At 43.8% G+C, this 60948-nt stretch overlaps 2 pseudogenes; both read right to left on the reverse strand.

Moving 5' to 3' along the window:
- Positions 1-28695: 28695 nt before the first annotated feature.
- LOC139011616 (acyl carrier protein, mitochondrial pseudogene) lies at positions 28696-29147 on the reverse strand (annotated as a pseudogene).
- Positions 29148-55419: 26272 nt separating this feature from the next.
- Positions 55420-55563, reverse strand: LOC139011935 (small nucleolar RNA SNORA48; annotated as a pseudogene).
- Between the last annotated feature and the right edge of the window lie 5385 nt (positions 55564-60948).

The raw sequence follows: 60948 nt of genomic DNA on the forward strand, positions 1-60948 counted from the left end.
AGACAGAGATAATCCCTATATTTTCCAGGTGAGTTTTTTCCAGCTGGGAAGGAGCTAGGCACGTAAGTCACCTTACAGGAAAAGGAATTTCTATATATAAAAGCCTAATATGCAAAGTGTTCCCTCGGGAGTTCGACCAGGAGACCGGGAGTTCAATCACTCACTATGACGTGCGCTGACCACCAGGGGTCGGCGCAGAACAAAAGAAGCTGAGGAAGGAAGGCCCGGGCCGGCAGCCAGCAGCTGGAAGGACTCAATGGGCCCTGATTGCTGGCCAGGCCTAGTCCCCGTGCACGAATTTCTTGCACTGGGCCTCTAGTCTTGTAATAAGCTTGAGAAAGGCCAATGTTTGTTGTGACGGAAACTCCTTTAAAGTCTTTCTAGTTAAGGTTCAAGTCCAACATCTGGAGCAAAAATCCTGTCTCCACCACTTAGCTATGTAACCTTGGTCAAGTTATTTCAACTCTTTGAAAGCAGATCTTCTCATCTGTAAAACATAAAGGCTTTAGAATAGTAGCAGGAACAGAGTAAAGGTTTAATAACTCTAAGTGGTTATTATTGTTGTTGTTATTATTATTATTATTGGTGTTGTTTATTTTATTATTAGAAGTTGGTACCCAGAGAGAAGAGGGGGCGAGTCCAGGGCCAAACAGGGAGGTTTACACTATGAAGGGAATGCAAGTTTTTTTTTGTTTGTTTTGCCCTTGCAGGTTAGTTCTCTTTTCATTACAGCCCCTCTGGTTTCCAGTGCGCAACCTGTGTTCATAGATTCAGCTTGTGAAAGCCATCAAGATACTGATCAGATTTCATACCTCTAACCCTCACTTCTACCAGCTTCCACTTAGTCCCACCCCTTCCATGAAACCTTCCCGTATATTGCCCAGAGAAATATTGACCACTTCCTCCCCCCTTAGAAATAGTGATCATAAAAACAAGTCCAAGGCATTTCGCAAGACTTGTCACTTCTCAGCCCTGGACTTTTATTTCCCCATTTGTAAATGAGAAGAATGTCAGAGAGTAAATAAACAATTGACTGTTGACTGGGAGCTGGGCAATGTGCTAGACAGAACAAAAGATGACGTAGACCAGCTCCCTGCTCCCAAAGATTTTATAATTTTACTGCAAGAAACAGGAGAGGCTACAGATAGTTAAATGTGAAGTTAGAAGGACTGTTATAAAAACATCTGCTCCCCAAGAAAGAGATTCTCAATGGAGATTTGAATGAATAGGTAGAAAAATGATTGTATCAAGGGTGTGGGGAGTTAGCAAAAGTGAAATTTGATTTAGGTCTTCTTAACAGAAAGGGAAGAAGGAAAGGAAAGAGGAGTAAACAGCATGCCCAAAGGCTCAGAGGTATCAAGAAATAGAATAAAGTGGTTAGTAATGGCAAAGTAATTCTGTGTGCTGGAGGAACTTGAGGGAGGGCAGTGAGGGCAGAGGAGGCAGTAGAGGAAGATGAAGTTGAAGATGGTCTCTGCCTCCCTCATTAGACTATTGGCAAAGGGAGGACAGATCTTGGTCACCATTTCCTCCTTTTTTGTCCAGCCAGTAAGAGGTCCATTTGCTGAAAAATAAAAGGAAAGAGTCACATGGCTAAGCATTACATGCCATGCTATGGGATTTGGGTTTTCTCTCGTACCAAATCGGGGCACTGAAAAACTGTTGAATAGAAATGACCTCAGTAGACTGTATCTTTGGAAAAGATGGGCCTGGAAGCAGAGACAAAGACAGATAGAGACGACTGAGACTGGAAATAGGAGTGTCTGTCAGGAGGCTATTTTACTCATTTAGGTGAAAAAGGATAAGGCGCTGCAATCAGTGGTAGTAGTGAAAAGGAAATCTTAAGGGAAGAATTGCTGGAACTTAGCAAGTAGTTGACTGTTGAGAGTGAAAAGCAGGAAGCATCAGGCATTACTGAGATTTCTCTCATTGGAGGTTGGTGAATGGCATTCTATTTGGCCTGTTGGGTCAAAAGTACCAGTGGATCATCCAGAAAAAGATGCCCCTATGGGCAGCCGATGTCCAAGTCCCTTCCAGGTCTCTCATTGCAACCTGCTCTACTTAATTCCAACATGCACTGGCATCTTTCTAGTAACTGTTAATAATATACCTTTCCTGGACTTCTGAAGCAGCCTTCCACATCCACTCCGTTCTCCATGCAGTAACCAGCACACTTTCTTCTGAGACAAAGATAGGAGTATCACATCTCTTTCCTTAAAGCACTTCAATGGCTGCTCATTATAATGTTTCATTCACAGTGTCCTAGATACAATCTAAATTACTCTCATACAAAGAATCAGGGAAATGTGGCTCATACTTGAGAGAAAAGGCAATCAAAGGAAACTGACTCTGAGATGACCCAGATGTTGGAGTTAACAGATAAAAAGTTCAAAGCAGCTATTATAACCATGTTCAGGAATGCAAAGTAAAATAATTATTGTAATACATAAACAAATAAGGAATCTAAAAAAAAAAGACTACTAAAAACTGGAAATTCTAGAGCAGAAAGATACAACATCTATATATATAAAAGGCTAAGTGTCTGACCAGCCTACCAGTTGCACTGACCACCGGGGGCAGATGCTCAACATAGGAGGTGCTGAGCTGCAGTGACTTGGCAGCAGCGGTTCTCGGGTGATGCACCCCAAAACCAGAGAGGAGGGAGCCCGATTTCTTGTGGGGCCATGCAATTTCACCTTCGGCCATGGGTTATGTTGTTGCTGGGATACTGTTGGACCCAAATCTGGTTTACTGCACATTTGTGTTTGCATTCCACACCCCGTAAGACAGCAACTTTGCAGAGTGCCCTCTTGCACTCCAGGACCTCTTGGGGGATGTCAGAGAGCCAGTTCCGGCCCAATCCCCACAGGCCAGGCCGAGGGACCCCACCTGCTGAAGGGACCCCACTCACTCCACAGACATGGGGGAGGGACCACAGGAAGTTGGCTCCAGAGCGTGTCCGGTCCATCTTGCCCAGTCCCACCTGCCGGCCACCTTCTAATTAATTTCCTTTCAATGTGCATGAATCCATGCACCAGGTCACTAGTCTGAAATAAAAAATGTACTGGATTAGTTTAACAGCTGATGAGAGATTACAGAAAGAAGATTCCATGAACTTGGAGATAGAGCAATAGAAATAATCCAATCTAAAGAAAAGAGAAAAAGGACTAAAAATAATGTAATATATTTTTTGTGCTTTGTGGGGCCATATAAAAAAAAGGATGAACAAAAATATAAGGAATATGAGAAAGAAAGAATTAAGAGACTAGAACAGAAAAAAATCTTTGAAGGAACAAATTTACAGATTCAAGGAGAACAGTAATCTCAAACTATTTAAAATAAATACAAAGAAAAACATACCTAGGTATATCATAGTCAAACTGCTGAAAACAAAAAATAAATTTTGAAACGGCACATTCCACCAGGGAACAACACTAGAAACCACCTCTGACTCCTCATTGGTGATGATGGATTCCAGAGGAGAAAGAGGCTTTGCCTTGAAAATGATAAAAATAAAAGAGAGAGAGAGAGAAGGAGACAGCAAAGCTAAACTTGTCAACTTGGAATTCTACATCAGTAAAAGCATCCATCCTTCAAGAATTAAGATGAAATAAAGATATTTTCAGGTAAAAGTAAACTAGAGAATTTATTATCCACTAACCTATGCTACAAGGAAAACCAAAAGAAGTTCTCCAGGCCAAAGGGAAATCACACCAGATTGAAATGTGGCTCTCCAGTAAGAAAAGAATTCCAGATATGATATAACAGGACAGTTTTTTTTTTAAAGCATCTTTTCCTCTTAACATCTTTCAAGTACATATGACTATTTAAAGCAAATAATTTAACTTTGAATTGTGGGGCTTATAATATTTACATATAAAAATCTCTGACAACTAAAGCATAAAGGCCCAGTGTTGGGAGGGGGCACAGTAAATGGACTTATGTGGTTGCAAGTTTCTTTTATTTAACATAAAGTGGCACAATATTAATGCTAAGGAGACTGAAATGTTAAAAATATAGGTTGCAATACCCTAATGCTACCCTGAATAATAGTAATAATAACAACAACAACAACAACAACACAAAGGGATATAGCTAAAAAGTCAATAGATAAAATGGAATTCCAAAATAATTAAATTATCCTTAAAAAAAGCAGGAAAGGAAAAACAGAACAAAAACTAATGGAACAAATTGAAAATAAATAGTAAAACATAGGCCTAGCTCGCCATCAGAATGTAGGCGCTATAAAGACAAAGACCATATTTACCTATGATTGACCTGAATGAGTGGGTGAGTGGGTGACTAAATGCATGCTCCCTGGGCACCAGCTCCTCCAAGTCCTGGGGGTCTCCTCGTGACTTCTTGTGATAAACAGGACTGTATTTTGTATTTGTTTATGTTCTGCTCACCAGAAAGTTTTCAGCATTTTGGGTTTGTAATTTCTTTGTAACTCCTTCGAATGTGTGGAAAGACATGGGCTAAAAGTTGAGTTAGATCATTCTTTATGTTGAAATTACACAAATCTACTCGTCAAGAAAATAAGTTCCTTTTCTGTACATGGAAACTTGGCTGTGTACAGAGTGTTGCCTAAGGAAGTCCCCTGGGATTTTCTGGGTTACTTTGGCTTTTTCTGTGAGACATGGATGCAGAAATAGTAATAATAAGCATTTGGATCACATTGTCAATTTTGAATTCAAAAAGATTCCAACTGTAGGGAGAAGTAGAAGGTCTCCAACCAAGGTCAAAGGTTTTTGTGTCATGGAGAATGAGAGGTAGAGGATACTTTTGAGGACCAAAACATTACAGATTTTTCTGAAACGACATTTAAATATTAATAGTTGGACACTTTTTTGGAACCCCGAAGGCCTCTTCTTTTGAAGTCGACTTCTAATGGACGTTTCCACTGAGAATATAGTTTTTCCATTAACAATGAGAGGTGGACTGAATGGCTACTATATTTAGCAACTATTTATTGATTATTGATTGTGACCAGTCAAGATTTTTATTTTTTCTCAGTTGGAAAAAAAAAAAAAAAGATGCCTAATTGAGGAACTCACTTTATTAGTCATCTATAGTAGAAAGAGGAACACATTGGGAAATCCTCATTCACCCCTTATTTATCATATGTCTGTGCAAAGCAGGTATGTCGGGCCAGGCTCAAAACTTGAATGTTAGGGAGACCTGTTAGACTTACACATGATAGCCAGGCAGGGGTTATTGGGAGTTTGAGTCTAAAACCAACATGAGGAAAGTAGATTAGGACCAATAGCTCTGTGCTTGGTAGGTCAGAAGAGTTAGAGGCCAGAGGCAGGAAGGACCACCAGGAGGGCACTGTGTGGCTAAAACCACAAGGAAGGAGGCAGGAACACTGCCTTGATGGTTTTCAAGCTTGAGATGCTGACCAACACCTTTAAAGGGAAACAGACACTTCTCACAGTTCCCAGTGTTGACCTGTTTCTTTTATTTCAATGTTATCTGCATACACACAAACACAAAAGAGTAGGAATAAATGGCTCATTTGATAGCGTGTGCACTACGGAAACAATAAAAACAAAGTTATAAACTAAATGCAACTGAAATGACAAAACAACTACAATTTACATGGACAAGATTTATTATGCTGGTTAATTCTGTTTGGCTGGAAGGAATTCTCTGCTGGCACTTACTCTGACGCAGTCCTGGAGGGTTTGCCTCGTCTCCACTCCCTTGAACCTCAGCTTGACCATCAGAGGTTTTCTATTTGCATTGTTGCAAAAACAGTTGTTCCCTAAAGTTCTGTGGTGTCAGTTGGCTGTCACTTGATGTGCACACATCACTTATTAAGACTGCCTCTTTTTTTTTTTCATTAGCCTTAACAATTAAGTGTTATTACTCGAGGCCAATTTGCTTATAAACTCAAACTCAACGAATACAGGCACCAAAATCTCATAAGGCAGTAATGGGGGTGATGCAATTACTAAAAATGTTTGAAGGACCTCAAATTTCCAATTTATAGCTTTATCCTAAGATGCTCAAGAACGTATGGGTCTCTGAGACTCCACGGGGAAGCGCTGGTGCTACAGGAAGGTTTACTGAGGTGCCTACAGCCTCTTTCCAAGGGAGCTGCCCTTTGAAAGCTTCTGCTGCTTAAGTGGCCATGTCCTGTGCCTTATTGCCCATCGGCCTTTCGCCCACCCTCTGGCCACTGTGGGGTGGGTCAGGAAGGAAGGGTGCACTTGAGCCAAGGGTATGCAATCCACTAGCTGGTCAGTAGCCACATAAAGAGGAGTGAGCTATATTTCCTCCCTCTCACTGCTCTCCCTGAAATTTGGAGGGAAGTTGCCATGACAACACACTTGAATACAGACAGAAGGGTGATGCCCGAAGCAGGGGGTGGGTGGGCGGGGAGGGCTAGAGAGCTATGTGGCCCACCAGCAAAGTGAAGTTATGGGGAAATAGACATCATGAGTATTTTGAATCACACGTCAGTTCCAAGTATGCAAACCCAACTCAGCATAAGTTAGTTTTAAGCAATAAAAAGGAAAGGTTATTGCTCCAAGATGGGAAAGCCAGTCATGTCACCTGGACCAAGTCTTTCACCTTCGGGTGGTTCTGCTGTCCTCTGTGTTTGCTTCTTTCCCAGATCTCACAGGAAGGTAAGAAGGAAAGTGGACACCTCTCTCCATCACCAGTGAAAGTGCTCTTCCCTCTCATTCACTCTGGCCAAGTCTACATGCCCATCGCTGAAGCCACTGATGGGACCTAAAGAATCGAATGCCCTGATTCACACGCCCCATCCTGGGAGTGATGAATGGTGTTGTCAGAGCCTCCCGAAGTACAGCGACAGAGAACAGGGGAGGGTGTCCCCAAGGGAGAACTAGGAAAAGGGTAAAGGGACATTTGGCAGCCACACAACTTATCCACTGCAATCCTTTCTCTGCTCCCGAGTTTCTTTGTAAAATGAGTATAATAATTCTGCTTTGCCCGCTGCTCAAGATTGCAGTGAAATGAAAGGAGGCAGTGGGTATAAACAGATTTCTAAACTATAAACTACAAAATACATGAGACACAAAGTAATGGTGTTTAAAGGGCTTGTTATCCTTTGTCAAGTGCACCAGGGCGTGATCAAGCTGACTGGGCATCTCCAGCCTACCGACAACTTCCCGTTTCCTGGGGGCAGTTCCTCTGGCAGGAATCAAGGGTATTCCCCTCATCTTATTTTGGGCAGCACATGTAGTTTGCAACTATTTCTATTTTAAAGACAGCTGCTAGTGATCTGTGGAGTCACTATTTTTTTTTTAAACATATGTCTTTATTTATTTCAGAGAGAGGAAGGGAGAGGGAGAAAGAAATAGAAACATCAATGATGAGAGAGAATCATTGATTGGCTGCCTCCAGCATGCCCCCCAGTCGGGATCAAGCCTGCAACCCTAGGCATGTGCCCTGACCTGGAATATAACCATGACCTCCTGACGCTCAACCATGGAGCCACACCAGCTGGGCCTCACTCATTTTTAATAGTACAGGGCTTCTCCATTGTCCCAAGTCTTTTCCACTTCACGGCTTAGAAGGCATGTAGGACTCACATTTTTTCCTGGGATCTGGAAGGGAAAGAAGAGGAGGGGCACCCTGGGGAAGCCGGCACCCTCTGCATGTGAAAAGCCTCCTTGACGCTGAAATGTATGTGATTCAAACCACGGAGGAGCACCACATTCTTTGCGTGTCTTCTTTGGGAAGGTGCACAGTTTGAAGCCTGGGTTGTTAGGGTAAATGGGTGTTTAGATAAGCAACCCCTTAGGAGGGATGATCTGTGTGTGGGGGGAGAGGGGCAGCAGGTTCCGAGCCCAGAAAAACCTCTCACGTGGCAACAATAACAGTGAAACCATGGGGCCTGCTCGCTGGGTTTCTTTGATGTGAAAACTGGAAGAAGAATGCCTGAAAGAAGCTGAAAAACTGAGGCATCGATGGGAAGATTCTGGTAGGACTTGGAGTTATAAGTTGGAAAAATGTAGGTGAACTTGAATTTACATCATGGTGTTGAATAGAAAGCCCGTCTTCCATTTCAAGCAAATTCAATATATGCTTTTGGCTGCATTTTCTGATAACCTGTGTCACGGTAAGAGTTACAGAATTTGTTCTTAGATAATGTTTAGAGGCAGATGGCTTGGAAATACAGCAATCCCTATGCTACAAACACAGGACGCCTTTGTGTGAGTAACAAAATGTGGCTGTCCAACTGGACCTGAATAAGAAGGTGCCTTCTCTTGTGGGCGGATACAGTGCTTTCCCAAAGCCCAGAGCTGGGGTCCCATGTGCAGGTGCGGACTATACACTCCAGGGATCCTAGTCAGTTTGAATGTAAGGGAACAGGAAGGGAAAAAGAGTCACATTTGTTGTTTTAGTTAGCATTTGGGGGGGCACCTCCTTAAAGCAGAGGTCCTTAGGGAAGGGTCCTAACGAGAATGAACTGAAGAGACATTTTTTAGATTTCGGTGCACAATTCTCAACCCAAGAAATTCCTACTTGGGAGGTCTGGGGTAAGGGCTAGGCACGGACATCTTGAAAATGCTCCCTGGGATACAGTGATGCTCAGGCCTGGCCTCATTAGCTATTTTCCTGACCTGACCATTGAGCTCATGGGATGCCCCCCTTTCCTTCCTCATTGACTTTGGTGGATTTCTTGATACCTGGCCAGAAAGAGCTGTAGGAGAGAAGCCTACTCCCCACATAGGGCTTTGCTCCTCCATCACACCTCCCTCCTCTGAATTCTTAGACTGTGTCTTGCTCACACGACACTTATCACCACCTTCTCTATTGGAGTTATTTATGAACACGGCTTATCTCCTCACACACAAGCCCCAAAAAGGCTGAGACTGTCACACCCAAAGGTCACCCACTGGCCCCTGGATTGCATCCATCTGTAGATGTATTTTTCTTGGCTCTCGGAGTGCTTTAAACTTTTTAAATTTATTTGCCAGCTTTTAAAATTCAAAAGGTATTCCTCCCACTCCCAACTTTCCCCCTAAATATAATGACCATTGTGCAATGCTTTTTTTTTTTTTTTTTCTGTTGAAATATCTGACGTTCCTGCATAGCTAGGATTGACCGGAGCTGAGCAGCAAGTTCCCCTTTCACATGGGAGTTGTCTTCTCCAAGTCCCCACAGTCCCCACCACTCCCTATTGTCTCACACAGGGCCACGTCTCTCATTAATATTTCTCTCCTGACACCTGCTAGGCATTCGAATCTGTCACCCTTTTGATTTCTGCACAGTATCTGACTTTCTTAAGTGCTGCCTAAATATTTGTGAAAATGGGAAAGTAAAAGGCTAACGTGCTCCCGGCGATGGGTGGGTCAGTGGAACCCCTCTCTAAGCTTCCAGGTATGAGTCTGAATGAAGAACCAAAGAGTCTTTTAGATGTTGTATTGTGGCTTTCCTCAGTCAGGAATTATGAGCTAGTTCCTCATTTTCAGGAGCTTTATCTCAATCTCTTCATTCGCCATCTGCCAAGTAGCTAAGCAACCTGAAGCTGGAGGAAATGACAGTCAACATGGGAATTTCGGTGAGTGGGTTGTCCTTACCCAGCGGCTCTCTGAGTTCTTACAGAGCAGCCTGCTGGTCACCAGGGCTCTCATATAACTCTCCACTGGAAAGCCCCTCCAAGGGCGGGGGAGAGTTTTTGTCCGGGAAGATCCCTTTTTACCGCTGCCAGGATCATCCTCCCATATTTTGTAGGAGACATAACTGGAATAATACCTTCAGCACTCATTGCTGAAATGCAACCTCCTCTCCTAAGTTTTCTCATTAAAATCCCCCCAAGTCTTCCATTGCCGCCTCCTAAAGTATAGGACGTGGACCACATGGGACATTTGTACATTTTCTTGGTCTTGTATTCATTTTTCTGGTTGCCTGCTCTTAACGGTCAATGATACTGTGTGTTTTTTTAATATACAGTAATAGCAATAATATTGTTTTCTTTAAAGTATTTTAGGTAAAATATTATGTTTATTGAAAGAAAAATAAGGAAATAATAGTTCTGATGGAATGAGGATCCAGCAGGAATGGTGGAGTTGTAATGGGTGTGACACTGTTTGGGAAAGACTGGGTTTTAAGATAAAGTCTGGGCTCCTCTGCCAGTGGGCCACAGCCCATCTCTTTGGGCCATTCAGTCTTCCCTTTCACACACACACACACACACACACACACACACACCAGATAGGCTTCTGGCTTCTCTGGGAAAATCAGGCAACAGTGCCCTGCATTCTTGCCTTTCTGGAGCTGAGAAGAGCTTCTCCTTCTAGCTGTTCAGTTCTAGTTTATTCAGTCCTCCCTTTCCCACTGTATATCCTAATAGGACAGAAACTTTTTCCGCTTCCTCCAATATACTGGGAGGGCTCCCCACCTTTCACCAATGGTTTCACCACGGCTATGTCTTCTTCCCAGAGAGCATTTGTTATTCTACTAGGAGCATCCCCTCTGCTCTGCCCCCCAGCCCCCACATTGCTTGTATGACAGGTGCTTTTCATAAGTGCTTCCTAAATATTTGTGAAACGGAAATGTAAAAGGCTAAAGTGCTCTTGGAGATGGGACTCCATTGCAGCTGCAATGTCACCTCTGAGGAGAGGCCTCTCGACCATTCTGAATCATAGAGATCTTACTTCCTATCTTCTATCTCAGCATCTGACCACTTTCCTTCCTAATTTTTTCCACAAACTGTAATTTTAAAAACAATAACTTCCTCCCTTGATTAATAAATATCTCTCCTACTGCACTGTGAGCTCCTTAAGGATAGAGCCCTGGTGTCCTGTTCACCGCTGAACCGATGCCTGCAGAGTGCTGAGCACACATAGATGCTCGTGGCTAGTAGATGAATGAGAGCATATCCTTCCAGCCTTGGTACCTTGGTGAATTCCTTCTCATCCTTCAAGGTCCATCCAGCCCAGGAGCTAGCTATTCCTCTGAAGACTTCCCGCACCCTCCTCAGCCAAGATGGGGGCGTGGCTCTCTCCTCTGGGTCCACAAAGCATCATATAAACACAGAGTGATAGTATCAAATACATGGTATTGTAACTGGGTTAAGGGTCTATGTACCCAAAAAGACTGCGAGTGAATACCCAACCTCTCCCCTCTCCACCATGTAGTGATCATTCTCTGTTTCTAATGCCAAAGGAAACAACAACTTCTCATGACTGTTTGTAACCCGAGCCCACGGGGTGGAAAGTGAGTGGGATAACAAAGACAATGAGAAAACAGTTGTTGGTATTTGTGGGATGTTCAACTTAATTGGCATGGCTTGCAGACATACCCATAAAACTATCTTAACAAAAGATGTTACTTCTCTAGAGAACTGTTTGGTTCTATCATAAATCCTCCTATTCAGGAATTTCCAACAAAACAAAGCTTTCAGCAGCAGAAATTAAAAAAACAAAAAAAACAAAAAAAACCTCCCCCATCTAGTGGTAGCAATCTTGAACTGCAAGACATACCTTCATTATTAATTTATTCTCTCTCCCACTCAGGGGCTATTTATTGGCCAGCTGTTATGTACCAATAATTGATACAGACAAGTCTCTGTTCTCATTTAGTCACTCATGTATTGATCACTCTCTACGGGTGACTCACGCTGTTTGGAGCTTTGGCGTCGGGTTTAGATAAACAGACCCATGTGAGGCCAGGTTTCTTGGTGCAAAGGTCAAACCCTGGCATCTCTGGGCTACATACAAGATGTTTTTCTGGCCTGGTCAGTGACTATAAAAAATATAAACAATTTGGGGAAATTTAAGGACATACACACAACACACCCCAGATGGACTTCTGGCTTCTCTGGGAAAATCAGGCAACAGTGCCCTGCATTCTTGCCTTTCTGGAGCTGAGAAGAGCTTCTCCTTCTAGTCGGGCTATTCTGTCCGCCTCATCGGCGACCTATTCACTCACTCATGTCAGTGTGGCCTCTATTCAGGCACATGCAGACATGTGGTGGGTTTTTATTCACTACTTTCATTCCTATGGAAGGACATCTCCACATCTCTCCATCACTCCCAAGGAAGCCCCTCTTTCCCATAGAGATCATCACGTGGCAGGTGATATGCTTCTTGGCAACCCCTGGGTTACGGGTCATTTATTTCTCTGGCTCTCTGTGCTTAAACTCTTTGCTTAAATACCCTACTTGGTCATTTCCCTTTCCCTCCTTGCTTGATGAGCTAGAAGGTTCTTCTAGAGATATTGCCTCTTCCTCTCTCTTATTTGTCCATGGTTCCATGGGAACGTATAGAATGAACACTGGGACTAACATGGGGTAGAAATGGGGTCCCTGGAGAGAGTAACACTGAGGCGCAAACCTCAGGATAACTAGGAGTTAGCCAATGAGGGACACCTGCACAAACGCCCAGATTTAAGAACCTTGTTGGCAATGGCAGCTGGGATTCAGGAGCGCCTGTGAGCTCTGTGAGGAAGCACAGACTTCATCCTGCCGGTGGTGGAAGCCAGGAAAGCTTCTGAGCAGGCGAGTGAACATCCACATCCACCTTTGCGATTGCTCCACCAAGAAGTTCATTTTAAGAGATCTGGCTGAGAGCTGGGTCCTTTGGGCCCCTCCTAGTGTGGTGTGACCAGGGACAATTGGGCGGTGAGGGACACCGGGAGAGGGACCCTTGGCATCCTGAAGGCACAGTACAAATGCCCGTTGTACCGGTTCTTGTTGTGCCCTTTAATTCTTGTTGTTCTGTCTCTGCTTTTCCCGGAGTGCTCTCTGTTTTCTCTGTAGTTCCCTCCACTTTCTGCGCAATTCAGGCATCATCCTGGCGCAGCTCTGGGCTTGCAGTTGCCCAGAGAACCGCAAGCAACAAGGCTGTGAACTCCCCACCCGCCCCAGGGAGCCCTTCTATCAAAAAAGTTAGCTTCAAAGCCCAGTTGGAAGTGGTGGATATGAAGCAAAAAGTCAACAAACATTTCCCTGGAGTCTTGGCACCGAGATGTCTTTTTCTTTTTCTTTTTGCTCAATTCCCAGCTGGTCAGCAGCCTGAACTTCTGCCTACCCACCCCCCACGCCTGGCAGCTTCCAAACCTGCCGTAGTAGTAGTGCCTGCTGAGGACGGTGGCACGCGACCCGACCTCTGACCCGAACCAGGAGCTCTGTCCCCTTCGGACAGGGGGCCACACTCCTCTCAAAATAAACTGGCTTCGGGCCTGGAACACCTGGGTTCTGGGTGGAGCTGCTCTCGGCGTCAGCCTTGTGGTCTCAGGAGACTTATTCCACTACCTTGGGCACTTGTATCCCTTTCTGTAGAGTGGGGATGGTAACCCCTCTTCTCAGGTGATTCTGAGGAGGAGAAAATGACTCTACAGAGTCACTCAATCATTTACAAAACATGTATTGATTATAGCTATGTGCCAGGCACTGGGGGATGAAAGCCCTTGTTAAACTGTAACGCGCTGCACAAATGCGGCATTCTCAGGTGCGGGAAATTCACTACTAACTGGGTCCGGTTGGGTGCAGTGACTCCGTTTCCCTCACCTGTCTCGCCTCCAGGTAGGATCAACTGCTAGCTACCTGAATACTGTCCTCCCATAAGCGTTCAAGGCAAAGCTTTAGTAAGACTTAATACACAGAAAATACCAACTAGCCTGCGAAAGATCTATGGTGACAAAGCCTCTGTGTGTTTGGAGCTTTATCCTGCACCAGAAGGTTGTCTATAAAAGGATGGTCACGTTTTCGCTACTGCTCCGGCATTGACAAGTAGGGTCCCACCCAATGGCTAAAGAGAAGCTAGTTTCACATTCTGAAGAGCTAGCAATAGCCTGACCAGTGCGGCTCAGTTGGTTGGGCATCATTCCATGCACCAAGAGGTCGCCAGTTCGATTCTCAGTCAGGGCACATGTCCAGGTTGCAGGCTTGGTCCCCAGTAGCCAATAGATATTTCTCTCTCTCATCAGTGTTTTTAATTCTCTCTCCTGCTCCCTTCCTCTCTCGATTTAAAAAACACACGACATATTTAAGAGTTGGCAACAGTTGGTGCCAGAACACTCCTCTCTCCACAAATCCTCAGGGCTTCCTAACAGTCAAGACTGGCCCTGCCACCGGGGGCCTCTCGGCTTCCTCCTCCTTCTTCCTCTCTGGCCTACATGATCAGAGGTCTAGGAGAGGGTGAGCAGACAGGAGAGGGAGTCATCGCAGGGGTCAGCTTGTGGGCGGTGAAGAGCTCCATGGGAAGAGCATAAGGGCTAGAAAACAGATGATACCCTCCCATTAGGATGATCTTAACAAAGAGGCCCACACAGGGTCATGTGGTCATCCAGGGGTAGGAGCAGCAGAATTATCACCACTTCTAGGCCCAAAGGGATGAAGGGAGGGGGCTGAAACCAGAACCCAGAAAGAGAGAGCCATCTCTAGACCGGTTAGAAATTTTTTTCAGTGGTTGGGCAAGATATTGGTGCGCCCTACGTATAGCAGTGGCAGGAGGGTTGGAGAGAAAGGTGAAAATATGAGAGCTATTTCGAAGGCAGACTTCTGAGGCCTGCACGTGGAAAGCATTGTGAAGGAAGAGAGGGAGGAGAGGGCAACTTATAGGTTCAGGCTTGGGCAACTGGGTGAATGGTGGTTTTGTTAATTTTGATTGGAAACACAAGAGGATTGGAGGATCCACGTTCAGTTTGGGACCCGCCGGGTTGAGAGGACTGTAAAACATCTAGGTCAGTGGTTCTCAACCTTCTGGCCCTTTAAATACAGTTCCTCATGTTGTGACCCAACCATAAAATTATTTTCATTGCTACTTCATAACTGTAATATTGCTACTGTTATGAATCGTAATGTAAATATCTGATATGCAGGATGGTCTTAGGCGACCCCTGTGAAAGGGTCATTCGACCGCCACAGGGGTCGTGACCCACAGGTTGAGAACCGCTGATCTAGGTGGAAATATCCCGTATTCCTTCCGTCAGAAATGACATCTGAGGCTCAGAAGAGAGACCTTAGCTAGAAATACAGAATGACATTGTACGCAAACAATTACGGACGATTATTACTGCATATGCTAACGTCTGTCATGTAACATGCACACAATGCATGAGATCTGACACTGGATTTAAAGAAATGAGTCCTCGGTATTTTGAAAAATTGTCTGTGTTACCAACCTAGCTTATGGCCACTCCTGAAAACAGAATATCAGTTTGCTGGCCCATGCTAATTACTGTCCACAGAATAGCCATTTAACAGAAGAGAAAATTGAGGTCCAAAGAGATAAAGTGTAGCAGTTGGGATTATTGTTCTTCCAAGTGACCACAATCTCAGTTTACACGATCTTAAATAAGCAAAGGGATTTATTAGCTCAAATCTAAGAGTGGTTTTGGCCTCAGGCACAGTTGGATCCAGAGGCTCAGAAAATGTCATTGAGACACAGTGTCTCTACTCATCTGTTCATTCTGCTTTTCTTCAAACATTCACTGGCTTCACTCTCTGACTGGCCCAGGTTCACGAGAGCAAGATGGCTGCAGTCACTGTGAGCCTCGCAGGCTCACGCCTTCAAATCTAGTGAAAAGATAAAGAACGTTTCTCTCCCAGAAGCCCTTGTATAGATCTCAAGTCTTCTCATTGGCCCTAAACCAGTGGTTCTCAACCTTCCTAATGTCTCGACCCTTTAATACAGTTCCTCATGTTGTGGTGACCCCCAACCATAAAATTATTTTTGTTGCTACTTCATAACTGTAATTTTGCTACTATTATGAATCTTAAATGTCTGATATGCAGGATGTATTTTCATTGTTACAAATTGAACATAATTAAAGCATAATGATCAATCACAAAAACAATATGTAATTATATATGTATTTTCTGATGGTCTTAGGCGACCCCTGTGAAAGGGTCGTTCGGCCCCCAAAGGGGTCGCGACCCACAGGTTGAGAACCGCTGCCCTAAACAGTCCTGTCTTAGCCCTGACCCATCTCTGTGGCCAGAAAAGCGAGATGTGCCCATTGGATCGGGGCAGTGAGAGCCTACTCATAGAATGGGGGAAGGGTCGAGTCCACTTAAAATTAGGATTTCATGCCAGGCCGGTATGGCTCAGCGGTTGAGCGTCAACCCAGGAACCAAGAAGTCATGGGTTTGATTCTCCAGTCAGGGCACATGCCTGGTTTTGGAAGCTCAATGTTTCCATCCCTTTATGCCTCACCCTTCCTCTCTCTCTAAAAATCAATAAAAACATATTTTAAAAAAATAGTGTTGAATGCAAACTGTAATAGAAAAATAAAAATTAAAAAGAAAATTAGGATTTCATAAAGAGGAGGAGTGTTCCCATGTGCATACGTGAAAAACGGGGTGCTGCCACCCGAGAAGAGATGCTGGGGAGGGAAAAACACACAGTGACCACAGGAAGAAGGCACCTGATTAGGGTCACCCAGCTCGTCAGCATCAGCGCTAGATCTCAGGTGATCAGCCCCCGGTGATTTCTTCCTAACCTTATTGCCACCTGAGGCTTTGCTTCCAGCAATGTTCCTGGGGACATCAGGTGGTCAGAAGCCAGAAGTGGGTTAGGAAGAAACAGGAGTGAAAAAAGTTAGAGAGGTCACAAGTTCTTAGGATCTTCCGGTGGCCCAGGGTCACAAACTAGGCCAAAGGTGGAGTAGAGGGTAACAGGGCAAAAGGCACGGCGCCAGGTGGGGAGGCGGGGGAACAAGCTGCCGGGACCGCTGGCCCAGCCCACATTCCCGTGTCCTGGAACAAGTCAGACCACAGAAGCCAGGGAACTTTCAAGACCTGTGAAGAGCCGGTCAGGAGCAGCCCACCGTGGTTTCTAAAAGCGTCTCCAGTTCATCTGCACGGTCAAGTTATTGCATGTGACTCTGTCACTCTTTCCTCTCTGCCTTCTCTGTCCCACAGTTTTGCTGGTTCTGGTTATTTTTAGCTCAGTCTGGGCCCTTGGGGAAGCATCACATCCAACTCTCTTGTTTTGCAAAAGACAGAAATGAGATTCTGAGTTGACTAAGGTCACATGCTTACTATCAGAGCTGATCTCTGATGGGGGTCTCCAGGTGTCCAGCTCAGGATTCCACGCACCTGGCTGTCTCCAGCCACCTCTTTGTGGTCTCAGCAAGGCACCCATCCGGGCTCTGCCTTGTTAAAGCGATGATGTTCTCCTGGGACTCACGGGTCCAGATACTTCTTACCTTAGAAACAGGGTGAGTTCCCAAAGAAGATTGGGAACAGTTCCCGGGTTTTGTGTTTTGTAGGTTCTCAGTCTCTCTCACGAAGCTCACTAGACCTGGGGGACTATACACCAAGAGTGAAAATTCATTGCAAGCCATTGCTGAGTCCTGTCTCTCCCCCTAAGGGCTGGACACTGGGACACTGAACTTGGCGCGTCTTTACAGGAAGGATCTCCGAAGCATGCTTGTTGCTGGGGAATTGGCCTGCAATCAGCCCAGGGCCCACTTAATTTCTTTGCTCTTGAATAGTGGCTTCCCTTTCCCTTTTTGCATTCTGTGCACTTGCACAGAGACTCAGGGTCTCTGCTTCGCTGTGCCATCTTGAAAGTCTTAATGGTTTTATCTTGAAACTTGTGTTTTGTCAGTGAAGTCCAGTGGGACAATGGAACATGCCTGGGAACAGAGGAGATGCTTATAATAACGGACACAGACTCCCATGGAGCATTCACGATGCCCCTGAGCACAGAATTCAGCTGCACCTACGATGCATGAAGTTCAGCGAGACTCAGAGTGAGTACAAGGTGAGTGTGTTACATTTGCCACCGAGAGGCCACGCTTCTGTTCAAATCAGAACCTGCTTGGAACACAGGAGAAGGCAATGGCATTCTAAGAAACGCAAATGACTAAGGATCCCCCATCACATCCTTATTCATGCTACTTCCATGAATTAGCCAACACTTAGGCTGAAATTGTAACATGGGAGGAAAGGGAAAGATAGGGAAACCAGTAATTCCTTTGTCTCTCGGTTCTTCCTTGCTCATCAGTGAGGCAAAGGCGGGCCATGTAGGTAGGATATGCACAGATCAAGAAGTGAAATAAAAACAATTGAGCTATTTATTTTTGCAGCATTTGTGCTGTTCTGGTAACAAGGATATCCATACGTGTGTGTGAGCTACAAAACACAACTGTGCAATTTCAGTGATTCTGCAATCGAGTTCAATGCTCATATTTGCCCTTAACACTAACATTGCACAACATAAAGACGAATGGTAAAATTCATGCTCATAATCTTAAATTATTCTTAGATCAGGACCAAATAACAAATATAAAACACCATAAGGTGGGGAGACAATTCTTAACTTGAAAGAAAAAAGAGAAAGCTTTATATTTTAGTATATTTAATGACATGTTTTTTCCTGTGTTATGAACAAAGGGGGCCCACATTTTCCTTTTGCCCTTGAACCCCATAAATTATGAAGTCCTCCCTGCTTTTCTGGCCTCAGAAATTAGCTCCTCAAATTCTGTTGCTTCAAATCAATAGCTTGAACCACTTGCTATTTTGATCCCTCGTCAGTACCTAGCCATTTTTCTTTGAAATATTAAGTTGTTACTTATGCTTAATGCTGTTGAATTTATAGTTTGCTGTATTCGTTTGCTAGGGCCACCATAACATAATACCACAGACTGGGTGGCTAGAACAACAGAAATTTATGTTATCACAGTTTTGGAGGTTAGAAGTCCAAGAGCAAAGTGTTGGCAGTTTTGGTTTCCTCCAAGGCCTCTCTCCTTGGCTTGCAGACAGCCGCCTTCTGTAAGAAGAACTCACATGGTCACATGGTCTTTCCTCAGTGTGTGCATTCCTGGTGTCTCTCTCTGTCCAACTTTCCTTTTCTTATAAGGACTTTCATCAGATTGGATTAGGGTCCATATGAAGGCCTCATTTTCGCTTAATCACTTCTTTAAAGGCCAGCCACTATCTCCAAATATAGTCACATTCCGAGGTACTAGGGTTAAAACGTCAACATACAAATTTTGAATTTTGAATTCACCCCCGAAAACAAGGGTTTCACATTTTTTAATGTTTATAACAGCCTTGAGGGAGCAACCAGTATACATATTTTGCAAATCCATTCATTCATTAATTTGACAAATACTGGGTGCTTACTAAGTGCCAAGTATTGTAGGCTAGATGCTAAATATATGACAATCAAGGAGACAGGCAGGTCCCCACTCCCATGGAAATTAGGCTCTAGTGGGAGGGACAGGCAAAAAGCAATTAAACAAATAAAACAATCACAGACTGTGATAAATGAAAGTAAGACCACAAGGTGTTGTGGTAGAAAATAAAGTGGGAGGGATTTTTGATAGGGTCAGGGAGGGCCGTTCTGAGGAGGTGAGAGTTATCCTGGTTAAACACTGAAAAGGGTTCCTTAATGCAAAAGAGCTCAGGAAAGGCAAGAGCGCAGCTGAAAAAAGAGCAAGTGCGGAGGCCCAGGGGTGGGAAAGAGCTTAATGTGTCCTAGGTATTGACACAAAGCCAGTGTGCTGGATCATAGGCTGGGATGTGACGTGTGGAATGAGATGACAGGAGCAGGGCCTGTCAGTCTTGGTTTAGGAATTTAGCATGGGTCCTGAGGGCAACGGGAAGTCACGGAAGGGTTGCTGGTGGGAGAGAGAGGGCATGATCTGCTCTGCAGTGTGAAGGGTGGATTGGCGGTGGGCAGGGTGGGAGGTAGAGAAACTGAGTCTCAGAAGCATTCAGTTTAGACTGCATTTCACACAACTGCTGAGTAATGGGGCTGGGCAGGTACCACAGGGGGCAGGGATGTTGCCTTATAACCCCACAAACATGGAGGAGGGCGCCCCCTGTGATTTCAAATTCTCTTTAACCCTCTTTTGAAGGCAGGTCTTCTAGGGAGTGAGGAAGGAATCTCTTGATTATGGAATGTACAGAAATTCCCCAACCACATTTCCAAAAGACACATATAGACATTTGAGGTGGAGAGAAGGAGCTGAAGCTGGGTTGGAAATGGAATAAACAGAAGCAGGTCATGGGCTGGATTTGGCCAAAGGCTATAGTTTGCTGACCCACCTACTAAAAATAAGAAAATTACTGTGCTTAGCCTTCCTTCCCCCTCATTTTCCCAGATTTTGCTAATATTATTTTCCTTATTAGGGCTTATGATATGTATATTCTTCCGTGCTAACTTTATGTGATTAGCCTTAGCTGTGAAATTTGAAAACTTTTTGCTTATCTTAGTTCATTTGGGCTGCTATCACATGAGACTTGTAACAACCAACATTTATTGCTCTCAGCTCTGGAGGTTGGGAAGTCCAAGATCATGGCTGTGTCAGTTCGGTGTATAGTGAGGGCCCACTTCCTGGACAGCCGCATGGTCACTGCAACCACACGTGGAGGAAGGGGTGAGGGATTGCTCTGGGGTCTCTTCTATAGAATGCTAATTCCATTCATAAGGGCCCCACCCTCCTGACCTAAGCACCTCTCAAAGGTCCCACCTCCTAGCACCATCACCTTGGGGGTTAGGATTTCAACATGTGAATTTTAGGCGCAAGAAAACATTCAGACGACAGCAATATTTCACACTAGTTTTATTTTTCTCATAGTTTTTTCATTCATGAGCTTTTCATTATTATTCAACTCTTGTTCAACAGGGATGATTTGTCAAATAGTTTCGTTTGTTTTTGCTTTAAAAGGAGTTCGTGAGTTTTCTATTTCTTGAACTCTTTCATCTCAGAAAAGCTCTTTCTTGTATTTGCAGACTTGATAACACCTGACTTGGCGTAATAGTCTCGGGTCCCCTTGTTTCTCTCAGAGGGTTGTGGTCCCTGCTCCATGGTCTCTGGGCATTGGAGTTGCCATGGAGAAGCTTAAACCCACCTGACTTCTTCCCTTCACCAGGCTGACTGGCCTTTGGGTCCCTGAATGTCTGAAGGATTTTTTTTTTTTTATCCTTCACATTTATCATATTAACCAGGAAATATCTTTCGATTTTGATCATTCTGTATGAAATTTTCCTGACCTAACCCTTCTTACTTATGAATGCATTTTTTCCTTTCAGGACATTCTTCCTAGGTTATATCTTTGAATTCTTTGTTGTTTTCCTTTATACTCTAAGGATGCCCGTTGTTCTCATGTTGAATAATGGTTTGTCTCAGTATCTTTCATCTTTACTTTAATCGCGTTGGCTTTTCATTCCGCATTTTCTATGATTATCCCGGTTACCTCTCCATTCCATTTTCAGCCCCATTTGTCTCTCCTTTGCCACTTATGATTTATTAGATCTATACCAACGCTGTTTTGTTCCTCAATTTTTTCCTTAGCTCTGCTTTCATCTTAGTCAATTATTTTATAATTTTTCTTTGAGATCTTGTCTTTTTGAATTCACATTCTTCATGAATCTTTTCTACTCAACATCCTTCCAACACTCAAAGAGAATCAGCATGTCTCCTTTGGATTTTATTTTCTTCCCATGGGCTTTTTGCTTGTTTATTTTGTCTCTTTCTTGCCTGCTGCCTCCCTCATTTTTGTTGCGGTAGATTCGCAGCATTTATTTTCATTTTGCTCAACTTTAAGGAGCAGCTGTGTCTATAGTTTCTCTGAAATGGGGTGGATGGACCTTCTTAAACACCCTTCCCGCTTTTATCTGGGACCATTTTGTCTTCCCTCCTCCAGGGTATGATTTGAGAACTGAATGTAGCTATTTGTTCTTCAATTAGAGAGTAGCGTTTTGAATTCCCTAGTTTGTTGACTAACTCTGCTTTGGGGCGGTGGGGTGGCCTTGGGAGCTGCACTCAGTCACATCTGAATCTCTTTCATTCCAGGGCTGCCAAACCTAAGAGATTATGGATCAAATAGTATCCCTTTCCCCTCTGGTTGCTGCTGATGAATGATTGGCCTTAAAAAAAATAACCATTTCATCAGATGTGAGATGTTTCTGTGATCTTGTTTTATTCTGCTATCTTTCTGTGAAAGCTGGGTGTTAAAGTAAGAGTCAAGTAAAATGTTTTAAATTTTATTTTTAAATTACAGTTTACACTCAACATTATCTAAAGAACAAGGTAAACAAACAAATAAAACAGAAACACTCATAGATACAATCTGATGGTTGCCAGAAGGAAGGAGGGCTGGGGAACTGGGTGAAAAAGGTGAAGGGGTTAAGAAGTACAGATCGGCAGTTAGAAAATAGTCACAGGGATGTAAAGTACAGCATAGGGAATATAGTCAATAATATTCTAATAGCTATGCATAGTGCCAGGTACATACAAGAAATATCGGGGGAGCACTTTGTAAAGTATATAATTATCTTTAATTATCTAACTACTAAGCTGTGCACTTGAAATTAATACAAATAATATTAAAGAATCAGGTACAGTTTTGTATGAATTGAATTTTGAAAAGAGATAGACTAGATCAATGTTAAAGTCTCTTTTAGCTTGACATTCTAAAACACGATACATATGTCAGCAGAGGTCACCCAACTATTACAAATGATCATGATGTTCAAAACCAATTTTAGAAGAGGCATTTCAATGTTCTGAGCGCTAGAGGGCAGGCCATGGCCACAACTTGAAATGGTTCCATAAGTAAATAGTTAACCATTGTCCAATGAGTTATATGGAGTTCGTTTAAACTTTTGCAAAAAGTGTGCAATGGGAAAGCTGGGAGGGGAATGGAGCCAGGATTATCTGGCAGGCAGGAGCTGCTACTTATGTGCAAGATGAAGCCCATGTTTCTTTCTCTTGCCACCTGCATCCATCCCCCATTGGGAGCTGACGCCTGCCAATTCCCCTAGTCCTCTATGTTTGCAAACTACTAAACCACAACCCCGATCCTTAGTTCATTGTGCTGTTTTCCAGCTTCTGTACAGAGAGGTGGAACAGCTTGTTCGAGTTACAGCCACCAGCTTGTAAACAACAAAGACCTGAAATGGAGCCCCCACCTCCCCGGGTCCCTGGGCTTCCTCAGCCTCACAGACAGGGCGAGCTCTTGCTGCTGGGACTGCGTTTTCAGGATCGCATCCCCCAAAGATCCAAGGCCACAAGAAATCAATCACAGTCCTCCCTTCAGCCTGGCTGCTGGCAGCTCCCTGTGGCGTTCTGAATCACGACGGGGATGGAGACTTTTGTGGCCCAAGGATAAGCCTCTTTACAACAAAAATGATGGAAACCTGCCTCTGCTGGCAGCGGGGGCTCCATTTGTCTCTTAGACTGGGTCTTGCCACCGAGAGCACCATTTTCCAACATGAACTTTCAGCCTGTTGCTCATCAAATTCCTCCTTCTATCGTGCATAATGCTTCACCGGAGAATTCGACGCTTGTTTTTCCTTCTTGGGCTGCATTTTTAGCCTCTGTCTTTGGTGAGCTGTTTATTCACACACACGTAAGACAAATGCCCCCTTATGATACTCAGGGGAGCCCTGAACGTCTAACATCACTCCAACCCTGCCAAAGACTGCACATCCAATGATTGGACTCTCTCAGTAACACAAACTGGGAGTACCTTTCATAGGACTGTGTCCTTACAAAGGCGTTGTTTGTTTTGCTTTGTTTTGTTTTTCACATACATGTTTATTTGAAAATCGCTGATTTTTTTCCTTGGGCAATATGTGGCTTAAATATTGTTATTAGGTTATCACAAGACAGATTCCTTTCAATAGGCAGAGGGCAGATCTGATCTTTCCCCTAAGATGAGGTATAAACATGAGCTGTAGAAGGTGTGATTCAGTTTATTGGGGGTTGAAGTGTTCAGTGTTCCCCCCTCCACACACACATCTTTTAAGACTAGGTAAGCATATAAGGAAACATGTACTTTCTCCCTTGGAATTGCCTTGTTTAGACCCGGCACGGTGGGGGAGGTATATTCTTATTGTGATCCATTCTGGTGAAGAATTGAATTAGAATGTCTTCTTAGGTTAGTAGGGAGGCTTTACTTCCTCCTTTCTCTGGGGTGGAAGGGAGGAAGAGCTTAGACTCAAGGGGTAAAGGAAAAAATTCAACAAAACCCCACTGGGGTTGGTGAGCCAGCCCTTGAACTACAGCTGTGTGTAGAGGAAGGGAAACTAATCCCAGATCTAGGATCCTAGGAATTGTGCATCAAATAGCCAGTGTAAAATGTTTCTTTTCTTTGCACTATTCTCATGACCTCAGTGGTGTTTGATCAGACATCACAGCTGGCAGGCCCTGGCCTGCGGAGCATTAGGACAGGGCCTGTGTCCTCCTAGCCTGGGCTATGCTAAGATAGAGGCCATGACCTTGGGGCTGTGTCCTTTGAGAAAATCTTATAATGAGAGCTTTAGAGACATTTGTGAGATGGCGAGAGATGCCAGCCAGGGGCTCAGAGCAGTGGTCCAGAGTGAGAGATGATGGGGAGTGATGATCAGAGTGGATTTGTTAGGACCATTGGACAAAAGCACTGCATTTTTCAAACCTTCAGATCTGCTAACTCAATCAGGAACCTTGAATTCAGGCTCAAGAGTCACTTACAGCCTTGACCTTCAGGTTGGATCCTGCAGCCAGCAATGGCCCCAGGAGACATGGGTTCTTGACCATATAGGTCAGCCCAGAGGAAGAGTCAGTCAACTTCAATAAACTGTGGTTTCCTTATGTGTAAGGAGAGCGGGCAATACTATTTCCCTTGGGTAAACAGAAGAATGTATATATTTTTTTATTTTGCATCTTCAAAAACTAAAAAACAACAATACCACAGATGGAAAAAAACAAGGGACAAATCAAAGTGGTTACTTACAAAGGGTAAGAGTGGGAATGGGGCTGATGGGGACAGAGATAGGAGGGGTGCTTCTCAGTGCGCAGCGCTTTGTAGCATTGTGTTTGGGAACCAGGTGAGAGAGTTACTCACCCAAACAGCAGCCCTTGCAGTTCTGTTGTGAGGATGACATGAGGTCACGCCTGGCACCTTGTCTAGCATGTGATGGCCCCTACACTAAGAGATGGCAAAGGTCATCAGTTGTATTCTCCGGTCTCTGGTCTAATATTTATCCCCCCCGAAGCCTACGGTGACTCTTGCTTCCCTGCTGTCTGCATTCTTTCCTTCCTGCCTTCCTCCAGCCACGCTAAGTCCCAATTTGGGGCTTCATGACTTCATTCTGGCTCACTACTGCCTACCACTTCTCCCTTCCACTGGCTAAATGCTGCTTTTCTTGTACAACAAGCCAGTAAGCTATTATGTCTCAGATCAAACAACTCTAAGAATAGCAGGTGTCAAGATCTGTGCCAAGGAAAGGAACTGGCTCTGAGTGCATGTGGTCACATGGGAAAGCAACAAAGTACAGAAATTTAGGAGGCATTTGATTAATACTCTTAATTAAGAGATTCCCATCACTAGCTTCCAGAAACCTCCTGGGCTGACTTCACCGAATTTCTGGGGGTGTCTCTCTGGGTCAGAATAAATTTGTGATGAGATTTTCTTTCCAGCAGCCAAGAGGAGGGAGTTCCTGTTACAGTGAGGGGTTAGAACTGGGGCAGGGGTCAGGGGTGGACACAGTTTTGAGTTGGTCCTAAAAGGCAGGGAAAGCCAGAGTAATAATAGCTATCCCAAACTGAGGGCCTACTATGTGCCAGACTTTGCATCATATCTTTATATACATTACCTTTTACTCCTAATATCGCCACTACTACTCCACAGTACATTTACTGAGCATTTATTATGTGCCAAGTACTGTTCTCTGTGTTTTTTCATGGATTACCTTATCCTAGCCCTTACAACTGTATGTGCTAAATACTTTTTATTTCTATATCTTAGATAAAGCAAATGGAATAAATAACTCATTGAAAACCATGTCTCCAGGTCCTGGAGGCAGCAAGGGCAGAGCTTGGATTATAACCCAGGCTTTCTGAGGGTAGAGTCCCAGTCACTGCCTCGAAATCTCATTTAGCTCCCAGGAGTAGCTCTTGCTTTTGTGCAACTTAGAGTTGATTACAGCATCATCGAGGCTGTGATCTGCCAAGGATATGCAGGACCTTCTGGGGTCCTCAAAGGGCACAGTTGAAACGTTCGCCGCCATCTTGAATGCTGAGGGTGGGCTATTTGTGCCCAGCAGTCTCCTCCCCTCCTGCCCGAAAGCCCCCCAGGCCCTTTCCCTTGTTATATTTATCCTTTCCCAGCCATCTCTCACACAATCTGGAGAAAAACTTGTGTTTTTATGAGCTTATTACTGTGTTCCCGCCAGCTCCAGAGCCCAACATGAGTTCCAATCTCTCCACCTGCCTGATTTCTCCTTCGTTTGGCTCCTTTTAGCCTACTAGAGTCCTGCTTCACACGTAACAGACCTGCTTGGGGCTCTGATGCCACCTTTCACATGATGTAGAATATTCCCTGTGCATAGACTCTTGCTATAGGGCCCAACTCTCTGCATCAGCAGCTTTGAGACCTGAGCCTGCTGAGGCTGGTTCAGCTAGCTCTAACCCCACCTCTGAGGGACCAGCGCCTCACCTAGCCTGGGACACTCCTCTTTGTTGACCCTTCCAGCCCTACATTTCCCATCTTCCTGATCCCAGTTCAAATGGTTTGTGATATTTTCAACTGAAAGATTTTATTACCCTTGGATGAACTCCAGAAGTGTATTAACATTTCAAAACTGAGTCTCTGTATTGTAGAAAAGGAATATATGTGACAGATACACCAGAAATGGTCTGGGGCCAGAATTTCCTCTGAAGCTCAACAATGAAGAGATAGATATCTGGAGACACAGACTTCCTTCACTCCATTTTTCCTTTAAAAACATTCTTGACAAGTATGTGCTGGCACCCAGCACAATCTCAGTGCTTCTCTCTGTCACGTATGGTGTGGAAGGGTTCCGGACTTAACGGAGGGTCTGAGCAAAGGCACAATGATGTACATACAAATGCTGTGCTCTGGAACTGTGGTTATCCTAAAGGAGACTGATCCTGCAATAGAGGTGGGAGCCTGGTCAAATTATGGAGGAAGCACACTTTTGATTTTTCTTTCTATAATGCTCAGTAAAACACTTAAATTGCTGGGCAGACGCAAGTTTTAAGGAACTCGAGGATAAAATTTTGAAACATTGGCTGAAACATCTGATTGCACGAGGAATTTTGCAGGTAGAGAAAGAAATGGAAATGTTACTAAAAATAAAGAAGCCATTTAATGGGATTAACTCACCCTGGGTTGAAATGACCTTGGCAATCACAATGGCACTGGTAAAGTTCCCCTTCACCCCCCAGCTGGCAATATAGACCAGAATTCATTCCAAAAGCCTCCTGCAATGGGAGTTCATCCAATCAGGAAAAGTAACGTGTGTCATTGACATGGGGCATTGCTTCCTGATGAAAGAGAAAATGAGAGCTGGGTCAGTAAAGGATTAAAATGAAAGGAAGCTGACATTTTTAAGCGCTAAGCTGGAACATTTAGATGAATTGTCATCTTCTCTCTGGGTAAAATTCTGCCTCACTCTCTGATGAGGGTAATTGAAATGACCACCCTCCCCAGTGGGCAGTCCTAGAGTCACATTGACCATTCTTAATCATAAATTTCTCATTTTCTTGGGCTGTCACAGAACCACATGTCATGGGTTATCTTGCTTGATTTATATTTTAACCTCCTCTGTCATACACAAGAGACACCCTCGACTAATCAGCAACACATTCTTAGAGCTTATGATTACTTCTGCAGATGGTAATCTCATCTGCTTCACGGGGCTTCCCTTTGCTTTAGTTTTGGAGGGTGACTCAGTAAAAAAGAAAATTGCATTGTTTACTTCTTAGTGTATCAGCCATACACATTTGATGTAGAAAATTTGAATGTAAACATAAAGAAAACACCCAAATCTTCTATAATTCCACATATATATATATATAGAAACATATTGTACATAGCATCTGATAATTTACTTTTGATAAACAACTTAAAAATCTGTGCAATTAAATACTTAGGCATGAGACTTTTTAAATAGCTGTATAGTAGTATGATCAGTGCATCATCCCTGTTCACTTAACGAATCCCATTGTGTTGAATATTTAGGATTTTTAGGTTAGAAATTTTGCTGCAATGAAGGTCCTTGTTTTTTTTTTATTGACATTTCCACTCACCCGTGGTTATTTTCAGAAGGTAAGTTTTCTACATGTGGAATCGCTGGGCCAATCAATGTGCGTATTTTAAGGCTTTTGCTAGATATTGTCAAGCTGATCTCTTGGAAAGTGGTGCACTGTATTTCTGAATGCGTTGTTGAGGCTGCATGTTTCCTAGATGAAATGTGCCCTTTTATGACTTTGTCTCCAAATTATAAGACTTTTCAGATTTTACACCTATGAATTATTTTATAAAAATAGTGAATCTCCAATATGACTTCTGCGCATGTTAATAGTCAAGTGAATGTTGGATAGAGCAGTACCAAATTCAAAGTCATTAGTACAATGGAAAACATGGAATATCAATTTAGATGACTTGGCTTTGAATTCTGGCTCTATGATCTGAAAGAGGTAAGCTTCCGTTTTCTCATCTGTAAAATGAGGACCCACACTGTCCTGTCTATCGGTAGGTGATGTAGACCATGTGGTCTAAATGTGGTTGATTCCATTCCCACTTAGAGGAGTAGGCTTTTGTTATGGTTTTGTTGTTGTTGTTGCTGTTGTTGTTGTTTTATAGATTTATTTTCAAAGGGCACAAACACTTAGACAATTTAAATACAAGCGTAAACAGAATTGCTCTGTCGATGTCAGCAATGATGCCAAAACACGTTCTGGTGGCCAGACACTCGCCTGTATCTTTGCGTCTCCTCTTGGTGAAGAAAAGGGTCTCATACTCTATTCATACATAACCTTCTTATCTGCAATGTAATCTACAATTTCTTGTGGGCAATTTATCTGCATCTATATCAGGAATTTCAAACCCAAGTTTGTCCTCCAGAGCCATGATAATCCTCACTTGGTCCAAACTGTCTAAGCCCAGGTCTCTCATAAAATGGGAACTTACTGAGAGCAGCTCTGGGCCAATCCTGTCATAGTGTCAAGACATAAAGAACACCGTCCTTGATCCCCTCTAACATGAGAGGGCGCATCACTATAGTGGTGGCACAGCTGTGTTACTGCCTGCTTCCTGCACCAGCGCCGAGCTGGGAGCCCTGGGCCTCACTGGGTTCCTGTGGGGCGCACCGTGGTGCTGAGCGGCCAGGCTGTGGCCAGCATGGGAAGCTGGGCAGCAACACCAAGGCCGCAGGTAGGCAGTGGACACAGGTGGAAAGGACACGAGCCGCCATGGCTACGCTGACCCCAAGGAGTAAGATTTGATTGATATAAACCCAAAAGTTCAATCCTATCCATTACCTTGCCTAATAACTGGGTCAGAGATGAGCATCTCAGTTTAAATCAATCATCATATAGCATTTGCAATAGTAGATTAGATTCAAACTATATCAAGCTCATTCCATCTGGACTCTCCTACAGAAGGATTTTACTTCCCATCCTGCTGGCAGCAGGCTGAGGCAATGACTTTCTTTGCCCTTCAACATGTGGGTGGAAATTACATGGGCCACTTCCAAGTGGAAATTTTAAGAGCCACCATGTGGTTCTGTCATCATCCTTTTCCCTCGCCACAGATTAACATGCCCTAGAAACGTGTGCTCCTTTGGTCTTACTCCCAGAATGAAGAGGACATGGATGAAGCCTCACTTGTTTTCTAACAGCCTATGTGCAAGTTGAACGAAAAATAAATGGTGGTGGCTTTGCAAACCACTGGGGTTTTTAGGGTCATTTGTCACCCCAGCACAGCTTAGCGTAGGCTGATTCATACACCGTTTCTTGGGTCTGAGTGAACATTTTGCAAGAGTGTGTGCCTAACCTCGTTTTGTCTGTTACAGGTGAAGCTCAAGGCATTTTTCATTCATCTGGCGGAAGAGGCACTCTTTCTTTGGATGCTGTGATAGATGGTGGTGTCACCAGGAACTGATGTAGCATTTTGTTACTGTATGATAGAAACCGGTCAGAGGACAAAACAAACAAATAAGAATAACACCAAGAAAACTGCAGAGAAATGGAACCAGAGCCCTAATCTTAAATCAATGCCTGAAGTTGACAGACCTTTGAACTTTGCAGTGAGGGAACCAGAAATGAGACATTCCCTGTGCCTTTTAAGCTACTTTGAGTTGAATTTTCTTTTATTCGCAACCCAGAGCATCAGGGCCGATTCAGCAGAACACAATTTGGGAAGCATGAAAACAGGACAGCACCAAGAGGTGAGACTTTCTGGCAAGTGGGTGTGCTACTTACTGGTGGTTGAAAGAGGCCACAGGTGGAATTTGGAAGCGCTCCGGGAGGTCAAAAATTCTGGCATCAGGGTGCAAACTGCTTATTCCATTTCGAGGTAGAAGCTGAAAACTGGATGGCGGGTAGTGTGAAGAGATCGGCACTGGTTTCACACCCGCCGATTTCTAGTTTCCCAACTCCATACAGGATTCTCCTTGTTTTCACAGGCCTAGTCGTGCTTTTCCCTGCCCAGCTGACCCTCCAGGACTTCAAACACTGACTGCTTACTCAGATGTCTATTTCCAGCTTGCCCTGCTCTGTCACTGTCTATACTTTTACCAGGGAGGGCTCTTCCTGGATTTATCACTTGACTGGTAGGGGGCTTACTTAATTAGCATTTGTAAGAGGCCCAGCTCTTTATTGGATTAGGGGTAATTAGGAAAGCAGAGCCAAGAGCTTTTTATTACCTTCCTCTCTGCTGGTCTTTTTCCTGCCTCTTCTGGAGAAACTGGCATTGATGTTGACATAAATGAACTTGAACTTGTTATGCTGTCTCCTTTCATTTTTCATGAAATGGATTCAGAGGTCTCCCAGGTCCCACAAGAGAAACACTTTCCAAGGATCAGTCGATTCTCGTATATGGTAGGCAAACTCAATGGTGATAAATAATGCAGGTTTGTAATCTCCATAAAGGGCAAAGTGTTTGCAAGCCACAGGTTAAATCTGCTGGACTCTTACGGCTTTCTCTTACAAGAAATTCCTCTCCACTAGCCACTTGGCACATCTTACCTAGTAAGTTCCTCCCCACAGATAATTCAGTGTGCCCTGAAAACGACAGAATTTAAATGTTATGTTCTTTTTAATTTTTTTTCACATCTTGATTGAAATCTTTTTGGCCCTGCTTTTCTTATTTTACCACCTAGAACAGTGGTTCTCAACCTTGGCTGCACATTAGAATCACCTGGGAATCTTTTAAAAATCTATCCCTTATTTCTGTCATCATTGACATGTGACTTCTGTCTTCAAGGTGCAACATGGCCACTGTGGCTCCATATATCAGGTTTATATTCCAGGCAGGAAGACAGAGGAAGGGGAAAAAAGCAAAGGAAGCTCCTAACTAAGTTAGTACCCCTCCTCATAGCCTTATCCAGAACCTAGTTACCTTACTCCTATCTCAAGGTGAGGCTTGAAAAAGTCGTTTGGCAACAGGGCATACTGATTCCTCTAACAGGATCAGGTTTATTAAGGAAGAAGGAATGATGGATTAAAAAAAGTAGGCCATTCTCGGCTTCTAGCTTACAGCATTTCTAGCAATATGTCTTAAATAATCACCTCACTCGTATTTATATTGTGTGTTAGGTTTTCAAAACAACCCCCTCGAGTGGTCATAGCCTCTGAGGACCTCTGTGACTTATGAGAACACGGAGACTATTTTCTATGAAAGAATATTAGAGAATCCTTATCTGCCACCTGGTACCCAGCCATGACCCATCGACAATAGATGCAGAGGGAAAAGCCTTCTCAACAATTTTAATAAGTTGCACATTGTCCTCACTTCCCAGCTGCCTTCCAGGAGGCTCACCTGCAACTTCTCTGGAGTGAAAGGGACAGAACATGCTGTTCTGGCGCTCTCTGTGCAGGAGCCCTGTCCAATCTCTTGATCTTCCAGTTGGACCTATGTCCCCGCCGGTGGATTCAGCAGTGCGTTTTTAAAGTGAGTTGCTTAATTTGTTAGATATCAATTGGAATGCATCCCAACAGGGGATGCAGGAGGCCACTTACAGGATTCTAGATGTGGGGCAACAACAATAACAACAAAAGATACTCATTGTGCAACGATCTGGCCATTGGCTGTCTTCAAAATCTTTCTGCTTTAGAGAGATAATGACAGATGGCTGTGGAGAGGGGGAAGTGTAGGGAAGAGACTGGACACTTTCCAAGTTCAATGTAAGGCCAATACTCAGCCAATAGCAGGTTAGCAGGAGCTCAGTCAATGTTCATTTCCTCCTGTGCCCTTTGTGGTTCTGGGGTGAGGACATTTAGAAACTGCCAGGGAGAACATCTCGCAAAGGCATTTGTTCTCAACTCATTTTTGTACTATATCCAGAAATAAGGAGAGAAACTGAAGCAAGAATGCTGAGACCTTTATCATAGCGAGGGTTAGAAATCATCTTTTTGGGACGAACCATTTAGTATTTGTGGGTTTGACCTTATTGGAAGCTATTTCCATCAGCAAAATGCAGCTTCCTTCTCTGCCACCACCCACTTCTTGCCCTGTCTTGCCTCCATCAACTGTTGTTCTCAGAGGGCAGGAAGCAGAACTAACACACCCTTTGAGTCACTTCTGGTGTCTGTTAACTAGCTTGTGGCTCAAGTGTGTGGAGATGACATCCTTCTGATATCTCTTTGTCCTTGTCTTCTGCTGATGCTGTCTTAGAGCAGCCACAGTAGGCGAAGTTCAGTGTCATTGCTGAAGGAGAGCATATAGAACCTGAATTTCATGTCTCCCCTGCGACATATGCTGTTCATTAAAGGCAGATTCCAAAGATTGCATTCGGTAGATGCGTTGTCACACTGGAGATAACTAAAAACATCCACTAAATGTATTTCAGCTTCTTGCCAATTTTTCTATAGTTGAGTGAAAGTAGTAACTATTTGTTGTATGCCACATTTAACATAGGGGATAAAGACGCTTGCTTGATATCCTTCTGTGTGTTCCCTACTCTGGAGAAATTCTCAACTCCCTTGCAACCTCTACAACCTTTTGTGATCTGATCTCTGGTCATCCACCTTTTCAGCCTCATATTTTATCACCTTCTAATATGTATCTTACAATCTAACTATATCAAGCAAATAACAATAAAAGCTGATATTTTGGGGCCAGCATCTATACAGAAACACTTAGCATTAACTCAATTTAGCTCAAAGTGAGAATTTCTGGAAATGGGATTGCTGGGTAAATTAAGGTCTGTGGGGCATACTCCTTCGATATGCTTGCATACATTGCTCATTGGCTATGGCTGTTCCATTCTTTTCAAATTCCTTGAGACCATCCTATGTCCTTAATTACAATTTCCCTTAATTCAATTTCTGGTTGATGCTCCTGGGCTGCGGGGATGTCCTTTGTACCTCCCCAGGTCAGCAACCCGCTTCCAGTTCATCTACATCCTCTGGGCTGCAGCCACTTCCTGGAAGCTTCCTGGAGCACTTGCACTTCAGCCTGGAGATAGACACCTTTCCTTTGTCACCCTTAGGGGGATCCAGCGCTGTCACCTGCCCGATCTTGATCAGCTATTACGGGTCAGCACTGGTTGCCAGAATGCAAAATAAATGGCAGGAAGGAAATTAACAGCAGGGCAAACTACACACCTTGATGCATCTCTTCCACACAGCTGGTTCTGGAGCTTCCATTGGTGGAGAACATGCATGTGAGTACAGAGTGTATTGTAATGATTCATTCTATGTAATGTGCTGCAATCATTTCTATGTATATGCAGCATAGCTTAATAAAATGATATCAAAGGCAACTTCATAACAAAGCAGCATTTTAAAGGGGTTACAGCTGTACCATCATTCCCTCATTTAGTTCTTGCCAAAATCCTATAATTTAAATACATTAGATTAAATACTGTTATTGTAGATGCAGAAACTGAGGCTTGGGATAGCTTACGTATTTATTTTAGGAAGTATAGATCAGAAAAATTCAACCACTATGCCAGGGGTAGCAAACAAACAGCTCTTAGCTTGAAATCAGCCACATTTTTTTTTGGGGGGGGGGGGGAACAGATTTTATTATTATAATGTTAAGGCATTTTAATTCACTAACAATTTCATATACACACACCCCAACACAAATCTGGATTTTTGTTGGAATTTTAAAAGATACGGGAGCCTAGGTCCTGCTTAGTGTCAATCACTGGAGCTGTGGAGGGATTGTTCCCTTGAGTGGAGCATGGTCTCCACAGTTTGCCACAGTCTGCACTACTCTCTCTTGTCTTCCCCGCACCAAGCCCCTGCTGCACACCCATATCACCCGCCTGGCTCCCACGGGCCTTTGAGGTTAGGACCATTGAACAACACTCTTTCTCTGTCACTTTTCCGTGTCCCTCCTTTTCAGGTGCTCAAGTGTTCGATCACTTTTAATCAACCAACGCAACCCACTTCCTTTCCGGCCTCGCTGTCACTCCCTCTTCCCAACACTTTCCACCCCTGCTGACTCTGATTCTGGGCACACCTCTCTCTGCATCCTGCCTGCACTCTGCTGTCACTGACCTTTAAATGCCTGGTTTACAGGAGCCCACGGATGGCTGGGCTTTCTCCCTGATTCTTGATGCTGGGCTTACTTGGCTCAGGAAGGATTTGAATGACGGATGAATCAATGGCGGATGAGTGGATATGTGAATGTATGGCTTGTTGACTTGAACTCAGGTGGAAACCACTTTCTACTCCCCTTCCCAGAGTATGGGAAGTGAATATGAAAAGCCATCTGTCGTGACCTGCCCTTGACTTTGAACCGGAGCATGGCATGGACTTGAACTGCTTATTCATCTGCTCAGCGATTGCTTCTAAACAAAAAAATATCCAGGAGGAAAGGTTACAATGTTTTCTTTTTCCTCCAAAATGAACTTAAAGCAGTAAGTAATATTAAGCCACAAATAAAACTGGGTGGTTATTTAGCTTTTAAGAATTAAAAAGAGCAAATTTCTCATATATTAATCATTAACTATAGTTGAAGGCTGAATTTAGCACTGAACTTCTGGTAGTGAAAAAATTCTTGTCTACTTAAGAGAAACATTTATTAAACATGACAGTATATGAGCCAGCAAGTTAAAAAATGTCTCTTTATCTGATCCCTTTACTGAAATATTTTAGTTGACTTTTGTTTTAACTAGGCATTCTGCCATCTGCAAATAATGATATTTTACATATACTTTCCCAACAGTTAGACTTCTTCCTTTGTAATTTATTGCAATTGCCCAAATCCCCAACCCAACATCAATTATGAAGTTCAATGGCAACCTTGTTCTGGTCCTCTCTAAAAATTTAAGTAATACATTCATGTGATTAAAAACATGAGGTGGAAGGCTCCTAAGAAACAGCTGTTCCTTATCCCTCTCCCCCAGTTTCTCTCTTTGGTGGCAATCTTTTCCAACTATCTTTAGCTATCTCTTATTTTAATTAATGTAATTTTATCTTTTCATAAATATACTTTTATTGATTTCAGAGAGGAAGGGATAGGGGGAGAGAGAGAGAAACATCAATGATGAGAGAGAATCATTGATCGGCTGCCTCCTGCATGCCCCCACACTGGGGATCCAGCCTGCAACCCTGACCGGGAATTGAACTGTAACCTCCCAGTTCATGGGTTGATGCTGAACCATTGAAACACACTAGCAGGGCTAATTCATGTAATTTTCAATGCTATGATTTTACTTCTTCTGTAGTGATTTTAGATATTGCCTACTTGACTCCTTGTTATGGAAGATGATGATTTAACTCTCATACCTGCTCTGCTTTATTCCCTCATCCTCGCCACATATACAGTATATGCCATATTTTAAAAATAAAATCTATATCCACTCTTCGTTACTTGTGCATGTAATAGCCCCCTGTTTCTAACCTTTCTGCCCTACATTCTAGTCTCAGCACAGCCACCAGTGGGCTCCTTCTAAAATGCAAGGACAGTCTTGTCACTTCCCTGCTTCAACCTTACTGTTACTCAGGGTAAAAGCCCAAATCCCTAAAATACCCTAAGGCCTGCATCAGCTGGCTCTCATTACCTTCTGATCTAGGCTTTTCCTACCCTTTCCTTTGCCCACATCTTTCCAGCAATGATGGTTTTCTTGCTACTTGTCAGACATACTCTTACATAGGGTCTCTATTAAGGCCCCTAATATTTGTATGGCCAACATTCTTACCCTCCTCTCAACCTGCCCCTCTTGCCTCCCCTCAGCATTTTTAGGTCCCCTCATTCTGGTCAACCTTTTAATTTTTTTCAGTCATACTGAAATCACTTAACTGGTTTTATAGCATTTTATTGTCTGTATCCCTGCTCCAGCTAGACCAGGAGCTCCATGACCCCGGGGGCCTTCATTTTGTGTACTATTGTATGTCACACCTAGGAGAGTGCTTAGCACATAGTAGTTGCTCAATAAATTGGAAAGGTGAGTGCATCAATATGATGACTTAATCTGACACACTGCGGGGCCAAATGTAGTAGCATGCTGAGGTCATCTCCTTTCTTGCCTATTTTTCTTTTTCTCCAGGAGTTTATAGCTGCCCTTCCCTTCTCTAATCTCATCTGTCATCCATATGTCCTTCATCCCAAATGCTCTGTAATACCAGAATTTTGTTTTTAAGGAGAATGACTGAAGTTAAAGTTTGGCTTTAATTAAATATTTCTTTCATGATTTTAAGAGAGCATTCCTATACTGTTTTGAACACAGCTTTATTAGGATGAAATTCACAGATCACACAATTCATCCTTTGAAGGTGTACAATTTGATTCTGTTACAAGCTGGGTTGTGTCCCTCCACCCCCAACTTCATTTGTCGAAGTGCTAGCTCCCAATACCTCAGAATGTAACTATACGTGGAGGTGACGAGTAAAAATAAACCCTTTAGGTGGGACCTTAATCCCATGCAACTGGTGTCCTTATAAAAAGAGGAAGAGACCCCAGAGGTGCGTGTGCACAGAAGGACGGCCATGTGAGGACAAAGCAGCAGGAGGGCAGCCATCAAAGGCAAGGACAGAGGCTTTGGAGAAACCCCTCCCTGATGTCAGATTATAGACTTCTAGCCTCCAGACCATGAGATAAGAAATTTCTAAGTATCCAGTCTGTGGTATCTTGGTATGGCAGCCCTAGCAAAATAATAGGTGGTTTTTCGTATGCTCACAAATATGTGCAACCATCACCACAGTTCATTTTAGAATAATTTTATCATCTCAGAAAGAAATCCCATATATTTAAGCTATACTAGCTCCTGCCTTCCTCACCTATCCCAGCCCTGGGCAACCACAAACATACTTTCTGTCTCTATAGATGTACTATTCTGGAAATTTCATATAAATGATATCATCTTCTAGCATGTAATAATTTATCGCCTCATTTGATTTTATTTTTATTGAAAAATTCATGTCCATAAGGGGAAAACTGAATATAGGGGTGTGTGTATGAGTGGATAGCCTAATCACAATGAAAATTAAGACTGTTATTTCTTTTTATAGTAGTTTAGTTAGTTTGCTTTTGTTTCCTTTTTTTGAGGAATGACAGATAGTTAGGCTTCTATTTGAAAATTTGGAGAGTTTTGATCTAAACAAGTTTATCCAGTTGTGTTTGTGCGGTGTGTAAACAGTTTTTCAACATATTTTGTTACTGGATATTTAAATTTCTTCTTTCCTATTGTGACTATTTTGATTACATTTTTAGGATGAAAACATGGAGAAGTATAAATAGTGTAGATCTGGATTTGAATTTCAGCTGCATCCCTTAGTAGCTGGGTGACCTTGGGCATATAGCTTCATTTCTCTAAACTTCAGTCTTTGTTTGTAAAGGGAGGACAGATATTTATCTCACAGGGTTCTCACACGTACACAAAACACCCAGTACTGTGACAAGGTGCATAGTCAGTACCTAGACAATCCCCTCACTTTTGAAAAAATACTTTATTTCACCCAGTGGTTGAGCATTGACCTATGAACCAGGAGGTCACGGTTCGATTCTTGGTTAGGACACATGCCTAGGTTGCAGGCTCGATCCCCAGTGTGGGGCATGCATGAGGCAGCTGATCCATGATTCTCTCTCTCTCTCTCTCTCTTTCTCCCTTCCTCTCTGAAATCAATAAAAAATATATGTTTTTTAAAAAATACTTTATTTCAAATGGAATTTAAAGATAATTAGCATTTAACTGTGCAAAGTGTTTCCTGATACATTTTTTCCCCAACTCCATTATCTTGGATACTCTATTTCCTGCCTCATTTATAATTTTATTAGCTTTTTAATTAATTTGCTATCTGTTGGACATTTGTTAGCCTTTTAAAACAAATATTTTTGGTTATATTAATCACTTTCTAATTTCTTTATTATACAACTAATTAGTTGTTTATTTTGTCACATTTACTTTCTTATTCTCTTGTGGGTTTTTTTTTTCACTCATTTCCTTATCTTATAAAATAAGGTAAGAATTTAGTTAATTTTTTTCATTCTTTTAAAAGAATAAAGACAAGTAAAGCTATGCACTTTTCTCCAAACACTGTTTTGATCATTTCCCATAGATTTTGATCCATGATTGTCATGCTCTGTATATTCTGCTATTGGATTCTGAGCACATGATTAGAATTAGAACCAGACTTTCAGGGGTGGACTAGGAGCAGGGAGACTAGAAAAAGAAACCATCACAACCATAAGCTGAAAGGCTATAGACAACTACCTAGTCTGACTGGGTGTCAAAATATCAGGTCTAGAAATACAATCAACCAATACCAGCTGAATGCCTATTATGTGCTGAGCACTGTTCTCCCAGTAGTTTTGCCTGTTATCCCCATAATGCCCACAAAGTGTTGTGACATTTGTTTCATTTCCTTTCCTTTCTTCTGCACCTGAACATACTGGAGTAGTCAAACGACTTGCCCAAGACGTAGAGCAAATACCATCCATTTCTCGGGAATCCCCGTTGGGTAGTCTCTTCACTGTTATATCATGTTATGGACCTCTTACAGGCTTATTTTGGGGCCAACTCCTATTCTTCAGAATGTCAATGATGAGCATTGCTATCTTTTACTTAACTCTTGGGTACAGAAATGGTTTTTGCTTACTTTGCAGTGTTACCTAAGAGAAGGCATGGGTGTCAGTGACAGCAGTTTTACATATAGGAGAAGGCTTACATGTAGAAGAGCTTGCTGATCTATTTCAAAAGACTCCATAGGCCAAGCTAAGTAAGAACAAAGTGCAGAATATTAATTGTAGCTACAGTTAATTACATAACTCCTATGTGCCAAGCACTGCTCTTATGAAAATATTATATGCATTATTTTAACTAATGCTTACCATAGTTATGAGAGGTGGGTATTATTATTTTTATTCTCTCTTATTTATAGATGAGCACATTGACACTCCAAAGTGTTAAGTAATTCATCCCAAGTTGCAGAACCAGGAAGTGGCACAGATGGCAATTAAATGCAGGTTATCTGATTTCAAAACCCAAAACCTTATCTTTTTCTCTTAATTGCCTCTCCTTGGAGCCAAAAAAGGCAGAATATTAATCAATATGAGAGAAAATATTAAGAATGTGCTGCTTCAAGAGTTGGTGGGCCATTTGCTGCTGGCAGGATCCAAGCAGAAGCCTGTGATCCTCTGTCCACAAAAACAAGGGGGAATGCATGACCTGCAGCCACAGGCACTGACCCTGAAGAAGGCCAGAAGAATTTGTTGCAAGCAGGGAAGTGTGTGGTAGAAACATCAGACCATCTTGTGAGATAGTGAGACTCCCATCAATGGGTCAGGTGGAGCAGATGGAATATTTTTTTTGCAGATAGAGTCTAAATTTGGATGAACAGTTGAACCCAATGGTCTTTAAAAATTTCCAATGACCTTTCAAAACTTTTGCAAATCAAGTATCTTAAATATTCATTTTGATTTTTCCAGAAAGAGAAGTTAGAATAGCAGTCCTCGGGTTTTGGAATGAGTGGCTCATATTTAAACACTAGAAATATGAGCTAGCTCCCTTCAAGAGATGAAGAGATTCAAAGGGCTGTGAATAAGTAAGCAGTAGTTGGCAATGCAAACACTAGTTTCATGTACCAAATACTAATCCCATGTCTCAGAGATTCTATACAAGCATCCACAGTTGTGCACTGTATAACTTCATCACCCATCAGCATGTGCATCTCCTGGAAGAGGGCACTCTCCTGCTATCTCTAGCCCCTCCTATATACACACACATCCATATGCCAGTAAACATGCACCTTTTTTCTTAGCTGCCAGCTGGATAGTAAGCTGTACCAATTATTCCAACAAGTTCTACCAACTCTTGGCTATTTCAATAAACCATTCAACTCAATGTTATATCTGACATTTTGCCATATCAGTGCCATATCAACAGTTAAAGCAATATTACATTTATATATTGACCAACTTTAGGGGCACACCTGTGATGAGTCCATAAAACAACTGTTATATGATGAGCAGTATAGAAACTGGCTGGGGTGCAAGCTGGTAGCTGAATTAAGAAGTCCTTTATCATTACTGTCCCTGAACTAGACTTTCTCAGTAAATCTTGACCATATCTCAATTCAGAGGGAAGAACTGCCCCTGTTTCATCCTGGGGCTGAAATAACCCCTATCTGGTCTTCAGACTGAATGGGGGTATCTGGTCACGACTCAGTGGCCACTATTGTCCAAGGTGAGCAAACTCCATGAGCCCCTGTTTCCAAACCTCCTCCTCTTCTGTTGACTTCCTGCTATGCAATCTAGGCAAGTCATTAAATTTTTGTGAGCCTCAATTTCTTTATCTATAAAATGGTGATATTAATAACATCTCCTCTGTAAGATTGTGCTAAGGAGGTGAAATGAGATAAGGACAAAAAAAAAAAGATTTTTATACACCGTAAAGACCCATAATAGAAATAGTCGTTATTATTTTAAAAGTGATGTTCCAGCAGGGTCTGGACTGCAGCCGAAAGCAGGCTGACTCAGAAGCAGGTTTGTAGGGGAGCTGGAAGCCTGCTGGGGCATCGCTAAGGAAACTAGCCGAAACACATACGTCACTGAGCCCCATCCTTATCTGTCCACTGCAGAGTATCTACCAAGAGCACAAACTGTGCAAGGGACCAGTCATGGATAATTCAGGAAAAAAACACACCACACATCAGATTCCATTTTAGCAGGGAGACAAAGTGGGAGCAGTTTCCAAAGAAGGAAAATGTTTCTCTTGGTTACGAAGAAGAAAGAGCTTCCTGAACATTTCTAGTCGACATGTGTAATGCCATCTGGAAGGCAGAGGAGAGAGCTGGCTCTTAGGTTTCCTTTCACAAGGGGAAGCCTTTGTCCCTGGCATCCTTTGGATATTTGTAAGGATATGAAGTTTAGTAGCATAAGCCTGGGAGTCCCTCTGGGCTCAGCCGATGGGTTCCACTGTCAGCTTCTTTGTTGAGTGTGACAAGTTTGGGTGAAAAATGAGTCTTGTGACCCTGGGAACTAAAATTGTGGAAAGTTCTTGTGTGTCCCTCTGTAGATCTGCAACATCTCTCATATAATCTTCTCCCTCTTTGCCATGAATACTTTCCAACCATAGTCTTGATTCCCATATTCGACTATTTTTCTTGCTCTATTTATTATTATTTTTTAAAATATATTTTTATTGATTTCAACGAGGAAGGGAGAGGGAGACATAAAAACAACAATGATGACAGAGAATTATCGATCAGCTGCCTCCTGCATTCCCCCTACTGGGGATGAGCCCACAATCCAGGCATATACCCTGACCAGAAATTGAACCATGACCTCCTGGTTCACAGGTCAATGCTCAATCACTGAGCCACGCAAGCTGGGCTTTTGCTTTCTTTATACATGACATGAAGGACACTTAGTAGATGTCCCAAACACAACTTTCCCTTAATAGAACTCCTTATTGCCCATTCTCACCCCCTTGAGAGTTTCTCCCCTACATTAGCACTTTGTACCACCATTAGGCCACTCATGCTACAAACCTGGAGTTTATTTTGACCCTGTCATTCTCTTACGTACTGATTTTATCTTCTTAGATCTGCCTGGACCATATCATTCTATTATAACTTTCTTGGTTTGGGCCTTCATCATGACTAGCCTGGACCATGGATTTGAGCATCACATCCAATTTCCAGTTACCTTAATCCCTCTTCCTGAAGCTGCTAAAGTCACCTTCCCAAAAGGCAGATCATATGTGCCACTCCCTTACTTGAAAGTTTCCGATGGCTCCCTAATACCTAGAGAAGCGCACACTCCTCTCTATGGCATTTGAGTGAGTTCCTTTTAGGGGCAATACTGGGGATTGTATGACCAAACAGATAACTGTAGTGTTAAGTGGGGCTTAATGCATTGTGGTCCAGAGCTAAGCTCTTGACATGCTCAAGATTCCTCCGCAGGCAAGAAATTGTTATAGGGAATACAGAGAAGGCTGGATATGTAATCAAAATTGTTTTTAAATAGTGTTTTCTGGAAATTCTATTGGTCAGCAGCAGCTGTTTAGGTTCCTGAATTACTTTTGGCTGGGATAACTGGGACTAGCAGAGTTGCCATGTGATAAATGAGAGATGTGTTGAATAAACAGACTAGAAAGTCTTTTCCATTACAGGTTTGTAAGCATGGAAATTGGACTTGAGTTCACCGTGATTGAGAATAAGTAGGTGGGGTTTGTTGAAGAAAGCCATTTATGGCCTGTTTTTAACACTAGATCACACTCAAAATTATATATGTTTTGTTTTGTAGCTTGTATATTCTCATTTTAATCACTGTGTTATTTATGTCTTCCAATTAGATTTAGAAAACAAAATATCTGGCTCTTTTAGAAATAGAAATCCCTGGCTGGAGTCCCTATTTCTAACCACTCACCACTCTTCTACTTAGGGAAGGGCTTAGAAATCAGACTGTATGGTGTTTGGCAGATAGGAAATTCAGATAGCCACATGGAGAAAAGAAATTGGGCCACCATAATGGATTTCGTTTAAGACTAATTAAAAGCGGACCTAAGAAATGCTCACATGTGCTTAAGATATTCAAATGAATACACATGAAATAGTAAACAGTGGTTCCCTCTGCAACTTGGAGGGACAATTTTGCTTCATATTTTATACTTTCTACATAGGCATTTGTTCAACTATGAGTCTGCCCTACTTCTATTAAAAAATAATTAGGCATATTGATATGCGTTGCCATGGATCCAGAATATATTGTTAATTGTAAAAAGCAAGCAGTAGATATTGTGTAATGCATAATTCAATTTTTAAAAATATGTATGCATGTGTGTACGGTACACACACACAGAGATGTGCATCCATACATATAAGAAATGTCAAATTGTTTTCTCTAAATTAAGTAAAATCTAAATCTGAGTCCCATCTTCACAGGAGAGCAGGAAATTCAATCCCCATGATTTTGGGGTGGTCCCAGTCTTCCTGGTGACCACCGATAACCTCTTTCATCCACCTTAGCAGGCATCCTCAATTGGGCAATAAGGTGCTTTCCATGCTAGTCTTGGAGGGGAAACTTTGCTGACACTAATCTTTCCCTGTGAGGTCCTGGTCCCTCCTTGGGGACAGCTCTGGAAAACCCAGAGACATTCTTGGGGACTGTCCTTCCTCTGGTGCCACCTCCCTTAGCACAAACCACTCCAGAGCTCCAGGCCCAGACGCAGGCATCTCCTTTAAGCTCCAAATCAGGGGCACAAAAGGCCTAGAATTCTTGTCCTTGGAATTCTGTGTGTATATTTGTGTGTGAGAGTTTGTACACATGCATTTGTGTGAATGCACGTGCGTTTGCACACATGCACAAGTGCATGGGCCTTTATGGAAGGGAAATATAGAGTGAGGATAAAACAATGCAATATCTTAATCAGTCCTCGTGCCACATGCATCTCACAGATAAGGACTCTGCAATTCAGGGAGATGAAGCAACGTGTACAAGGTTAAGCCCTGGTAAGGAGCAGTGATCATTTTAAATCCAGATCTCTCATCCTCAAAGCTCATTCCAATTTCTTCAGACTCAGCCACAACCACACAAACATAAAGACTGAAAAGTTCATGCAAACCTTCCCAGATTTTTAACTGTTAGTTATTTTGAAACTTATGGGAAAATGGCAAATTGCCTGATTATTTTTTCTTCCTTTTCATCCTGCATCAGAAGGATGGATGCTTTGGTGGAGAAACAACCTTATAAGGTCCTGGGATGGCGGGAATATAAAAACCATGAAATGCTAGGATCTCGGGAGAATTTAGGGACCACCTAGGCTGTGTGATTTTTCTTCCCTTTTAATAAGCACTATGCCTAGTTATTTGATTTTAAGCAACAGAAACCCAGTGTATGCCAATGAGGAATTTATTGAAAGGATCTGGAGTAAGTTACAGATTCCAAGGCAAGTTGACATACCAGACCTTAGAAAGAACAGGTCTGGGCCTCAGAGGAGCAAAACTCTGGGGCCCAGGCTTCTCCGTCTTTTCTTGGGGATTCACGTGCTCTGCTTTTGCTGCGTTCTTGAATCCCAGACTTTACTTTCCCAGGGAATCTGTTCGCCCTGACATGGTTAGGGGACTTTGACTGATACCCCCATTGAAACCATGCAAATCTGGGGTGGAGTGGTTGTGTTTGCCCAAATTGCCCAGCAAATCTGCCCAGGAATTATAATCCAGACCTTCAAACTCCAGTCCTCCGCGTTGGATAGTATGATTACTGTGCCTTCCATTCTAAGCTACGTCAAACGAGAAGCCACATTACATAGCTGACTGGGGGTATTTTTAGGTGCTGAGCACTTTTCAAGGGTTTTTAAAAACAACTATATCCAAACAGTCAAGAAGAAAAATTGCAAACATTGTGGGCAGTGATTATCATTCATCAGCGGAGCGCAGACATCCTACAAAACTGTTGTGTGTAACTGATCTGCTGCCTGATTAGAACTGAATGAAACCGGGAAGCCTTTGCTGTCGGTTCCCAAACTTGGCTCCATGTCAGAGACAACTGTGGATTCCGATAAGTGCTGGCTGTGGCTCTGTTTGACCTGGGTTGGGTCCCAGCTTTGTCTCTACCCAACTGTGTGGCCACATAGAGGATGCTTAAGCTCTCCAAGCCTCAGTTTCCTCATCTGTAAAACAGTGACATTTTACTTTTAACTTCGTAAGGTTGTTGGGAAGAATAAACAGATTCCTTTGTGGACAGTGGTCATCGTCACGACCTGACACCTGATAAGTGCTCAGAAATGTTAGTGGTGCAGGCAACTGGATTCCTCTTCCTTTAGCCTGGCTCGTTAGGTTGTGCAAAACCCTTCCACACACACACCTCATCAATCTCCAGCAGCTCAATAAGATGCACTGGAAAAGCCAGACTCCCATCAGACTGCAAAACAGGTTATTTCATGGAAGCAGAATTTCAGAAGTAAATTGGAATTGATCTACTCTTAGAAATGAAAAGTGTTTGATCCGGAAGGCTATTATATTTAAATCGAACAGTTCTTTCAAAAGCCGCAGAAGAGACTGTCAAAGGCAGGGCAAGTTGCTCTCCCCTTTGAGGGTGATCACTCTCTTCTGGTGGGAAAATAGCAGTCACCAGTGGCCCCACGATCCACTCATTCATCTCTGTGAAGTAAGAGGCTGCAGAGTGGAAGGCCAAGAACCAGAGCAAAGAACTGGTTAGTTGCCTCTTCTTCCTTTCTGATCGCTAGAAGCCGCCTCCTCATGGTACCAGGGCAAGAAGGATGGCCAGGCAGGTGGAGGGCCAGAAAGGCTGTGGCTGGCACCAGGGACCCACAGAGCAATTCCCTGCCAGCACTTGGGGAGACCTGGGAGCTGACATCAAACTCCCTGTGATGACAGGAGGGATCTGCTTCCAAGAAAACAGGCTATGATGAGTAAGAAGGCAGAGCTCTGGTCAAATCTGCGCGCAGACTGAACAGTGAGTCATGCCGGGGTTTGTGAGAAAGGTGACAATTGGTGAGCAGGCGTTCATCTCGCCCAGGTTTTCCTGCAGCTAGGGAAAACCAGATTCACATACAAGATTCATTTCTTCTCTGATCTTCGGTAGCTGCTAAGAGTGATTTTGGATTACCCGTTTGTTTTTCCTCCTTAGAGAAGAGAAGCAAGATAAAATTGCAAATTCTGTTAAAATGTCTTTTCCAAATGCCCTCTCTGGTTTTGCTACATGTTTTTAGGTTGTGTAATAGAATTGAACTTGTGAGGCCATTACAACAGAATTGGGAGGGGAAGCCTTAGGTAAGGCCTGGAAAGGGTCCTACGTAGTTAAGTTAAACACCCAAGGGAAATGTTACCAGTAGATTGTCTACAAACTAAAAAAAGGAAGGGAATGGACAACAATGGGTTTCAAGAAACCTAGATCTTAGGGTTTTTAGCTTCTTGTTCTGGTTCCCTATGGCTGTCTAACCTGATTTCCCTGCCCCTTTGCAGAGAAGGAGCACAAAACACCACCAGCCATTTAATTCTGCTCACAGATTCTAGGGGTCAGGGTGTCAGAAGAGGCTTGTTCCTGCTTCACAATGTCATTAGGGGGACACCGGAAGGCTTGACGTGGCTCAGAAGCTGGGGGCGGGAGTTATCTCAAGGCTTGCTCACTCCTGGGTCTGGAGGTTAACGCTTGCTGCCCACTGGGACCTCCGTGGGGGCGGGAACAGTTCACATGGTCTTTCCATGTGGTTTTCCTGCTTCCTCGCAGCATGATGACCGGGTTGCCAGAGGACCAGGCAGAAGTTGCAAACCTGTTATGACCTAGCCTAGGAAGTCGCATGGAGCCCCTTCTCATCACAGTCCTGCCCAGCTTCAAGGGGAGGAAACATGGGCCCCCATCTCTCCTTGAAGGACTAGCAACTTCACATTGACAGAGAAGCATGTGGGATGGGACACGCGCTGTGGCCATCTTTGGAAAATATACTGAGTTTTGATACCATCCATCGATTCCCAGAGCGTAAAACCCTTCCATGAGTCCTGATGGCATATTTGATGAAGTTCAATATCCTCAGATGGCCCGGCATGGTCTGACTCCAGCCCCTCTGTCTGCCCTCACCTCCTACGCTGTCTCATTTGCTCTGTGAGCTCCAGCCACACCAGCCTCCTTTCTGTTCTCCAACATGTCAACATCTTTCTCGCCTGGGAGCCTTCAAGCACACTGTTTCCTCTGCCTGGAATACTCTTCCCCTCTTTATTACGTTTCTCCCAAAGGGAGGGAACAGAGCAGGGTGACTTTCTGTTTTAAACTTCTTGGCCTTGTTTCTGCAAGCTGTCAGCCGCATGGTGCAAATGAGCAACCAAGCATGTCTGCCTTTCATTGCTCACAGCCTCCACCTGGAGCCGCTGACCCTGACAGTGGGGAACGGGAAAGTCAGCACTCCAAATACCGCCAGCTCCTTTTCACCCTTCCTGTGTCTCTGCAGCAGGATGAGGGAAAGGGGATCAGGTCCTCGAAGCCTTGGTGTCACCAGACGCTGGCTGTCTGCTTCTGACACGGGAGATGGCAAGTCCCACGGGCAGGGAATTTTGTTTTTGTTTTGGATGGGCCACTGGAACCCACCCCTGCAAGTGACTGCCTCATTCTAGCAGGGACGAAGTGGCATACTACATGAAAGTGAAGGCTTCAGCGGAATTCTCAGTTATCTCTTAGGAACACGTGGGGCCAGAGAGCAGGCCACTCACTTTACACAGCTTGAAGGGAATTGCTCTCGGGTACCGGGTGCCAGCCACAGCCTTTCTTGCCCACCACCTACCTGCCTGTCCATCCTTCTTGCCCTGATACCACGAGGAGGAGGCTTCTAGTGATCAGAAAGGAAGAAGAGGCAACTAATGAGTTCTCTGGTTCTTGGCCTTCCACTCTGCACTATGTTAAATATCCAAACCCTTTCCTTAAGCAGCAATGTGAATACTGACAATACTATCTTCTCAAAAGAAACACTTTCTTGTAATCCAGAAAAAGAGTCATGGCAAATGTATTCTGTAAAGGGCCAGGCAGCAGCTATTTGGGGCTTTGCAGGACGTAGAGTCTGGGTCACAACCCCACTCAGTTCTGCTGCTGTTGCAAGAAGGGAGCCATAGGCAATAGGTAATGGGTGTGACCCTGTTGCATTGACATGTTACATACAAACATTGAAATGTACATTTCAGATTATTTTTCTATGTTATGAACGAGTCTTTGTTGAAAACCAATCTTATCTCATGAGCTGTCCAAAAGCGGGCAGCAGGGCCAGATATGGTTCATTGGCCCTGGCAATTTAACTCATTACTTTGGAATACTCAATTCCCTCTAAGCTATAGTTTAAATCATCAGGTCAAATAAGCTGCCAGGGACAACTGGTCAGCTGGCAGTGTTTTTCCAGTATCAACACCGGGACACCACTCCTCTTTGCTTTAACTAGTACACATTCTTACATCTCAACATGGTGGTTCTATTTTTAAGTTTTGAAGGCACCTCCGGACTGCTTTCCATAAGGTCTGTACCAGTTTTCCTTCCTACCAACAGTGAAGAGGGGTTCCCTTCCCACTACAGCCTCACCAACACTTGTTATTTCTGTCTTTTTGATAACAGCCATCCTAGCAGGTGTGAGGTGATAGCTCATTGTGATTTGGATTTGCATTTCCATGATGACTAGTGATGTTGAGCACCTGTTCCTGAACCTGTTGGCCATCTGTCTGTCTTCTTTGGAGACCTGTTTACTCAGGTCCTCTGTCCATTTTTAAATCATATTATTTGTTCTTTTGCTATTGAGTTGTTTGAGTCCTTTATATATTTTAGACATTAATGCCTTATCAGATGATATGGTTTGCAAATATTTTCTCATGTTCCATAGGTTGTTTTTAATTTTGTTGATGGTTTTCTTTGTTGAGCTTGACGTAGTACCACTCTTGGTGCTTTTGCTGTGCTTTTGGTGTCAAATCCAAAAATCACTGCCAAGAACTTACTGTCTGTTTTCTTCTAGGAGTTTTATGGTTTCAGGTCTTTAATCCTTTTTCAGTGGCTTTTTGTGTAGGGTATAAAATAGTGGTCCAGTTTTTTTTTGTTTTTTGTTTTTTTTTTTAGTGGTCCAGTTTTATTCTTTTGCATGTGACTACTTTTTAGCCTTAAAAAAAAGGAAACCTGGCCATTTGCAACACCATGGATGGACCTGGAGCACATCATGCTAAGTGAAATAAGGCAAACACAGAAAGACAGATACTGTATAACCTCATTTACATGTGCAATCTAAAGGAATCAAACGCAAATAAACAGAGAGTAGCATGGTGATTGCCAGGGTGGGGGTGTGGGAGGAGCAACAGGGAAGGGAGGAGATGGTCAAAGTTTCAGTTATGCCAGATAAATAAGTTCTGGAGATCCACTATGTACCATAGTGCCTCTAGCTAACAATACTGTACTGTATACTTAGAATTTTCTAAGAGAGTAGATATTATACTAAGTGTTCTTACCACATACATAAAAAAGAATAATAAGACAGGAGAAAGCTTTGGGAGATAATGGATATGTCTATGGTTTTGATGGTGGTAATGGTTTCATGAGTATATACTTATCATCAAACTCATATACATTAAATACATATACACCACTTTTTACATGTTAACCATACCTTACTAAAGTGGGTTAGTAAATCTCTGTGAATTTCAGTTCTTAGAAAAAAGCCTTTCAAGGAACTGAATTGGAGTTAAATTATATTTTCGCATAGGTTCTTGTTATTCTTGGCATTTATAACTTGTATTTATATCTTTATTTGTACAATCATGTGATTACATCTGCCTCTCCTCCAAGACTGTAGTGTGAGGAGGATAGAAAACAGGTCCATTTTGCATCCATTGTATCCTAAGCTGTAATGCTGAACACACAGCAGGGACCCCATAGCTATTTGTTGAATGAATAGATCTAGTTTTTTAAAAATATATTTTTTATTGATTTCAGAGAGGAAGGGAGAGAGAGAGAGAGAGAGAGAGAGAGAAGAAACATTAATGATGAGAGAGAATCATTGATTGGCTGTCTCCTGCATGCCCCCAACTGGGGATCTAACCTGCATCCCGGGCATGTACCCTTGACTGGAAGTGAACCTGGGACCTTTCAGTCCGCAGTCCGACACTCTATCCACTGAGCCAAACCAGCTAGGGCTAGAATCTAGTTTCTTGTCTGATTCTGAAGAGAAGCAGAGCCTCTAAAAGAATGGCATTTGAAAAGTCAGACCAATTGTGGAGTCTCAACATGAAGGCAGCTAGAACTGAGCTCAGAACTCAAGCGTAGAGAAGAATGTGAGTTGCAACAGACATCACCTTCCACATTCTGCAAGCTTGGCCTCTATTAATTAGGTTATTGTTGCTCATAGTTCTCCATACTGCACACTACTTACTGTAATTGTAATTATGCATTTATTTGTGTGGTCATTTGATTATTGTATGTCTTTCCTCCATGACTACAGAGATTATGGACATTTTGTCTTAACATTGTCAAAATATAAGACTTTTAAGGCAAACATAGAACTAGGAAGTTGCATGAAATAGGATAAATGAACTGGAAAATGAGTCAATTAGGCATATGTATTTGGAACACAGTGTTGGGTCAACCTTCTTTTCCAGCTCTTACTGTTGTCTAGTTCTTGCATTGTCAAGTTCACATAACTGCCTGATGTTCTGACAGGTGTTTAGAATATGTCTAACATATTGTTTGAGGATAATGCCCGGGAATGCCTGAGAATGCATTTGTTCATTCAACAAATATTGAGAAGTGCAAGATTACAAAAATACGGTCCTTACCTTACAAATACGTAATGTGGAATACGCATACCACTTCCCTTCTCCATCCCTACCCCACCCTTGGTTTGTTCTTTTTTTTTTCTTTATTGATTAAGGTATTACATATGTGTCCTTATCCCCCCATTTCCCCCAACCCCCACCCAAGGTTTGTTCTTGATTCTGCATTCAGTTTAGCTCAAATCCAAGGAGACCATAACAAATCAAGGAATATACACTGGTTTCTGGCCCTCTGTCTGTGCCTGAGATGCTCCCATTAGCGAGGGGGACTGTCAGTGTCTTGGATCCTCCACAGCCTGAGCATCCCCTTTCTCTGTATCTGTGTGGCATGAGGCCCCAACAATGAGACTTGGCTCCAGCTCTGTGCAGGGACTCTCCTGCCAGTGAAGGAAGGAAGTATGTAGGGCACTAGACTTGGTTTCATCCTAGATCAGCCACACACTCATTAAATGGCCTTAGACAAACTCCTTTTCTCCCTCTGGACCTTGATTTCCTAAAAGAAAATGAAAAAAAAAAAAGAATAAAAATTGGATAAGTTCTTTTTCAGGGCTCACTTTCTAACTTTCTACCCATCACTGTATGACTATCACTGAGAAACCACAAAAAACAACAAAGATTCATGGTTTTTAGTTTTATAACAATCTTGTTTTGTTAAACATTATTTTTAAAATATTTCTAAAATAGCAAGTTCAACCCTTTATGAGGTCTCTGGCAGAAAACAGATGAAGATTAACAAGCTCTAAAGTATGAAATGGCAATGAAGTTCATCAGCAAAGGGAAGGTTTCACTCTGATTTTGAAGATCCTTTGGGGGAGGGAGGGCGGGTTAGGGCAGCTTCTGTTTGGATAAGCCTGGATCAAGTAACAGGCAGCGGGAGAGGGCTTGGATAGTTCAGAACAGTTAACATTTATTGAGCACCTGTTAGGTGTCAGGCACTGTCCTAATTGCTTTGCATATATTATCCCATTTAATCCTCTCTGCTACAGAATGTCATTCAAACAGAAAATTAAAAGAGTTCTTTTCTAACAGGGCCAGCAAGGAGCAGGATGCTTAGCATCAGGAGAAATGTGCTAAGGGAGCAATTAGGATTGCATTTCATTGAGTTTGTGGCTCTGCTGGTGTTTATGTTATTCACCAAAGGCTTTCTAGAAGTCTTCTTGGTCGTGGGAAGAGCCACTAGGTATCCCATGTCACTGCAGCTTAAATCCCATGTTTAATTATAAAAGACAATGGAGAAGAATGAGGTGGGCCTACTAAAGAGGAAAAGACAAGTAGGTGGAGAAGGTTATGTGTTTGGTCTAGATTTGTTTACCCAGAGGATGTTCATGCAGTTATAAGTGGGTGAGTAGTTCGAAAAGGTGACTTCAGAAAATTAGTAGGAGGACGTGATTGTATGATAAAATCACTGTTTGTTTGCAGGGGACTCAGAAGCCAAATTATGTGTGGTTGGAAGTAACAGCTATAAACAGCTACTGGAAGTGCTAACAGGCAACAGGGGAAGTTAGGGTGTAGGGCTCACCATAGAGAAAGGATAAGGGAGGCTCAGGGATGTGTGCAGGAGGGAAGCACGTGGTAGAGGGAAGGACTGAGGAGGGAGAAGGGAGAGAGGGAGAGAGCCTGATGATCCAACTCTCTCTTCAGTTGACCTACTTAGGTCTCTCAGTTTCCTCAAAACCAATATTTCTCACCTTTTTGAAAAAACAAATTCAACCCCACAGTATTCTAAATAGTGACTTTATTATAAAACAATATGCATTTAAATTTGTTTTATTCTATTACAGAATTTTATAAAAATTGCCCCAGTATTTCCCAGCTCATTAAAAAAAAAACATAACCCAATTGTTTAGACCTGAGACCTGGAAATCATCCTTGATTCTGTCCCTGACCTCCTGTATTCATAAAATAAAATTTGTTGAGCTTCTTCCATGAGCACATTGTGTTTCCCATTCATGGGAGCTCCCGCCATTCTGGTGTAGGAAGTCAGACAATGAACAAAATAAAAAATGAAATGATACAACATGATAAAGATGGAAAGCGCCAAGAAGAGCAATATGGCAGAAAGGGTTGTAAGGATTGCTCATGAGGGGGCATGCAATTTTAAAGTACATGGTCACAGGGGGCTTTGTGAGGAACATTTGAGCAAAGATGTTGAAAGAGTTGAACATTTGAGAAAGAGTTGAGGGGCTGAACCATGAGGATATCCAGACATCCTGGGGAAAATGTTTTTGGCAGCGGGAACAGAGGAACATGACTTGTATGTTCAAGGAACAGTAAGGCCAATACACCCGACTCCCCCTGCCTTAGGCTCTTGTATCTACCTGGAACAGTCCCTCCAGCCACACCCCTCACCCCTGCTCTTCATAGACCAGTCCCTTCACGTCTCCAGGCTTCTCTCATCTGAGATGCTTCCTCCTGATTTTAGGGGGATACAAACATTCAATCCACAATAATATACATATGAATTGTATTATTAGGATAGAGGAAGTAAGCTTTGTAAGTAATAAAGATCATATAAACTGTTTTCAACATTCTCTTAAAGGATATAAAGGGCAGCAGGTACAATATTAATACTTGAAGAAGTGACATTCTTTTAACTTGTAAAATGATATTTTTAGTGTATTCATTTCTCTGTAATTATTGCTGTACTTATTTTGGTTCCCATGGGAACCTAGACATAGATTTTTCCTATTTCCCCCACCCCTCTGGGCTTCCACAAAGAAAAACGGACCACAAGGGAGTCTTCAAGAACTGCTTCAAGATTCATTGTTCATCAGGTGGAAGAGAATGATGAACACTTGCTGGGATAGCTCAGTGCCAGATGCTGTGCTTGGTATTGTGGGAAAAGAGGGGAACAAGCTATCATGCTTACCAGGGAGGGCCACCAAAACTAGTTCTTTTCATTTTGTCACATGCTCATTAATAGAATTTGTGGAATTTAAGTCTCTATGGATATAGAATCCTAAGATGTGAGAAACAGAAGGAAATCGGGGTCTAAGTGTAATGCTCTTGCTTTATGGGTCAGAAATCTGAGATGCTTGGAAGGGAGGCTAAAGTAGCTTCTCAGGGCCAGGAACCATAATAAGTGAGGCCATATGTTCTCTTCATTGAGGCTCAAAATTTAATTTCTTCCTATTGAATTCTCATCTCAGAAGAGTCCGTTGCGTCACAGTGGGATCACAATGCTACCTTAAATATTCGTCTCATGAAGCCGGAACACGTGTTTTCCCTTCTGGTTTTATGTTTGGATATGGTAATACCATTTTTTTAAAAACTGCCTTCCTTGTTGACATTTTCATTGAGTCTTTCCTCCAACTACCCAAAATAATGCAATGCATAACATGGAGCAAAACGTATAGAATCATCCAAATGCTTATTCTTGCTTATGAACTGCCAGATTAAAGACTTGCCTTGAGCAGGAAGAGAGTGTAGAACAAACGATAGAAATAATGAGGTGCCTGGCACTGAGCCTAGAGGTTTGTAGCAAAGACACACTGAAGCCGTTCAGCACTCGCGTGCATGAGCTACCTCACAGGTTTCCACCTCACAGGTGAGCAGAGGTTCTGAGAGGCTGGGCTTCAGGATAGAGTTTAGAGCCAGCATCCAAGTCCAGCTATGGGAGAATTAAAGTTTGAGCTCCTGATCTCTTCATTTGACTCATCAAAAGACAATAAATTGATTCAAAAGTGTAGTCATTTTACATCCTCGGTTCCACAGCCTGTGTGTCATAGATGGATGTATGAGGGAGCAGTTTCCACTGTGTTTAGAGCCCTGAGAAGGATTTAATTTCACCGGACTCTGTGCTACAGGCTGTGAGAAGTCTCATTAGACAGCCTGGCTGAGGCAGATCAACCCTAGTGCCTTTGGTGACAGTTTCAATATCTTATTAATTCCTGTCCTGCAACTCTATCTACTGATTCCTCTCTTTTCTCTAGCCTGTGTCTGCTCAGAATATTTTTGGATTCTTTGGCCAACAGCTAAGTCAATCCTTACTTAGCAGGATTGGTCATAAACACAAAAGTGCACATGCATGCACACACATGTGCACACACGCACACCACAATTTGCCTCTTCTGGTTTACAATTCATTGTCAGCATTTTTCTGATTTTAATACTGACCCAAAACTATCTTTACATTCTTTTAATGATTATTACAACTCTGCTTGTCTGTTAACTTTTTATTTTTTGTTAATCCTCGCCCGAAGGTATTTTTTTTCCATTGATTTTTAGAGAGAATGGAAGGGAGGGGGACGCGAGAGAAACATCGATGTGAGAGAGACACATCAATTGGTTGCCTCCTGCACTTGCCCCAACTGGGGCCAGGGATTGAACCTGCAACCCAGGTACATGCCTTTGACCAGGAATCTAACCTGAGACCCTTCGGTTTGTGGACAGACATTCTAACCACTGAGCCAAACCTGCCAGGGTTGTCTGCTAACTTGTAATCATTGGTATAGATAAATAGGACTACAGCCACTGTGAAGTAGCTGGGTTTTAATCAACAACACAAGCATAGTGCTTTTTTTTTTTTTTTTTTTTTTGTCAATCCAGGAAGAGATTCAAATAGCGGTAGCAACTGTTCACTAGAGGTAATGCATTTTCCTATAACTCCTTTGTGGATACAATGCCTTCGCCCAACAGGTGGCTCTCTAGGGAAGATTTCAGGCTTGGTGGTGGCCATCCATACTCCTAGCATTAACAATGCAAATGACTCTTTTATGTCTATGTCTAGGCCAATCTCTCACTCAAAGTCTTTTTCTTTAATAAAAATTTTGAATTTTATTCTTCATCATTACACTGTGTGGTGCCAGTTTGTTTGTTAGTTTTTTATGTGCCTTGGGCATGAAACAGCTCTGGCCACCGACACAGGCATCAAGCTGGGATGAACTAACGACTGTACATCTGCTTTGCCCCTGATGGGTATAAGAGCAACACCACCAACAGGTGTCTCCTTGCCCATTGCCAGGGGGTGTGTGATGCCAGTTTTAAATGCAAAACATTGAGCTCACATGAGGTCTCACCAAGATCTCCGATTGTGTGTTTCGTAGTTTGTACATGCAAATGCATTTTGTTCTCACTGGAACAGTGAAAAGACCGAAAGATAGATAGTAGGACAGTTGTTGTAATTGTGGTAAAATACAAGTAACAAAATTTACAGTGTAACCATTTCTAAGGGTACAGTGCATTCTCACAAAAGTTCAAATTGCTGTGCAATCATCACCACCATCCACTTCCAGAACCTTCGCATCTTCCCAAATGGAAACTGTCATAAAACACTGCTTCCCCCTCCCTTCCCACAGCCCCTGGCATCCAGCATTCTCTGCCTCTCTCTATGACCTTGACCTCTCCAGGTGCCTCAGACACAGGGAATCCTGCAGTGTGTGTCCTTTTGTGACTGGCTTATCTCACTTAGCACATCCTCAAGGCTCCTCCAGGTTGTAGCAGGTGTCAGAATCTCCCTCCTTTCCAAGGCTGAGTAATATTCCTTCCTACAGCTGGACCTCCATTGCTTAGACACCATAGGTCCGTGGACACCTGCATGGCCCCCACCTTTGGGCCATTGTGAATAGTGCTGCTGTGAACACAGGTGTGCAGGTAACTTAGGTTCTGCTTTCGGTCCCTTTGAGTAGATACCCAGAAGTGGGATCGCTGGACTCACCCAGAGACAGACAGAGATGGAAAGAAACAGATAGAGACAGACAGACAGAAAGAGATAGAGACGAAATAGATGGATTGATGGAGAGAGCCAGAGAGAGAGACAGGGAGAGACAGACAGAAGGTTGCTGAGCTGGTCCGAGAGATGGAGGGAGGGCCCCTGCTCGCTCTGGGCTGCAGGCACTGAACCAGCATGCCTTGCTACAAATCCAGTTAGGCAGCCTGGCTGGAAGGTGCTGGGATTTCCAGCTCCCTCACTGGCTGGTCAAACTATATAAAAGCCTCCCCAGGCCCCCGGGGGGTAGGGGGCAGGGTTCCCAACTCAAATATATCATGTGGTGACAAGTCGTTTGGCCTAAAGAAGACAGCCTGGAGAACCCAGCTAGTTCTCACATCAGCACCATGTTGTCCAGTGTGAACTATCTTGTGGTTGAGGTTGGTTTGGGTGGTTTTCAGGGGAAGTGTAAGTGGCCCTGGCTCAAGAGATGCGCTCAGACCTCTGTGGGCGTGTGGGCGTGTGGGCGTGTGGGCGTGTGGGCGTGTGGGTGTATGGGCGTGTGCATCTGTACACGTGTGGTGTGAATGTGTGTGCGCGTTGCTGTTTGTGGCTCAGAATGAAGGACAGGTTTTGACTCCACAACCCTCACCAACATGGGCGCTGACAGTTCCCATTTGTATAGCAGTGCCTTCCTGTCTTCTCCATGTTGATGCCCTCATCTGCACACCCCAACCCCCAGAGGATGGGTACTGAGACAACTTTATAGAGGAAAAAACAGCAGCTTACAGAGGTCCCTCCACGGCACAAACTGGGGCATGGTGGCCAGGACTTGTACTCAGCCTCTAGGAGCAGAGTCCTCTGCTCTTTCCTCCACATGCTGCAGCGACATCCTGCCAGGCACTTCCCTCAGAAATAAGAGGGTACAAATCTGGAATCCAAAGTCTTATCTAAGTCTTATCTGAGACCTGGCTGGGGGAGGCTGGGGGGGGGGGCGGGGGGGGGCAGGGGGGTGTGGGGAGAACAAAAACAAAAAAACACCTCCACAAATACTGCTGTGCCTACTGCCACCTAGTGGCAGCATACAATAATTGCAGGGAAACTTTGCATCTTAATTGGCAACAGACACAGGCCTGCAGGTATGGAGATGACCCCAGAGCAGACTTCAAATCCGATGAGGCAGAAGGTGCTGGAGGCCAGGCTTAAGTGGAGGTGGCAGGAAGGGAGTGGGCTTTGCTCCGTGCCCAGCCCTGTGCCAGGTGCTCACCGTCCAGATCCTCTCTAATCCTGCACAAAAAGAGAGAGGGAGTGAGGAAGGAGGGGCCAGCTGGAGTGTATTTTTGGATTGCTTCTCAGAAATCTCCTCCTCCTCCTCTGACACCATGACAACCAGGCTGCAGTTGGGGGAGCTGCCTGTGAGCTAGGCTGGGTTGAGGGGGAGGTGGGCTGGGGGTAGGGACCTCTGCTCCCCCTCTCTGAGCCTCAGTTTTGGTATCTAGAATATGGGTACGACAACCCAGTTGCTGGCTCCTGTCAACCCAGGTGCTCCAGGAAGCAGAGGCCCAGGCTGGACTCATCAGGAGGAAGGTTTGGGAGGTAAGGGCGGGACTGGGGAGTACCCTGCCTCATCTTTCAGCTGGGGGCTCGGCAAGGCGGTGAGTAGTCCTCAAGCCACGTAACCTGCACTTCCCACCGAGCAGCCTGCCCTGGTGCCCACTGCACTGTCACTGCCAAGGAGCCCCCTGGAGGAGCGGGAGACAGGGCCGAGGCACAGACACAGGGATGGATCTCCCTGTGAGCCCTGCAGCGAGAGGTCTAAGGGGTCTCCCCTGCTGGGGCACAGGGCTCACCAATTCCCAGAACCCGGTCAAAGCCCCAAAAGGAGGGGCAGGAAGGGGTCTATTTCCTGGGGCTGCTGCTCCGATGACCACAGACTGGCCTAAACAAACAGGAACATGTGCTCTCCGTTCTGGGGCCAGAATCTGAAATCAGGGTGTCTGGGGCTGTGCTCCCTCCCAGGGCTCCAGGAGAGGGTCCTTCCTGCCTCTTCAGCTTCTGGGGCTCCTGGCCACATCCCTTCAATCTTCACGTGGCCCCACCCCCTTGTTCAGGCGCCTTCCCTCCAGTGTTCATGTGGCCCCGCCCCCCTGAGACCTTGCATGGTCTCTGTTTCCAAGTGCCACCTCCCTGGTTGGCTGGCTGCCCCCTGCTCTCACCCCTGTCAACAGTCCCTCTGCCAAAGTCCTTCCAGAAAATCGTTTGTGCGTGCCATCTCTCCCCTGCTGGGACTGTGACAGCTGGGATTGAAAAGGAGACAGGAGAGCAGTGGCCCATCCAGAGTCCATGCAAGGGGTCCAGAGGGGCCTGTGCAGTCCCTGGAAGCCTGGGAGAGGGAAGGGTGGTGAGGCGGGGATGCTGATTAGGAAGCAGAATGCCCTCAGGGCAAGTGGGGCACACACACAATCACCCCACATTCCTGTGAGGAGCAGCTGTGGCCCATTGTACAGGTGAAGCTACTGCAGCACAGAGAGGGCGAGCGACTTCCTCAAGGGCACACAGCGGTAAAAGGGCAGAGCTAAAAATGGAACCCTGGGCTGCCCACAGCCTGTGTCTCCTTTACCTGTGACCTCTGGGTAAGCGGCCCCTCATCCTGTGCCCATTTGCTCTGATGGGCTTCACCCTTCCCCTCACCCCCCTCCTTTACCCCTAGTGGACAGGGGTCCTGTCATTGGACCAGTGCCTCTGGGCGGCTGCTCTCCTTGTCTTGCGGTCCCTCCCAGCTGGTAATCTTGGCAGAGTGGGGGTGAGGGCCTTGTGCGAAGAATGCCCAGCCTCCCTTCACCCCGCCGTCTGTCTCACTCAAAGTCTTAGTGCTTAACCTTCAAGTGCTTTGGAGACATTGTCTTTGAGCCAAAGCAATTGGACTCACTGGTGTCTAGAACTGTGCTGTCCAACATGGTGGGCAGGTGGTTACTGGGCCCTGAAATGCAGCCCGTCTGAATTGAGATGAATGGTGAGTGGAACACACATGCAACTTCAGAGGCTGGGCACAAGAAAAAGAGTGCAAAGTATCTCATTAATGATTTTTATACGGATGACATGCTGGGATGACATGTATGTATGCAATTAAATAAAACACAATTAAGACGAATTTCACCTGTTTCTTTGTAAAATGTGGCTATTAGAAAATTTCAAATGATAGACTAGTATGTGGCTTGTATATTTCTATCGACAGTGTTGTACTAAAACATCAAAACTGGGAGGGACTTCTGATCCCACCCCCCACCCCCCCCCACCCCCCCCACCCCCCGCCCTCTTTTCATGAGTGAAGAGTGAGAACGGTAAGTCATTCTTGAGTAAGTTTTGCAGGCCTACAAACGTGCCTTAGCACTGACGAGTTATCTCATTGACTCTTGTGAGGTAGGTGCAATGGTTCTGCCCATTTTAGAGATGAAGCCTCCTGAGGGGAAGCAGCTTGTCCGGTGCTACACAGCCTGTAACGTGGGTGCTCTGCGTAGCTTCAACTCCTTGTGGGTATTGGAATGCACAAATACTTCCCAAGACATAGATGCCGTGGGCGTCTCCTCGGTTTTCTCTCACTGAGTCCATCTCCGGTAGCCACTGTACAATGGATTCCCTCCTCAACTATCTTGGCCCCCAACTGTGATCTCATTTTCTCTTTGAAAAGAACCTATGCCCAATGTAAAGGAAAAAATCATTCCCTTGGAGTAGGGACTTTTACGATGACTGCAAAATCGATTTTCTTAACTACCAAAGGCAAAGGCAAGTGGCAAAATGTCAAGCGGAATGACGGAAGGTGAGTTTCGCTTCTGCCCGCAGTGGCATCTTGTCCTGGCAACACGCGCACGCGCACGCGCACGCACCCACACGCGCGTTCCCACACAGAGCAAATCCCTCTTCCCAGACTCTGCAGTTGCAGTGCGGTGACACCTCAGACCTGGTCTCCAAAGTGCATTGAAAGGTGACAACAGCACGCGGGCAGAAACGGTAGGGTTGGTGAATGTCCTTTTAAAGGACAACATTGGGAACCAGCATGCCAGCTCAGCAGGTTTCTCCTGCAGCTGAGAGTGGATTGTTCCTCCGCAGGGGAGTGTCAGACATACTGCCGGTTGGTACTGAGAGGACATGTTATACAAAAAGGACATCGCACTTAGTTCATTTCAGGAGAGGTACCCGAGAGCTGGGAGCAGATGAGGGAAAGGCAGCTCATTCTTCTCATCTCATGCTAACCCTCCGACATAGGCACTGAGTGTAACAGAGAACAAAACTGCCCCTAAGTATTTCAATTGCTTCTCTATCTCTCTGTGTTTTGACAAGCGCATAAAATTGAATTTGTGTCAGTTACATAAACACACATTACCTCCCAGCCCCTCTGGTAAGTTATGTGGGCTTCTTATGGGCCTATCATGCATGAAGGTGCTCCAGGAAGGTGCTTCTGCATCAGTAGGATGTGCAGCATGTGCCTCTGATGGGCTTGCAAGCTCATGAGTTTATTCACTACTCTCAGAAGAGAGGCTGTGTCCCAGATGCTGGCCCAGGAACTGAGGGGTCAGAGATGAATTAAGAGACCATCTCCATCCTTCAGCCGCTCAGAAATGTTAAAGGGTTTGTTCATTTTAAAAAACAAATTGCTCTAAGCATTATGGGTATTGTCCCTAAGGGGTCAGCTGTATAGCTTACATTTT

The sequence above is a fragment of the Myotis yumanensis genome, unplaced genomic scaffold, assembly GCF_028538775.1.
Source record: "Myotis yumanensis isolate MYYU_CA2020_CCGP unplaced genomic scaffold, mMyoYum1.0.hap1 SCAF_5, whole genome shotgun sequence".
Classification (NCBI taxonomy): domain Eukaryota; kingdom Metazoa; phylum Chordata; class Mammalia; order Chiroptera; family Vespertilionidae; genus Myotis; species Myotis yumanensis.